This window comes from Atractosteus spatula, chromosome 1 (assembly GCF_055471065.1).
Source record: "Atractosteus spatula isolate fAtrSpa1 chromosome 1, fAtrSpa1.hap1, whole genome shotgun sequence".
NCBI lineage: Eukaryota > Metazoa > Chordata > Actinopteri > Semionotiformes > Lepisosteidae > Atractosteus > Atractosteus spatula.
Genome location: NC_142706.1, coordinates 14,119,183 through 14,191,271, shown reverse-complemented (window position 1 = coordinate 14,191,271; position 72,089 = coordinate 14,119,183). Strand labels below are relative to the sequence as shown.

The window sequence follows — 72,089 nt, the reverse complement described above, 5'->3', positions numbered from 1 at the left end:
TTTTCCCAATACATAATTTGCCCACTGACTTTTGTGATATTTCTTAACGCATTTACAGTTTGAACCCATATTCACATTACAGAAAAAAAATCTGTTTTCTTCAGTTGCACGCGATTGAAGCTGTAGAAATCTGACACTTTTGATACTTGAAAAAGGGACAATTATTAAGACAGAAAGGGACCGAAAAATAATAGAGCCCTATTTTTTTCTGGCTCAGACTGCAGGACACCCTGCTGAGAGGAAGCTACCATGCGCCAAAAAGGTTTCTGCTTTTTGTAGCCTGCAAGTAGAGGAGGGATTGCTACATTGTTCTTCCCGATATTGCTGCAGCTGTAATCTCTGCTGCCTGGCAGCCTTCCAACAGAGCATTCATAAATGTAGGCATGTACCTACAGTTCATGTGCACTACTGCACCTGTTCTGAACTGTTTTTAGTATCCAAGTAACAGGAGAGTATTTTACAAACCATGATTACAAGCCGTGCAGCACGTTACTTCTGATATAAATGAAAGGGAGAAGGACAGCTAGAGACAGAAAGGTCTCTCCGTGTCTGCTGTGTTAAACCTGCACACCAGTAAATGTGTTCCAGGCAAGTGAGAGCATTGTTCTTTCACAATAAGAAGCGACCTAAAAGGCAGAATCAGTGCTCAGAATAAAATAAAAAGACATGTTTGAATGATAACTCTAACCATGTTACACACCTGCAGTTGATGGACACCATATGTATTAATATGTTAGAAATATAAAAATGCTATTTTTGAAATGAAAGTGAGAGACAAGCTTAACAATACGTGTCTTTATTTATGCAACATTGCAGAAAAGATATTTTGTAAGAGGCAGACTTTCTGAATAGAAGCACACATTGTCAAAGCTTTCACACCTCTTGGACACGAATGCATTTGTATGCTATGGTGCGCTTTAAAAATTGAATACGTGCAACTTTGAACAGCATGTGAGGTGATCCCTGCAGGTCCACCACCACAGAGACTGCAGAGCTGCATGTGCATGTCTTGACAACTTAATTATCTAAGTGAAAAGAAGAAAACAAATATTTAGCTAGTTGAGGTAAATACTCTGCAGTGAACATAGGACATTCCTAAATAAATGCATCCTACAGAATGGCTTAGACAGTAAAGGGCTCTTCTTAGAAATCAGACTGAACCTTAAAGTATGAAAAGTTTCAGATAGCTACAGAATATCACCAGCCATCTGAAAGTGGAAGTTCGTAAGAGGCTGCAAGAGCAAGGAGGGGCCTGAGGATTTGAAGTTTACCAACAATGACTACTGTGGCTGGTGAAGTATCTACAGGGTAAGTTCTTTGTCCAGTACCATGGCTCTGCTGTTTGCCCTGTCAGCCTCCAATGTAAAATGAAGTGGGTGGCCTTAATATTAACATTTTACAGGAAACATATGTATAGCCTTTATCCCTTTTGTGCTGGTATTGGTCAGCAGAGGTGACTAATAATTACTGATTACAAAAGCACTGGAAATAAGCAGAAGCACTAATTGCCAGTGCTCCATTCTACTGATTCATAGCTTGTCAGTAATGTGTCCAGTATATGGTGAACCAGTACACTGAAACATACTAAGGTGTATTCAAGAAAGTAGAGCAACAACAAACTGAAAAAAGACTGAAAAACCAAGGAAAACTACTGAGACAAACATCTGTGAGTCACACATTTAATATGGCTAAATCTATCAGTTTTATCAAATGCATGAGCAAATACTGTAAATGCAAATAGAGTATCTATAGTCATGAGTTCATTCCAGCTTATAAGAAGCTGGACCAGATAGTAGAGCTGTTGAAAATCATTTTTGACTTCTGCATACAAAGTAAAGCATTTTAAAAATGCAAGAGAACATGTACACTTCAGCATCGCTCCTTGAGACAGTCCTGTGGTCAGATAAGCCCAACTACAGTCGCACAAGGCAATAAATGAAAAGTTAAAACAGAAGATACAGACAAATGTTTCAACGGAAAACATCGTAAAGAGTCAATACCTCTTTGGAGATGAAGACATACCTATTTTTATTTGAAAACTAAATAAGATGGAAAGTAACCTCATCAGTGAAAAGGAAGAGAAGGTTTATTTTTTCAGACAGACACAAACACTATGATAAGATTAAATAAATTGCCTAAAGAGCAAAATAAGAATCTCCACTGAGTTAGTTAGGATCTAAGTGGAAATGTGCATTTTTGCCAAATTTCGTTAGTCCTTTTTTCATTGGTTATGTTCACTGTAGTAATGACAATATTTTTACTTCTTAGTAATGTCTGTCTCCCATCTTTTCAACAACACTGGGACAGAATTTGGGACACAGCCACTTTTGGGCCATGTTGAGTTGGTAGGGTGCTAACACATACAAGATAGGAGTGCCTCTTTGAAAATATGAAGGCTTTGTCTCGGATGATTTTCATTTTTATCTTCCACCCATCATGTCAGTTTTGCCCCCCTCCCTATGAAGGAGGTCTATAAAGGGGAACATCCCTGCAAGTGCTCATAGCTGGAGTAGGTGTATTACTAAAATTAGTTTAATCTCTGGTCAGGCCTTTTCAAACACCTGTTTGGCATCAGTCTTTTTTTTTTTGTTCTAGTGTCTAGGAGAACTGCTATCCTTGGTTTACTTACTGTGAGATTTCCAGAGTACCCACTGAAACTACTAGTTTAATCACAATATGCAACTTACAGTACCTTACCAAGAAAAATACATTGTACTCCCAGATTTTGCCTTTGTTCTTGAATGGTTCTGATTAGCTACACATACACTTTGTAAAAACTATATAATGAGTATCCATTTAATGCAGTTTCATTAAAGGAATTAATTAGACAGATTTGCCAAAGCAGTGGCTGCTCACAACTATTACCCCTAAATTGCCTGTTTCACCTTAAGTCTCCATTTCTTTCTTTTTTTCTTCTAGGTAACCTTAGAAACCTTAATGTCCTATTCATATTTTCAAGGTTTTCTCTTAAATTTGTCCTCATGCTTTTAACTACTAATGGCAAATAATTATGCTGAACTGCTGTATCAAGAACATCTTGTGCTGTGTACAAGAAACTTGCCAAATGAATCAGTGCAGACTGAGGTGTATGCTGTATTTACATTTTCAGTGACCTCGTGGAAGTTCTGAAGTTTACAGCAAAATAAATAACAATCAGAAAGTTAAAGTTTACTTTCAGGTGAAATGTTTTGTACAGGACTTGGATCTGTGGGTAATTTTATGGAATTAATTGTTTAATTCCCAGGTTACAACCATTTAACCAACTTCAGAAATTAATTCAGACTAATTAATTAGATGTAATTAGAGGAATCCTTAATGATTTGTGATTGTTAAAAAAAGAATGAAAAAATTGTTTTGAGAACCTACGGTGACATACATTTATTGAATGAACTAAAATGGGAAACGTTGTTTAACGATAAAATCCTCTTTTTCGTTTTCAAGGGTGTCAAGAGAAAGTGTAAATTGATCCATTTTAAGATGTGTAGTTTGATAAAGTGTGTGCTGTGATGCTTCTGCAAAGGACTCACACCCTGTATGTATCTACAATAATTTTATTGCCTTTGATTTTGCTTGTTTGCAAATGATAATACTTACTGCTTATATGAGTGTGCAAATGGTTTTCCTGTCGGTATGCTCTTCTTTTGCCAGCAATGGCCTAGTCAGGACCACAGTATTGCATTAGATTGGTTATTGAGCACAATCCTCTGATGTTTTCCCCTTATTCTGTGTCTTTAAGCCACCCCTGCTCCACTCATGTAAAATCTTATTTCTGTTGTGACAATCTTCTACTTAGGTGTTTTGGTGACTGTCCACGTCTGGCATTGATAGTCCTGCACCAGAAGAAAGATGTTAAGGCTAGGTTAACTTAATTGTAGAGGAAATATTTAAATGGATAACCCCTCATCAGTCTTGTCTGAGAATGTAGTTTTTGTTTGTTCTTGTCTTAAATTCCCTGTCTAGTTTCCCATCTTCAGTAAGACTCTTCCAATATATTTATGTATTGTCAATGTTGCCACTGACAGATGACAAGCCAGTTTTACAGTTTCACATGAACGTGAGGCTTATAGTCTCCTCATGTTTTAAAATTAGTGTTTCATTGAGTTTAAGGTATAAAGTGCCTTTGCTTTGTCTTTTTGATGTAGTATATATGGTTAGATGCTGGTATTCAAACCATCTCTGCTGCATCTTCAAGAACCTTGCTTTTAACTTCTAATTCCTTAAAATAACTCAAACTATGCTGATTTTACACTAGGGTGATCAGTAAACAATAGATTTAATATTTCATTTTAGGACAAATCTTTAGACTTGGAGCAGTTGTCTCTGATGTGATACCACATATAGAACAAGAGGAACACTGCTATTTTGGTACAAGTGCAGCACATACTCATACATAATCTTCAAAATGTTTATATCATGAGTCAGTTGTAATTTACTTAGACAACTACTCCCATATTTTGTTTCTGTTAAGTGTGTAGTAGGTATTCCCTTGCTTAGTCCAGTCCCTTTAGCTTCCTATCTTTGTTCAAATTGCTGATTATTGCAATACCCTTGCCAATGTTACTCAATGACAATAAATCCACAGATTTAAATCAATCAGTATGCATAATAATAACAACTCTCTGCATTTCTGTTGATCATAGAGAAATGTTTTTTTTTAAACTGGTCTTCTTTATATAGCAGAAGAGTTAAATGATTCTTGAATTATTTTGAATTTAGATTGACTAATTACATGACACTTTTCAATTCTGGTTTATGTATTTGTGTAATACTATAGATAATATATGGTAGATAGGTCCCTTTTCAGGCCATAAAGGCCCATGGGGAATGGGGGGCAAGTGCCACCATTTTTCTTGACCATCCGACACTGGAGGTGGAGGTGATGTATACTTTAGATAATATATAATAGAATTTATATAGGGGTGGACAAAAGAATGGAAACACCTAACAATACATTAATATCAAGGACCTAATAAGGAGTAGGGCCACCCTTTGCCTTCAGAACAGCTTAAATCCTCCTTGGAATGCTGTCATACAAGTCCTGAACTGTGTGTAGTGGGATATTGCACCATTCTTCAAAAAGAAAAGCCTCCAGTTCTTTGAGGGATGAAAGAGGTGGAAATCTACTTTGCACTCTGCGCTCGAGAACTGGTGACTGGGGAGTCCATGGAATGCGTTTGACTTCATCCTGGTGTTCATGAAATCACTCTTGAATTTGTTTAGCAGTGGATATACTGTAGGGGCATTATCATCCTGGCCAATGGATACATTATGGAAATTATAATGTTTGCACCATAGATTGCACCTGGTCCTGTAAAATGGCCTCATATTCTTTGGTCATTATACAGCCATGTAGAGCATTCATTGGACTTAATGACTCCCATGAGATGGCTGCCCATACCATTACAGATCCCCCACCATGTTTAACAGTTGGCAACAGACATTGTGGGTTGAAGGCATCCTTTGGCTTTCTCCAGACGTAAAACCCATCTGAATGTAGGAAAGAGGGTGAAAGATCACTCATCAGACCATATTACTTTTTTCCATTGCTCAGGGGTCCAGGTTTTGTGCTCTTTACACCAGGTTATGCGTCGTTGTGCGTTGGCCTGGGATACAAGCAGCTTCCGAATGACAGCCCGACCATAAATTCCAGCTTTGTGAAGCTCATGATGTACAGTTTTTTTTTTAGACTGGGTCAAAGAGGTGCCGATTCAATTCTGTGGTAATTTTTAAGACTGTGCTTTTGTGCCATTTAGCAACTATGCTGTGAAGTGTCCATCTATCCCTGTCGGTGAGGTTCGACTTGCCTCCAGTATTCCTCTTTGCCGATGCAGTTTGTCCATTTTTGGCGTAGGCTGTTATTATTTTTGAAACTGTTCCCCTTGACACATTAAATAATTTTGCAGTTTTTTGTGACTGATGCACCTGCAAATCGGGCACCGGTTATTTGGCCTCTTTGGAACTAATATGACTCACCTCAGCTAGTTTGACTTCAGTGGTAGGTTATACCACAGCTGTGGAGCAGCACTGCCTGGACTTGAACCCAAGTAGGCCTCATCACAGGCTATTTCTAACACTTGAGCCATTCTATTTTTATAAAGACTCCTGTTTTTCCACGAAAGAAAATCAAAGCAAAATCACCAAAAACACGTAGGGAGAACAACAATCCAATTCATAATAAATGTTTCTTGAAGAAAGAAATCTACATGAATTATACAGTAGATTATTTCAACTCAGCTGGATCATACACCAGAAGCCTTTATGCAAAATTGGGGTTACAGAGCACTGCTTAAGTATTACTTGTAACTAACCTTCATGCTTGTATTTCCCATTTACTACCTTACGAAAACATGCATTTGTACATATTTAAAAAATAAAATGAGTTTTACCTTTATACAACACAAATTTGATAAGACCATTTGCGTCAGTAGCTACAGTATATATCACCCTGCAACTCACAACTGGCAACCCACTGAATCTAGGCAGGTGTGAGGCCAGCCAGTACCTGAATTAGAGACCTCCTGAGAAATAAGTTTGCTGCTGGAAGAGGTGTTGTTGGGGCCAGTAGGGAGTGCTCACCCTGTATTCTGTGTGGGTTCTAATGCCCCAGTATAGCGATGGATACACTATACTGTACAAAAGGTGCCGTTCTTCAGGTAAGATGTAAAACTGAGGTCCTGACTCTCTGTGGTCATTAAAAATCCTTGGAAAAGAGTAGGGGTGTTACCCCAGTGTCCTGGCCAAATTTCCCATTGGCTTTTACCAATCATGGCCTCTTAATAATCCCCAACTATGAACTGACTTCATTAATCTGACCTCTTCCCTACTGATTGATAATGTGTAGTGAGCATTCTGGCGTACTTTGGCTGCCATTGCATCATCCAGACGGTGCTACACATTGGTGGTGGTGGAGTGGAGTCCCCGTTACCTGTAAAGTGCTTTGAGTGGAGTATCTAGAAAAATGCTGTATAAGTGTAACGGTTACTTATTATTTCTTAATCAAGTTGGTACAGTGTTACCACCCTCATATCCTCAGCAAGACAGAAATCTTGCTTATCTTCTCCCTACACACTTAAAACAGACACCGCAATTCAATGCCTTGATCAGCTCCAGCCTATCCAGTTCTTCCAGTGCTCAAACACTTATGTACCATTTCCTGAGCAAACACAGCTTTTTAAATGCACAGTCAAAGCTCCACCTGCTTAGTCAGAAACTGTCTCTACTGGTAGAGGAACCTTTCTTTCATTTTTTAACTATTAAACAAAAGTCAGTCTTTTTATGTGTCACGCCCTCTACAGCTAGAGGACGCTACTACTCTGTCCTGTTCCTAGTTTTCCTGTGCTTTGCTTGTTCTTCCGGTGTGTCTTTGTGTGGGGCTATATATTTCCGGGTCACCATTTCCTCCTCACTCAGCATTGAGGGATCGGATGTCTTGAGACCCGCCTAGCACCAGGTCGCCCCACGTCTGTGGCCTGAGGGCATAAGTTTCTATCCTGACATCGTCTGACCTCCCAAGGCTAACCCTCGTTTCACCACTATGCATTGAGTCTTTATTGCTCTCCTGGCCATTCCACGGCATTCCCTTTCCTACATCCATGACATTAAGACGTGGAAGACACTGCCAGTATGGTATGGTTTTTTTGCAGTATATTGTAAAGTTTTTTGTAATATTGTACAACTGAGCCATTTAGGAACCACATCTTAGCAAAATCTTTCAGATGCCTTCATGGCACTTAGTGCAATATACAGTAGGTATGAAGCTTTAAATGAAATTCACTGATGAATATATAGACAAAATAAGCAAAATAAACAAAGCTGTGCTAGTGGACACGAAGAAGAAAATGTGAAAATCTGTTCTTGGTATACTAACATGTTAGGACTCTAATTTCCTCTCACCAGAAATTACAGTCCTCAGAAAAGCTGTCAGTTCGGATTGAGGTCTAATTTTGTGGGCTTAGAATTCTGAGCATTGTGCGATTGGGTTCATTATTTTTCAAGAATTTCTCGTCCGAAGGAAAGGAAATTTAATATTTTTTGCTCAATCTTACCTGTGTCAGCTCGGCATCGATGCTGCACTGCTGGGTGCACTCACAGTACACTCACACTGGCACTAGAGCGTGACTTCAATAAGATGAGCTCCAGCTTCTAGGAACAAAATTACAGGGAGGTTTGCAAAACTTTGTTACTTACAGCTGTTCTGTTTCCCATTTTTCCTAAAGAAATTGTGAGAGTTTTAAAGATGCAAATTTAGCAAAAGACAATGGAAATATGGAGGAAAAAGGTCATTTTTTTGTATTAAAAGAATGATTTAATTTTTTGGCTTTGAAAGCTGTCCTATACGTTTTACTCATTAATTTACTAAAACTGCAGTATGGAAATGTATTACAGTATATCCACAGTGAGTGTAATAATACTGTATTTATTACTGTATCCATAACATTTTGTACCAAAACAATATTTCACTATTAGCATGGCATGAACTTTGCCTTGCTCAGTGACATTCCTGGTCCATGCTGTCTTATTCTGGTTTTGTTTCAGCTGAGCTCTAAATTACTTAATTGAGCCAATCATTAACACAATCGATTTAGTCTAGACCACAAGTATCACTGGTGTTATTGGTTTCTAATTGAGACATGTATCGGACAATGTGAGGAATTATAATAATGAAAAAAGAAAGATTTGTCCAAAATAGTAGTTTTATTTAAGAATTTAAGTGCAATGGTTAATATATCTAGATTAGATACAGAGGTTAATGTACAGTATCTAATGGTAAATGCCTGAATGTCTCAGAGATTCAAAGCGAGGAAAGAACTAAGGTGTTTACTTAGTTGTGCTGGGTGTTGGATACATTGATCAAACTAATCGTCTGGTTCTGGGTAAATAATTGTCTATGAACAGTCCAGGAAGGACACATGAGAACACATGACGACACAGGAAGGAGAAAAAGGGAGAGACACGAGACAGGACAAAAGATTAAGACATAAGGCAAGAGTTCCTTGTCTTGATCATCCAGATGTGATTTATGTATTTGAACCTTGTTAAGAGAGCTTGCCATTCTGTTATTTTTAGGAAACTCTGATTTCCAGTGTAAAGAATAGACAAGAGAAGAGCTAGGCATGATCTGGCTATTTAAAGAGAGTCATCAAGCACTTAGGTGGAAGCAGATGTACGCTTTGGTAGGTGTGACTACAAATGAGCAACCTCAGTTTAACCTAGATTTTTTTCAGATCTGCTCTGCTTTCCCCCTTTTTAAGAGGGAGCTAGAAAAGATGCCTTAAACATAACCTGTCTCATCATCCCTGACTGGACAGATGCATTCATTGGAATCAATTTTTTATGTTTGGGAAAACTCAGAGTATTCAGCACTTCCTTCCAAGAAAGGCATGGTTAAATTTGTAATGTTTTAATTTTTATATGTAACTCCAAAACTTACCTGTAGCAATTCTTAAATACGGCAATCATAGGGCCAAGAAAAAGTCTTTGAACCCCCTAGGCTGGTCAGTATTCTTGTATATTTTAGACTTAAGACATAACTAGATCTTCATGAAACTATTAACAAAACATGAAGTTAAAAAGATTAACCATGCAACACAAAGACATTATATTTGTATTGTTTAGCAAAAGAATCCTTGTGTGAATATGTATGTGAACCTAAGATTCAATCATTGATTATACCTTCTTGAGCAGAAATGACTCCAACTAGACCTCTCCTATAATTATTTATAAGTCTCTTACATTAGTTTTTAGAAATTTCGATGTGTTCTTCCTGATAGGACTGCTTTATGTTGGTAACATTTAAAGGGTTTCTTTCCACGAACAACTCTCTTTAGCTTGTTCCCATAACATTTCAATGGGGTTCAGGTCCAGACTTTGTCTTGGCCAATCCAAAAATGAAATTTCTTCTTCAAACATTCTGTCGTAGATTTTCTTGGATGTTTATAATCATTGTCTTGCTGCATGACTCATGTCCAGCTGGGTTTCAGCTCATAAATGAAGTAGAATGTCATGCTATCCAGAATTGGTTGTTACAATGTCAAATTAATTTTGACTGTGTCCTGAGGTAGCAAATCAGCTCAAAACCATGATACTCCCACCACCATGCTTGACAGCTGGGATGAAGTTCTTCTGTTGGGAAAAAAAGCGTTTGGTTTTTGTCACATAAAATGTTTCTCACTGTGGCCAAAAAGTACAATTTTTGACTCATCTGTCCTGAAAACTTTCTTCCAGCAGTCTTGTGGATTGTTGGGATGCTGTTGGATGGTTTGGTGACACGAGCTGCAGTGTTCTTTTTAGAGAATAATGATTTCTCTTAATCCATTATTGCATCTAAAATACTGAATTGGTAAATATAAATTCTTCTGACTGTTTAAGAATAGACTGGCTTCAGTTAAACAAGGGAAACATGAGAAAAAATGTACTGTAGTTTCCATTCTTATATTCAATAATTATATTGAGGTTCTCATGCTTTTTCTTGGAACTGCATTTGTACAGTACATCTAAAGCTAACATGTTTTCTGTTCATAACATCTAGGAATACAAAAACTAATTTTCAAAAGAATGACAGTGCTCCCTTTTTATTTTTTCATTTTTATCCATTTTTGAATCAACAAGTCAACAGGGAACTTTCCACGACATTTTGTCCTACAGCTGTTATCATGGTTTGCTTTTCTTATATTGAAACAGAAATACAAAAATCACAGCAAAAGTTAACCCAGGGTCTGCCTTTTTTTACTATTGCTAATCACGAGTATTGTTGTCCGCGGAGCCTCAACAGCTTAATTAAGAAACAGGAAAGTGCTCGCTGAAGCATTAAGCCTTATCCACACAATACGTCCCACTTTCTGGAAGGTTTCAGAAGCCTGCATACATTAAAGCTACTTTGTATTTCAAGTCATGCTTTTATCGTAAATGCTCCTGTGATACGGGCTGAAAAAAAAGGTCCAGATTGCCACGCTCCTTAAAAATGTAATTGGCTACTTTTCAGACAACTGTTACTCTCAATTAAAACTTGAAAAGACATTTAAATGTCTAGTTGAAGAGTTTTTAAGTAATATGATACCATGTCCAGTAGCTTCATCATTTTATTGTATAACTTATTTAAGCTATCAGGCAAGTACAAAGTCCTTGAATGGAAATTTATATATATACACACATGCAATATTTTATACCTGAAAATTCAGATTTTATGTTGTTCACAAGTTTAAAGTCACTATAAAATTATTTGTTTCAGGACATTTGGGCAAGCGTTCTTCAGCTGTATAGAAACAAATCTTACTAGAGTAAAATAAACATACTGCTGTTTAAAATCTGCTAAAAAAAATGCACTGCACTATTCATTTTCAAAGATTTGTACACCATAGTTCAATCTACTCAGAGAACTAAATGTGCAGTGCTGAGAAAATGTTTGTGAACCTCTTAGGATTATCACGTTGCACTTATTTGAAATCTAAAGTGTTATTAGATCTTAATCTAAGTTCTAATAATAGATATAATGAAACTGATGAAATAAATGACACATAACATGATACTCTTTCAAGATTTAATTTAATCAAATGATGCGACATTCAATGTGTGACAAAGTTCACTTTGGATTAAGTGACTGGTGACACCCCCTTGAGCAGCAATGACTGCAACTAAACATTTTCTGTGACTGATAATCTCTCGCACTGGTTTGGGGGAATTTTGGTTCATTCCTCCTGACAGAATTCGTTTAACCTGTGTGACATTAGAGGGCTGCCTCGCATTGCTCACTTTAGGTCCTGCCCAAGTCTGGACTTTGGCTAGCCAATTGTAAAACAGAATTTCTTGTTCTGCAGATATTAATAATAATAATAATAATAATAATAATAACATCACTTTATTAATCCTTTACAATTTATTGCATTAGGAATGATCTTTTTGCATACCCTAGCTTGCTTTCCATGAGACACACAGTGAGGGTGAGAGCCTGGGGTCAGAGTGCAGGGTCTGCCATTGTACAGCACCCCTGGAGCAGTTGGGGTTAAAGGCCTTGCTCAGGAGCCCAACAGAGTAGGATTCCTCTGCCGACTGCGAGATATGAACCAGCAACCTTCTAGCCACAGGCACAGATCCTTAGCCACAGAGCCACCGCTCCGCCCCCCAAAAAGATATTATTTTGTACTGTAGATCTCCTTGCATATTTAGGATCATTTTCTTGCTGCAAGTTCCACTTTTGCTTCATCTTCAGGTTACGAATGGATGACCCGACATTCTCCTCTAGAATCTTCTGATATGATGCAGAATTCATGGTTGTGTCAATGATGGCTTGCCATCCAGGTCCTGTGGCAGAAAAGCAACCCCAAACCATCATACTTGCATCACCAAACTTGATGGTTGGGATGAGGTTTTGATGTTCAAAAGCAGTGTGTGGTTTTCACTACAAATAGGAATTCTCATTGAGTCCAGAGAGTTGTATCTTTGACTCATCTGTTTCAGAGAACATCATTCCAGAAGAATTGCAGATCATGTACATACTCTTTGGCAAACTTCAGATAGGCACTAATGTTCTTTTTGAAGAGTCCATGAACACCATTTTTGTTCAGTCATTTTCTGATAATTAAGTTGTGAATGGTCACATTAGCCAAGGAAAGAGTGGCCCGAAGGTCTTCGGACGTGACTCTGGGGTTCTTTGTAACGTTTGGTAGGATTAATGTTCCTGGTTAGAGTGACTGTGATCTTAAACTTCTTCTATTTCTATCTGTCTGACAGCCCCTAATCCTTAGAAATGGTTTTGTAACCCTTTCCATACTGAGTATCAATAACTCTTTTTCTGAGATCCTCAGCGGTTTCCTCAGATCATAGCATGACTTGTTTCCACACATCTGTACAGTGAAGACTAAACTTCTACAGTATATATAGGGTGAACAATTCAAAATTCAGCTCTACCTGAATCTACCTCATTATTTAAACACCTGATTCTAATTATTCCCTGATCTGAGCTAATGAAACTAATTATTAATTACTCAGTTTGTTGCAAGAGACATGGAATTGGCTACTATAAAACCTAGTGGATATTTACATAAATACTGGTTTTGATTCAAAAAGGCCATCATGGTTAAACTACAAAAATATCCATATTTACTGTATCTATGGGGTTCACAAACTTTTCCTCTGCACTGTATATAATGCATATTTAATTGAAGACCAGCCCAATAATTTGTAATTTGTCTATTTAGTAATTAGTAATTCGCCTATTGATTTATATCACTATCTAGTCCAACTTTGCGATCACAATTGTTAATCTCAGCAATAGATTTCAGTCTGTATTAGTAAAAAAACAATATACAGTAGCACATAAGCAACATAATTGCTAAAATAGTACAATGTATGTCTGCTGGGAAATTGAGAGCAGATTGGATTGAATGAAGCTCAATGAATCTATGTTGTTCAGTGAGAACAAAGGAGAAATAACTTTGATTGCATTTGTCTTCAGGCAAATGTACTGTATGCTGCCATTTTGTCTGAGAATATTGAGGCTACTGTGGTTGAAGACTATTTTTACAGAAGTCAGAATGCAATCACTAAAAACAATCTTTTGAATAGTACTAAAGGCTACACTTATCAGTCTTATCTGGTTCTTATCCTGCTATTAAAATGGCTAAAAAAACTTGTAGGTTTTCATTTTCTAAACAAATCTTCCTAACTACCTTTAAATTCCCATCTAAATAAAAAAATTACCTTTAGTTCCATTGTGACATTTTAAACTATGGAAGAGTGTGAATTCTAGCAAACAGGCAACCAGGGAACATCGATACTGGCTTGTAGGCTCTAACAAATAATAATTCTTTACACTTATACAGTGCTTTTCTGGACACTCCACTCGTACTGTAGCACTTTACATTCAATGGGGACTCTTCTCCAGCACCAATGTATAGCACCCACCCGGATGATGTGATGACAGCCAAAGTCCACACAGTATGCTCACCACATATCAGCTATCGGTGGAGAGGAGAACAGAGTAATGAAGCCAATTCACAGATGGGGATTATTAGGAGGCCATAATTGGTAAAAGCCAATGGGAAATTTGGCCAGGGCACTGGAGTAATGCCCCTATAATCAAATAAGATAATAGGGACATTTTGTTTCCCGTTATATTTATTTAAAAATGTTACTAGTTCTGTTTAAATCAAACATTAAACTAATTCCTTGAATTGTTTCTGAGCTTTAATTGGAGTGCACAGAGAGTGTTAGTGGAGTTTTGTGAAGCACAGTTGCTCCAGTGGAAAAACAAACAAATAAGGCATATCAGCTGAGTACAATTTCACATGTGGTACATACAAATCATGAAGCTGCTCACTAAACAGAGGAGGGAATTCAGTTATAATTGACAGCGGTGACATTGATCTCACCCCTTATGTTGATTCTATTTAGAAGTGTCATAGTGGTGTTACTAAATCTCTTTGGAATGATTTTGGAATTAGTTATCAGGGGAAAGGATGGTATTGTTCCTGCGAATAATAGTCATGGACGTTGTAGTAAAAGGTCGGTATATCTTTCTCCCCTTTTGCAGAATGTTACTGGTTCCCTTTTTAAAGAAGAGATTCAATACTTTGCAAACAAATGTATGGCTTGTGAAATAGGTCGTCTCTTTCTAATCCATTCCTGACCTGCTGGACGTTAATAGCTCACAATAAATAATTAGATCAAACTGCCTGTACTCCACTTCGACGCATGTTATAAGATCTGAATGCCACCTTTTCAAAGACAATTCTGGCAGTCCATCTCCGGTATCCTTCTCCTGCATGCATGTGTGTGTGTGCGTTCAGCAGAAAGCAAGCAGGAGGGAGAGCAGGTGCAAAAAAAAAAAGAGAGCCTGACAATGCAGAAGGAAGTAATTTTAACAAATGCACACAAACGTCTGGGGTTAGTGGCAGCCTTCAGCATCTCTGCACTGCTGCTGAGACTGAATCCCAGCCCTGCCACTCAGACAGCGGCATGCTGCAAGTGTTCAGGCTTCGATCATGCGTGACATGAGGGTCACTCTCCTTGGCGGGGAGGTGAATGGTTGCCCTCTGGGGACAGCAACCAGGGAAATTACCACAGATCTTTTGTTGCTAAGTGCATGGCTGGCTGATGAACAGAAGCGGCCTTTGGCAGACACTAACTGCAGGGGTATTGTGGGGAACCCAGCTCTAGCGCAGAGCGAAAAACAGACTGTGGTCTGAAGGCACAGCCATCTGATTAAAGGACAATGACGACAGCGCAGGGGGAGGGGAGGGCAATTTCAAAGAGTCACCAACCCTGCACCACCTCTGAAGGCTGAGGAAAGAGGTTCAGAAAGGAGGCATCAATCCTGTGCTACAGTATAAATATGAATGTCCAATCTTTTATGCATTTTTGTACAATAGCTAGAATTCCTCTCGAGTGTTCAGGAAAAACGTCAGCCTTTGCAATTCACATTATTAGTTAATTCAACAGTAAAGGCAACTAAACAGAGGACATCACTGTATTGTTTAATGTTGCACATGTTACTTGTTTTAATGTGCTGTAATGCTTTTTTTGGTGCAAACCTTAGTAGGTACTAAATATATATTTTTTCTTCACTTCTTTTCTTATAAGACATATTTGAAAATGTAAGAGTGTAAGGAATTTAAAGTATTATATTAAACATTAATACTATACATATACATATAAAAACAAACGCACATTTTAACAACATGAAGAAGTGGAAATAGGTGTCATTTAACCCCCAAGACACCAGTAGACACAAAGGCATGCAACATTTGTGAGTGTGAGCACCTGTGTCATTGTTATGCCCGTTGCCTGGTAACAGCATTCTTCACTGAACAACATTCTTCACTGAACAGGAAAGGAAAACCACTGATTGTCGATCCATCTTCCTTTTTAATTAATACAAATGCAAGAAAAATTATAAAAAGATATAAATTATAAAAATAATATAAAAAGAAATGTATAAAGGTTGCTGCCGGGAATCTCTTATTCTTTTGCGTTCATTTTTAAATTGGGGGGGGGGGGGACTTCTATATAAGGATATTCTGACCGCTTTTTGGTTTAATGTTATATAAGCAAATAAACAATACATGGTTTTGTCCCACTCTCAAGGGGATTTATTAGTATGTCATTTCTGTAGTGTTTCAAATATGTCTGAGAACAGTCATTAGTTCAAGGTTTCTGGGGTGGGGGAAGGCCAAGGAACGCAATGAGTGACTAATGATTTGAGACCTATAATTAAGGTAAATGCAGAGGGAGGTCAGTTTAAAATCAATTGACTTCAATATCTTAGCCAGAATCAATGATGTGATTCATTTGGAGGAAACAGGAACTGTGGATCATTTTGGGTGGTATTTGAAAAGCTTTCTTGTTCATTCAAGGTAGTGCTGAGGGAGGGAATTGTTCTTATTTCCAAATTGGAAGTTGATATACCAACATAATACTATATACAAAAAGCCATTTTTTAGAGCCTGTATCATTAGATCTAAAATTAAATCCACTACCTTGACATTAAAGATGTACATAAGTCTTTTACTTTTTCCCATATCACATTCATAAGGGACAAATCAGAGAGGCAGATCTAGGCTGTAGTAGCTTGATCGGTTTTGAGCCGGGTATCTGTCACCATGTCTGTAAAGGTCCTCAGGGCACAAGGCCTGAGTATGAACCATGAAATCTCTGTCTGCGGCAGCTTCTATCGGCTCCATGAAACACCTCTGCTTTTAATGTACTTTTACCGATGTTAACTTACCCAGCTCCCGACAAATCTTAAATGTAAATTCCAGCAAACACGCCTTGCAGCCCAACTCCTCACCAGTGCAAGATGTGAACCTGTGCTATCTCGTGCGGGTGATAAGCAAACCTATTTGATTTCAGGATTCTGTGTGATTGCCTGAAGCCACACTCTTCCTCGACCTTTTTACACAGGAGTAATTACTTGGAGAGGCAGATGTCAAGTATGTGCCTAACCTATGATTTATGCCACTCAACCCCTTGGCAGATTCTGAAGGTGTGAGCTTCAACCCTGAGCCCCTCTTGTGTGATATGATAGGTTAGGCTTTATTGCGGTGCAGTACACCCGGTGAACACTTTAAATATGCTTACAGGATCGCAGCCATAATGCTTCACAATTACTTCATCAGTCACTCAGAAATAATTTTGCAAGATCCATTTATGGACATACTGTAGCAGAAGCAGTCTCCATGGATTAGTCTGGAGACTGCTTTGAAAAGAATTCTAAATTCCCATTCAGTAATTGAATGAGGGGAATAAAGATCTGTGAATGTGAGTTGTGTGCTACTCACTAAAGGCCTTCTAAGCCCATATCACTTGTCAATTTAAAATACCGTTTCCCATCACTGGACTTAAGGAAGGAGGTCAAATTCCAGTGGTCTGGAATGAAAAATAAAAAACTGTGCCACAACAAACATGTAAAAACATAAAAGTGGCCAAAAAGACATATAAGATATATATGGATTTTGTCTACAACAGTAGATGTTATTGTAATTCCACACATACTGTATAGCTAGGATGACTTAGTATTTTAAGAACAGCATGGGACCGATAATTGTTAAATATGTGAACTATTGAGAAAGCAAAGTCACACGTGACCAATAAGCTCAATCTTATACATACTGTATTAGAACTTTGGTATTTTCCTAGCCCATGTAGATATAAATGAGTCTACCTACTTGATGTGCTAGAAGTTGAACATTACGTGTTTTGATGGATTGCAAGGTAAAAATATACAGTACATGCAAAAAAAAAACATGCAATGCCTCTCAAAAATGAAAATGTATTGAAACTTTCCAATGTGCAAAACATATAATGCATTCCTTCCAGACATGGGATATTTTAACTGAATACAATTACGACACGTTTCCAAAAACATTTTGGCATCTATTTCCTTTTCATAGTATTCACCAGCCATAAAATTATCAAGCTTGCCCCCACCTCTGCTTTATTTCTTGTCAGGTTTTTGACATTATTTTTGCGTTTTTAGCCATTGGAATTTGTAGGTTTTAGGCCTTTAAATCCACAATTAATAACAAAAAAAAACATGCAAAGCACAAAATCACAAGAAGGGAAAACCTGCTGAGGATTTTTCTAATGAGTTGTGCACCAGACCTCCTGATAAAAAAAAAAATATTTGCTTGTTTGGTTTGCCGCTAAGACAGCTACGCCCCTTTCTGCAAATAAAAGCTTGTCTGTTTGTCACAAAGTCGGTGCTGCCTTGCTTTTAACTCCTGGTTTTTTTCACAGACCAGCTACAGATGCATTACTAGGTGGCAAGTTGTGTCTGCAGAAAAGGAATTGATTTTAAACGCTCCCTGCAAAGACGATGTTTACTTCCTTCCCTGGCTAGCCGCTGACAGCAGCAGGATCAAAACAAGGTTCCTGTTATGTCTTCCCCTTCAGAAAATGCATTGCAGCAACCAGACATAAAGACAAGTCAGTCTTTCACCTATCCTATGGTATCAATATTTGGCATTTTTTATCCTGAAGTATTGAAAATTTAAAGAGATGTTACATTGGAAATTGAGGATACTTCTGGTCTTATAATCAAACTATTTTTATAGAAAAAGCTGTTTAGTCAGGACATTCGATGTAGAATGCAGAATATTCACAATAACTGCCTGCTTTTTATAACTGTCATTAACTTTAATTGAGACAAAGCTGTTTTCTTAATAAACTTGAAAAAATATATGTATGGGCTGATTTTTAAAGGTTTGCCTTTGCACTTTAAATGAGTCTTTTGCTGATGAAGATGCATTTGAAGCCAGACATTTCATTTTAACATTAACATTACCAGCTGTGCAATTCCAGCTTGATATTAGATAGGCTGCTGCAATTTGTGCAATAATGTATGAAAATGAATAACATTCTAAAACCTTTATCAATAATTTCATAAATGTATGAATTTGATTTCAAAAGAGGTGTGTCTAAACAGTAGGGCTCAATGTTAAACAGGATCTACGGTACATCCACAATCCTGGTCCCTGGGATCAGAATTTCTTCTGGTTTTCAATCCAAGAATTATTTAACAATTATTTAACTAAACTAACTGCTTCATTATATGTTTGAACAGTCTTTAGCTCTTAAAAATTATTGTTGAAGAACATCTGCTCCTGTTGATATCTCTTGCCGGTTTATCCTGTTATTAATTTGTTCATCCACCTGGCCACTGCACAACACATTCCCATTTCCAGCCAACCCCTGAGCTAGACACTGCCCTTACATGTGCTCAAATGACCCCAGTATGTAGAGGCATATTTGGGGTCATGCTTGTCTTGTAGGAATCCTTCCTCATTGCACCAGGCTGGATTTGAATCTCAGATCCTCAGACAAAGTGGGTTTGTAGTCACCATCATTTGAATGAAAAGCACTGTTTAGTCATTTACCAAACCATTTTACTGTACAGTATATACATAAGATCCTAATCAAAAAGATTATAAATATCTTAAATTAATTAAAAACAGAAAAACCATGTATAATGTTCTTCTTTATATATATATTAAAAAGATAGACCCTTTAGCACAGATTATAGTTCAGTAAACACTGTTACATTCTGCAGGATTGCTGCTAAATCCCACACTGAAAGTGGGTGAACTAGAAAAGTCACAGTTATAGAAATATAACACATATGCAAATACAGCAATCCAATATCCTGTCAAACTCCCTACTGTCAATAATCCACTTGTAAAGAAAGTTTAGACTCCCTATCCCTCCAGCCAGAACATAAATAATTAATTTAAATCTCTCACAAACAATTTTGGTGCATTTCTCATAACATGCAGTGAAAATTAAAGAAATCCTCCAACAAAGGACAGCAAGGAGGAAGAAAAACGTTTGTTTTTGAGGCCATAAAGGAAAATAAAAGTGAGTATATTTAATCAAATATATTTACTATAAAATTAAATGGTGGGGACTATCAGATAGTTTACCAAATGTGAATGAGTTTAATTTGGAAAAAGAAATTAAACCAGGAGAGTTCATATAAGGTCCCATGTGGTTCAACTGGTAAAAACATGTGCTATGGGTATAGGTTGAACTCTATGATCCAGATGTTGTAAGTTTGATCTTTTGGTCATGTCAGTAGGCAATTGTAACCTGGACTGTGATGCAGTCAGTGATGCACGAGTAGTGTTGAATGTCATTGGGAGTCATTGTCAGCCCTCCCAATATTCTCCCTGTGTGCTACAGGATCCCTTGATGTGAGCCCAGATATAAAGAAGTAAAGGAGCAACTACAATTTAACTGGGTATAATTTTTTTTTTTTAAATACTAAAAAAGTATTAAGTTATTTATCAAAATGTCAGTAACTTTCAAGCATTCTGTATTGATTCTGGAGCAAATCAAAGGTTTTTGTGCATGAAATAGGTTTTTAAGTTAAAGACCTAAGACATTTATTTTACTTAAAAAGGGCTTTAGCTTGCTCTAATTTGAAATATTTTTACTAATAAAAAATAAATATCTTTTATTTAAAAACAAAAAACAAGAAATTTACAAGAAAGAAATGTGGAAAAGAAGGTTAATCTAACAAATGTAGAAGAAGAGAGAAAAAAAATTGAAACCCATGTCAGTGTTTCCACTAACAAAATGTAATTTCCTCCTAAAATAAGAATTTCTGCAAACGATTGTATATCAGCAGTGTCCAAGGGTATCCCAGTTTTCATCATCTGACATTGCAAAATAGATCTTGTGGCTCCAATTAGACCTCCAAACACATAATGTATGGAGATTGATGGGAATTTGAGGATTGTGTATAAAAATTTTAAAAAATCCTGCAGGAAAATAAAAGATCCAAGACTCAAACATAAGTCTTAATTAAAACTTTTTCATTTTCTCCCCAAGAACCTGATATGTCTAAAACAACCTTAAGTAAAATGATGACTTCAGCTGGATGTTAAGCCTTACAGTATGCTGCAGAAAGTTGTGTTTTCACTATTTTCTAACTGCTGGTCTGTAGTTTCAAATAGAAGAATCTGCTTCTTATGTGTTATGGTCAGGTTAGGTGCAAGAGCAGTCAAAGAGCCTTTGATTAGTAATTTTCCATAAAGATTGACAATTATTTTCAACTTCATTGTTAATCTAAAAAAAAACTTTCAAACCTTCACAGATATTTGAAGAGGAACTTATTCTGAAGTAAGACAGATTTAAAACTTATAGTGCAAGGTTTTCTGGGAACAAAGCCAAATTAGTACTGTACCGAACTAGGGCATAATTGCATACAGAGAATATGGAAACACATCTGTGGAGGTAATGTGCTACAGTAAAGAAGGAGAAACAAAAGTACAATAAATACATGAGTATATTTTGTGTTTACATGAAAATGTATTTTTTTAAAAAACTGTAGTGAAAACACCACTCTCAGTAACCAAGTATCACATTGTACAAATCTTGTACACATGTCTGAAAGAAGCTAGACTGAAAAAAAAATGTGCATGTATTCTTGAAAGACACAGCAATCCCAGAATAGTACGATCTGTAAACTCTCTCAGGTTGAACCCTCATTCTCTTCCCATTTGAATTTCTGCAGTGTTCTGTAAAACAGGTTTTAAAAGGATATTGAGTCCATTCCAGAAGGGTATCTAGGTCACTTTGTAAGCTTCCAAGCTTACTGAACACATATCACTCAAACTGTGCCAGACAGTTGTATCATTTACATAGATGATGAAGTGATTATATGGCTTTAGGCCATTAATCACTATAGTATAGAGTAGAAGGCCCAATATTATCCTTAGGGGTGTGTTTCTATTTAAAGTTTTCCAATCTGTGTTAACCCTAACTATGATACATCTGCAGCGTGTCTGTCAGAAAAGATAAAGCATATTCAGTGCAGACTTGGTCTCCCATATTTTGCCTACTAGAAACAGTTTCAGTTACAGGTAGTAAGCATTTTCACCCTTCTTGTATTTCTTTTTCAAGAAATCTTACTTTTCAACAGCTCAAATGGACATTTTTTTCAATTTTCTAAATTTTTAACTGCACGCTCACTCGCAAGTTGTATTTTTGTTTTTTATGATTTTTTCTGGTTTTCATGGGTACAGCATCTGGAAATATAGGTCAGTATGAAAGATCTCTGTTTCAATTAGCATAGCATAGCATTGACCATGATTTGTTTTTCTTGCAAAGATTAGCACATAGTTTTAAAGAAAAGATAATTTTTGAGTCCACGTACTGTACCAGTATTGGACACTTATTTTAAAAAAGTGTCAAACTAGATGGACTAGTTAATCAGATGTGTCTGCAGCTGCACACAGTGACAAACTCAAATACCACTTTATTTGCATTGCTACTGGCCACAACATTGTAAGTAACAAGAACACCCTTATGAGGTCTTATTCGATCAATACTCAAAGTTCAAGCCAGTTCAAGCCAGAATGTCAATGTCAGTTGACATTGTCAGAAATGTCAGAGGTTCCTCCCAGGAAATTAAAGAATGGTCATGTGACAGTAATGCCAATATACTGTATGTGCTTCAGACAACTAGGAATTATCTAATAAATTGTCAAAGTTATCTGCTTATTTATTTTGTTTTAGTATTACATACAATTCTATACTATATTATGATAATATTTTAGCGATATGGTATTAAATTGTGTACTGTATATAGACTTATTTGCTTTTCTGCCAATATATCCCTTAGGGTGCAAAAGTTTTTTAAGTATAGTTAATTTTTTTTTGGCATGAATTCACTTGGATATTGTTTACAAATAAAGCCTAGCCGATCTTTCTGTTTTAATCATAAGGCTTGAAGAAAGAAGAATTACTATTGACTCATATATACATTTTAACCTAGTTTGTGCATCAGATAAGGAGCAAAAGGATTCTTTTTTTCTAGGCAACTAACAAGCAGTGTTAAGTCAATAAGCTCAGTTCAGCAGTAAGGATTTTCTTCAAGGCTTCACACTGAAAGGGTTGGCTTTCTGCTTCTTTAACACAGAGATATCATTCTTTATATATTCGTTTATATATGTATTCTGGATCTCCCTTGTTATTGGTGTATTTCTAAATGCTAAAGACTTTATTTGGAACCTTTATAATTCACCCCGTGGAGTAACAATAATCCAGATTCTGGATAAATATCCAAACATATGTATGAAACCTGAAAATGAACTGAGCCAAAGCAATTTTTGGGCACTCTGATCTTTTCGCAGTAAGTACAATGTTGTAATCAAAGCAGGAGACAATGGTGGTGATGCTGTTGCTTGGCAAAAGAATCTTTGCATTATTTACAGTACATCTGCACATCACCTTCTTTTAGAGCACTGATTACTCTGATTACTAACAAAAGACCGTCTCTAATTTCTTCAGCTTTTAATCACCACTTCCCTAGGCTAACCATCTTATTATTAACCACTCAAAAGTGTTCAGTTCAGTTCCAGCTTAAGACTTACAAGCCTGGATCTCTAAAAACACCAGACTCTGTCTTATTGCAAAAGAACAGCTCCTCAGAATTCTGCTTTCCTTTACCTCAAAGCACATATTCGACAAATGCAACTGAAGGAGGAACACCTACACTCAGAATGGCATCCCTCTGTAGAATATCCCTCTCTCCCCATCCACCTAACACCCTGCTATTATCAAGGTCATTAAACAAAACATCTCTGATTTCACAGATTGATGGTGTTGTACCCATGAATCACCTCATACTGCTGACTACCTAATATATGTAACCTTCAGAATCCACATGTTCTACTCAGACATTGTTTCTTACACAAGCCACTGCATTACCTGAAAATAAATATTCAGTAGTTCACAAACACATGATACATCTGGCCACTTCAGAGAGCATCATGCTTGTCTGGTAATCACATTTATTTACTTTCTTGCACAATTGCCTTGCCATTTATGCGGGGGAAACATGAAGAAGACTGACAGTCTCAGGGAACAATTAACTTTTTAAGAACTTGATGAATTCATGAAATTGTGTGTTTCAGATGTCCCCCTGGAGTTTGGTTCTTCAATTTTGTCCCATTTTCTCCGTCTCAACTACCCCTCCTCACCTTTTCCTTCATCTTCTTCACTCTGCTCTTTCCCGCATATCTGTGATCTCTCTCTTTTACTTTTGAGCATAGAATTAACTCCTGCTTTTTCCATACAAGGTCAAATACATACACGTCATGTCATTTGCCAAACCTCTTTATACCATGCAGTGTCACAGGAAGCCGGAGCCTGCCCATCAAAGCAGGGTACACAGTCCATCGCTGGGCAGGTACAAGCCAATCATACATGGTGACAATTTAGAGGCCACAGTAAAAGCTGAGGGGGGACATTTGGCACTGGGATAACTCCCTACTCTTATTGAGAAATACCCTGGGATCTTTATTGACCACTGAGAGTCAGGACCTTGGTTTAACGTCTCATCCAAAAGACGCCACTATACTGGGGCATTAGGACCCATACAGACCGCAGTGTGGGCGCCCCCTACTGGTCCCACTAACACCACTTCCAGCAGCAACCATAGCTTCCCAGGAGGTCTCCCATCTAGGTCCTGACCAGAACTGCAGGGTGATATGGCTGCTGGCTCAAATACATACAATAAAATAAAAAATAGCTTTAAGATCTTGTAATAATAGAGTAAATCACGCTAGTGGAACAACATAAATTGTTTTTTGATTTTATAGTTGATTCCTCCTTTACTGTGACACTCTCACCCGCATTGTTTCATGTACTTACTTGTAGTTTAACAAGTTAGTTTCAGCATTCTCTCATATTAGGACAATCCCAGTGGGTTTATTAGCGCTATGGAACACGTTATGAAGTACAGCGGTATTACGTAATGGAGGATAACAGTAAATCAAACAAAAGTCTTACACCTAATGCTGACATTCAGATATGATAGACTGCTTTAGTTGATGCGTTAGACATACTTGAACCTCATTCCTCAAATATAAATCAATTCTATTGTCTACACTATTAAAACCCCAAACATGGCTTTATATAAAGTTTACGATTTCTTGAAAAAACCTAGGGTATGGGATACAGTTACAGTGGAGCAAACTGACTTGACAACAGTATTGTTGGGCGAGCTTGTTTCACAAACCTTTACATATAAATGTGCGTCCTTTTCTTGGTCTTAAATGCTTTTTCTCTTCATTTCCACACGTCCCCTGATCCAAGTTTAATACAGGGATGACCTATTGTTCTGTTAAAGAACCCTGTTTTCTAGATTGTTTTTCTCAACGTTGTATCAGCACAAATGTCAACTTGGTGCGCACCACAGCACACATTCTGCTCAAACAAGATTCAGTCTGTTTAATTGAAAGTCCAAAAAGGATTTTTGTCTCATGCTTTTTTTGGAAGACATAAATGATATAGTGATTAACTACATTTTCTTCTTTTTGAAGTCTGAACACACTAATGTTACAAATATGGCTATGCTTTCACGTGCTTTATTCATCATGCATTATTTTTTACAAAGCCGTTACGTTTTATACAGTATAATTGTGGAGTTGATTTAAATAATTAAAAAACACAGAGATTTTTTAATGGAGTTGTTGAACTGTTTAACTACATGAAAAAAATGGCAAAAAGCTCAGGATTAAATTATCATCACAACATTTTAACATGAAATGTATTGTAGGATATCTTGATTGGCTTTGTAAGTTATATTGTTTAAAGCTCTTATACCCGTCTACTAATTAATTAACCAAGACAATACTAATTAGCCTTCTATAAGTTCCAACAAATTGTTCCAACAACTGTGTTCCAGTGTAAGCAGACAAATATAAATTGGAAGCAATTACACATATAGATTGTACATACTGTATATTATGTTACATAATGCATATAATGTTACATTCACTTTCCACTTATTTAATTTCATGTTTGGTTCGGACTCCATTATATATCCTGTGCAGTATTTGGTTCACTGTTGTTGATTTGTCTCACATGGTTGTCAAGCTAAAGTTTTTTTTCATTTCAAGAACAAAACTGAATGAGAAGAAATGATACTTGAAACTGTATCATCAACGTGGTGTTTTAAGAGTGCTGTATCATGCCGCAGAGCTGTATGTAAGCACTCTGTGGCCTGACTCAAACAGAAACAGACTTGAGACCACAAGGAACTAACAAAATACAGAACACATTATTTTTTAATGCAACATAGAATTGTCAATCTAGACACTGAGTCAAATATTAAATGTTAATAGGGGCTCTGTGGTGGCTCCACCACATAAGGTGGTCATTTGGGGCATGAGACGAGCCCTGAAGTCCATTCATCAGACTAGGCAACCTACTGTATTGTGACTGAGATTCTCCAAGGGCACAAACACAAACAGAGCACAGAGCACAAACAACCAGACACCACTGAGTTAGTGATGGGGTTCAGTCAGCTAGGGAGTCCTCAGCTACCTGCACAGCAGTGATCTCTGGGACCTGTTGGATACCTCTGTGCTTGCAATGTTTTCAGTAAGTGTGGCATTACTTCTCCAACAGATACTGTATTAGATGTCCTGCAGGCACTGGGAGGGTTGCAGTGTGGAAAATGGGCAATGGCTCTCGCAGTTTGTCTGTCCCAGAAAAAACCTACTCTACACTCCCCCTTCTGTGTTGACTTGAGGCTGGCTGCAGTAAGCCAAGGTCCTTGTCAAATTCTAATTTGCGGGGTTATAAAAAGAAAATTATTAGGACTTCCAGAGTGGTAAAAAAAAGTGAATAAAATAACATAATTTAGGGACATTTTTTATTTTGACTAGAGGATTTCAGTCTAGACCCTCTATGACATTTGCCAAAAACAATTGGGAGCTGACATGCTGAAAAGTATAGGACAGTCAGGGACATGAAGTACTCTGCATATCCAAAGCTTCAGAACACAGGAACGAGAAACAAAATTCTGTATGTAATTCATATTAAATATTATAAGGTTGCAAAAGGTGTATGTTTTGAGAAATATCAGTGTTTCTTTTCACTCTGGCCTTATAAAGGAACATGATGGATTTTACCACTCCCTTAAGGCAGAGGTTAAGATAAATGTCAATCAGAAATGCGCTCCACAGGCTACTTGTCATCATCCATTTTGGGGCAGATTACTCCTTTTTTAAGCTGCTCAAGGCAGGTCATAAACTATTAGACATTCACTGCTCTTCAGCTATCTTGCAATGTTGCAAAGCATAATGTCAGAGGACAGTCTATCTTATACAACGAGTTCTGAAAGTTTTCATCAAAACTAAATCAAAGCATGTGAAACAGTCATGCTTTCTCATTAAAGAAGCAGAGATTTTAGTGGTTCAACACTTAAAAAAAACATTTTAAGAATCCCTCAATTATTCCATGGTATGTGCATTCATTGTATTGTCCTCTCAAAAGCTTTATTACAGCATTGTTTAATTGCTAGCTTTCAAACAATTTTTTCTTCACCTTTTGGACAAATTGCTTTTTCTTTCATTTGACGCTAAACATACATTTAATCAGGAATTTGGGAAACAGGCTCAGACGTGCTAGAAATTTGTTTATGTTTTGAATTACACAGAAGGTATTCTGCTCATTAAAAACTGTGTGAAGCATTGTCAAAAAAAAACTCAGAGCTGACCAGTGTGTGAAAACAGTGCATCACTTTTTATATCGCACCACTTTCTCATTTGCTTCAGCCTTGTCAGCTTCATCACAAAATTATTCTGACAGTCACTCGACGGTGAGCTTTCTCTTCCATCAATATTCAAGCAACGGAAAGTTTTCCCACTTTTTTGGCACACTTGCAGTAAATAAATAATGAAAGAAAGTAAGCACTTTAGTGTTTCTATCTCACTGAGTGTCTCTGAACTTTGGCACCATTGCCTGCTTTGGCCTAGTGTTTCTTTAACTGTTGCAAGACAGACAGACGGCTCTCACAATATATCATTTTTAATTCATTCAGAGGATGGTAGAGTATTTCACATTGTTGCTTTTATAAAATCACAATAACTCCACTATCAGCTGATGTAATGTATTTTGTATACATGTTTAACATTTTATTTTAACTAGAGCATTGTGTAGATTGCCTAGCATAGTTGCTATATTTGTAATGATTCCATCTAAGTACTCCTTTGTAAATCACGTCATTGCTCAAGTTCTAGCTTTAACGAATGCAATTTGATTATTCTTTCTATTATTCAGATTGATCATTTATTACTTATTAGCATTTATCAAATCGTGTCAGCAAGCAATAAATAAAAGTGGGGTGGATCTTTAAGCTGTGACTAGTGGAAATGTTGTACCTTGTTTTAAAATCTAGCTTGTGCATCCAAGACTCCAGATTGTGCTCAGAATTCCTTTCACTTCACGTAGACGTGCCTTCTACAGCTTGTTTCACATGCTATAAGTGCAGAGATAAAGCAAAACAACTTGTACTAGTCGCCTACTAGTGTCTCAGCAAGGTCATGTGCTTGAAATCTTTCCATTTGGGTCACAGAAAATGAATAAGGACGGCTATTAGTGATGATTCCTGTGATATTAAAATGTTCTCATAATTGTTTGTGAATTATAAAATGTCCCTTATAATTGTTTAGTGATATTCCATGGTTAAAGCACTCTTAAACCTAATAAAGCACAATACCAATAGAATAAAAACATAGCAATACATGAAGAATTGTGGTAAGACCCATTTTATGGACAACCATGACAAAACAAATGGATGATAGAATACATAGTATAGTAAAAGCATGGGAAGACATCTAAATGTATACATTTACTATACTGAATTTCCAAAAGGTATGGCATGGGCAGTTTGGGCAACTATAGAAATTCCAATTATCCAAATCAAGCCTACAAAAATAAAATATTGTGACCACTTAATGTACTGTAATAAGATTAGGGTGAATTAAAGAGGGGGTAGATTTGCAGAAAGGTAGCTATAAAGTGAAATGAAATCAAATAATAAAAAGCTTCATCGAATCATAATCTGAATAGGGCTAAGCTTTGCTCTTTCACAGAATGTTATTATTACTATGAAATTAAGAGGGCAACACAGTTGTGTGGTGGTTAGCATTGCCAGCAGGTTGTATTCTGGGGCATTATCTCTGTCGAGTTTGTTTGTTCTTCCGGTGTTTGCGTGGATTTCCTCTGGGTGCTCTGATTTCCTCCCACAGTCCAAAGACACGCTGGTACAGTAGGTTAATTGGCTTCTATAAAAATTACATTGCTGTGAGTGTGTGCGTATTTACGTCTAAGTATGCCTGGAGATGGACTGGTGTCCCATCCAGGGTGTATCCTTATATTCTGGATCCTTATATATGAATATACAGTAACAGCAATAGCAAATGTGAAACTCTGGAACAGGGATATTCACTCAGTGTCCTGGAGAGCTGCAGTCTAACAGGTTTTATATGTAATTTCCTGTATAGTTTCCAATGAGTGAAGACCTGCAAACAGTGGTCATAAAGACCAGTTATGTGAACAACTGATTTAAAACAAGTCATTAAGATCTGAGAGTGGATGGAAAACCAGAAGATAAGGTGGCCCTCCAGGACGGCGAGTGATTATCAGTGTCCTAGAACACAGTCCATTCAAGAATCTATGGCCTGTATGCAAAGGCTGACATAAAAGGCAGCCCTGCATTTAAATTTTCATGCCACAGTGGAAAACTGACGCCAGTCTACTGAGACGCACTGAACCTTTCTCACCAGTGACGGATATTGATACTGATATTGATACCGATTCCTGATAGCAATTTAAGTTTATTCTGAGGACTGCAAAAGTCACCTTTCTTAATAATAACCCACAAAGAGCACAGCCTAAATTGGGAGCTCAAAGATGCAAACTGTCCTCTCTGAGTATTTATCATCCTGTAAGCTAGTAAATCTTTCCACAGTTTTACACAGTTTTGAGAAGGCAATATGCAGAGCAGAGCAAGGAGCATGTACAGTATGATCTTTTGGTGCCTTGTCATCTCAACATCTACTTTTGCTAAAACGCTCACTTTGAACACCAGACACAAGAAATATCCTTCCTTTTCTGATCAGCAAGTTGAAAACTGGAGCAAAATTCACACTTGTCGTTTTTTCCCTTTTCACATTGGGAGAGCATTCCAATAGAGAATTCTCTATACACATATGGTGGCATGATTGCAGTCTGAGCAGGAAAAACCTGACACATTTCACCTTACCACCTCCTGAGCTGTTAGTGTCATGATACCATAGTGAATGAATTTAAAAAACATTCACTGCCAGGGAGTTTGCTGTAGTACCTGTTTGGTAATATAGGTTATTGAGCATTGGATGAAGACAACAGAAAGGCAATTTGCTGGAGATCATCATGAGTGTTTAATTTTACACGTGGGAATAAAAATGTCCATTGTTCATTAACATCAAATACTTTTCTAGTTTTTTTCCTTCTTTTTTTATTTAACACATAAAAGCATCACAACAACAATATACAAATTTTCAGTAATCTTTAAACCAAAACACATTTATACATGCAACAACAGGGTTTAAGACAATGAGTAACTTATTAAATAATTTATTTGGAATGTGTACTTTAGCTTCACTTCAACACATTAATGCAGGTCACGTTTATCTCTGCAGTGGGAAGAAACACAGAATCCTTTATTTTTAGGATAAATTGTCAGATATTTATACCATACTGTACCATTAGAGAAAGCTAAAATTGTAATACTTTCATGTAAATCGAATTCCTTTACCGGTATTTCTACCTACCTTTCAGACAGTTGCTAACCTGTTGTATGAAAAAAGGTGGAATAGACCCACCAGTTACACCAGATGTCTGTCATCTGATAATTAAATTCATTTAACCATCTAAGTTAATTATAACATTGTTTTTCTGAACGTGATTCTTTGTTCCACACATGTCTGTTGAATTTATACAGTATTTTTGTTCAGTGTCACAGGAATATGTAGACAGAAAAAATAAAGGATCTCTCACTGCTGCACTGTATGTCTTGTGCTGAGAAAGGGAATAATTATGATCTTTCTACATAAGTGCAACTCATCACACAAGACAATGTGCCCTGTTCTGCTACACGCGGAGTAACTCAAGAAATAAACTGGACCACTTCAGTTGCCTTCTTTCTGTGTATCAATTATGAAACAGCTCATTAAATAAAGAAGACCTGCTCTCAGGATTCTATAAAGGCAAGGGCCACATACATGTATGGTATGAAAAAACCAGAAAACTCAATGAATTAAATTAGAGTAAATATATAGGGAGGAAATTAATCAACTCAAAAATTATTGCTCCGAATCTAAAAGCGCAGTGTGTTGTAATAAGATGCTAATCCTTGTGGCCTGTTTTTTTATTTTGTCATGATTGTCTTTTGAGTCCATTACGTAAGAGTGACTGTTTCTCTGCACAGTCAGAACACTGAAACACATTCATTGACACCAAAGTATACATGATACTGTCCAAAGGTACATTATTACACGGAAAAGGAAATTACAGAGTTAAACCACCACCAAAATGTTTTTTTTTTCTTATATTTCTTCTCCAAAAGATGGACTGGGGTCTACAACCCCAGACAAGTGCTTTCAGCGCCGAGCCAGCATGTTACAGGTACCTCACATCAGACTGCAGGTATTTTGTGATAGCTGGGAATCTAGAAGAACCACCTGAAGGCTTCGCCGCCAGTGACAGGAGTCCGCTGCAGAATGAGGAAACAGCAGCAACGGCAAAGACAGAGAGAGACAGAAGACAACACAAGGTTAGTGATAACAGAGCAGAAGCAGGTCTCAACACTTTAAAGTATGTGCTGGTTGTTCTACATTATTATATTTGTTAAAGAAATCCCAGAATGACAAGACACTGGGCTTTACTGTACATCCTGAACTGCAAACTGCACTCATTGGATTAACAAGGCAAAAGCCACATACAGTATTCTTAACATTTTCAGTCCTTGATGGCTATAGAGTCTCCCAAACTGATTGCACCATAGCCAGCCTGCTTTTTCTTGGCAGATATTAGTAGTATCTGATAGTAATGTTCTTAAAAAGACAAGAAAATGTGTGTCGACACCTATGATTTTATTTACAAGTATTATGTTTAAATGTAAATATTCAGAGGGCTCCTATTTTTTAATCATTTTGAATAAAGCATTTCTATCAGTGTGTTCATACTAAACCTAGTTCACTATGTTTATTGCAGTACAAAAACTGTTTTTGTTGCAAAAACTGTCTCTAAGAAATAGCTACAAAGATACTTAAGTGTGTGAATCCAGAGGGAAATGCATAACATTTACAGTTTACTCCTCACATATAGCCCATAGAATCCAGGAACACATATTTAATGATCTTCTGATTGTGTTATTTTAATTGGCCTTGTACTTATAGTATTTTAGACACAATCCTCAAAACACCTTGAGCTAAAAAATCTACTATTTAAGTACAGTGGCTAATACAGAGTATAGCATGTCTTTTTGATATGAAGGCAAACCAGGTCTCGAGGTGGAAAGGAAGCTCTCAAGTCTGAACAATGATTTAGGAGTTACAATATTAAAAAGCAAAGCCCCTCCAACCCCCCCAAGACCAGAATATTTTATTGGATGATAGGAAAAAAATCTGAATCAAAAGATAAGAAAAATACATGTATTACATCACCAATTATCCAAAACAGCTCTCAGTATGCAAACTGCATTAAGGGGCCTTGATGGACTACTTTTTTATTGATGAGACAAATTAATGTTCAGGCAATGGGTTAAAGGTGTTAGGATACAGAACTAAACTGTGCAGTTTACACCCTGCAAAGGTGCTTTAAAATTGGCAATTTAGAAAAATGACTGCATTTACCTCTGGAATCCAAAGGTACTGTAAATGGCAAATGAAATTTTCCAAATCTTGAAAGGTATTGATGAACTCGTCCCAACTTATGTCCTAAACTTCAACCAGCAGTGAAACATAGCTCAGAGAACACATATGGGGAAAAAAGCAGTGTATGACAGAGAGGAGAGGGCTCGTCCTTACACAAAGGATTGTGGGAGCCCAGAAGAAGTAGTTCCCTATGTTGCTTAAGTTCATGCCCCGCAATCCTGGCCATATGAGATCCTTCATTAGCGACAAGCAGCCCAATTAACAAGAAAGGCCAAAAGGCCTTTTCTCATTTGTAACTCTTCAAATGCGCTTCGAAGACATTCCTAATTCACTAACAAATTAAATGAACTGGAACTCTTTAGTGTTGAATTCAGGCGACTACTTGGGAGACATTATAATTTCTATACTAGAAAGCTACTGATAAAGTCATACCAGTTAACCTTTTCAGGATTAATAGTGAGGCAAAGATACAAAGGGATACAAAGGCATGGAAAACTAAGAGGAAGTATATTTACTGTAGGACTGAAAACATGAGACATTGAATTAGACAAAGAGTGGAGAAAAAAAATACTGGACCTGGCTGTGAAAGCTATTTTCCTGGGATCTTTCAAGGAACTTCAAAAACAGTCACTGGATCACTAAGAATACTGTATTACAGACTCAATGATAAGACTTGAGCTTAATGGCCACTTCTCTTTGTAATCTTTCCTATGCTACATCTGTAGCATTCGTACAACAATAAAAAATACATTAAGGAATGAGAACAGATGCTTTTTTTCGGCATTCTTATGGTCTACTTCCAAAAGGCAAAGTGTAATCAATGAACACAATTTCTAAAATCTCTGACTTTGTTTTACGAATTTACTCAATATTTACTGTAAGTAGCAACATATACAGTATATACAACAGCTTATGTTACCTTTCATTACCAAGATAAATCAAATCCTTCATTTTATGTTTAACTAAGGCTTTCAAATATTGACTTGAAGGAGATCAACAAACTTATACCTAGACCTAGATATGAAAATCAAATGAAAAACAATAGACATACAGTAATTAACTGCATGACCTTAGAAAGGCTTTATAACCTTTTTGTGTAGGAGAACATGCACCTTGTTACCACATAGATTGGTATGAGATTTTCAGTCAAAATATTACAGAAATCTTTCCGGACTTTTGCGAAAAGATTGTACATTCTCTAGATGTCTGGAAAAAATCACAATGGCTATAAATGATAAAAGAGTTAACATATTCTGTCAATATCTACCCATTACAACCTGAAATGTGTCCTGTATACAAATATAGGTAGGTGTGTCCCCTGCACGCACAGAGCAGTGACTCACCATGCCATTAACATTATCTCCAAGTGCTCTTGAAAACAGAGCAGAAGGAAAAACCTGCATGTTTTACAGAAATATTTTATGAGGTGTCTTGATAAAGATTGAAACAAAAAAACGAGCTTATTAAGAGACAAAGTCTCCACTCACATTTTTGTGCTTTTAATAAGGATAAATGTGTGCACACAAATACAGCTATTAAAAACATACTCAAATGTTAAGTTCTGACCTCCTCTCCTTTATAACATTTCTATTGTTCTTACTTGCTTATGTTCACAGTAATTCAGATACAAATATAAATGCAAATAATAGCCTGAAAGACTAGAATAGATATACTGTAAAGCATTATTTTCTTTCATTAAAAAATAAGTTACATTATACCTATGAAAAATAGTAGTGTAATACAATATGTGTCATTTCTATTCAAATTTTCAAATGTGAAAAAACCTCAGGAATAAAGAAGATCTCATTTAACTACTGTAAAATATATCACTGGAAAGTACGGTGAGGTGTTACAACAGTTAAAATTATTATAATGAACCATACTGTACTAAATTTGTATTTTGTGTACATACCAATATTGGTCGTTTCTAGGACACTGTAACTTGTTTTAGTACTAGATTTGTAATACTTCAAATACTGTACTTTTGGCTACAGATTTCAGATTATTTCAACCTCCTGCTAGGAAGCCAAATGTGCTATACTTCTGCTAAAAGGAAATTTCCCATTACATGTTTGTAGACATTGCTTTCATATGAACTGTAGGCAAACTAGTTGTGAGCCTTTCTAGACCATAGGTCTGTATTACCTCCACCGTTTAAAGAATGTGCTCAGAATTGCACATTTGACTCTGACTGCACATGATTTATCCATGATATGCACCTGGTATGGGAGGATGCTTCAGAGAGGAAAGAAGTCTCATGTATGGCTTCGGTGTGAGATTTCAAACACTTCCAATTTAGTTCTTTGCAAGGCAAATCTCAATATTCTGCTTGTTATCCAGAGTCACTACGCTTCTGTCTTCAAAAGTCCCTTACACCTACTCAGGTACCCTTTTAACCACCTCAGCAGTTCCTAAAAGCTCTTCCTACCTCTCTGTGAAGCTAACAAATGGTGAAATGGGTAAAAAGTTAAACTATAGAGAATAGAGTTTTTTATTCATGCTATGGAAAAAAATACAGACTCCAGTTCAGTCATTCATTATTTAGGCAGGAAACCTGCATCAGCCAGTTAAAACTTGGATGATGGATTAGAGCCAATTCATTCTCTTTCAGAAGCTCCCCTTAGAGAAATTGTAGAAACTGTTGTTATACTGGGTGTGACAGTCAGTGATACTGGTCAACATAGCTGGAATCTTTTCAGCTTGTCCTCTAGTTTAAGGAAGAGGCTGTGAAAAAGAGTTCTGTTTTTTTAATGTGGCTAGGCGCTTTTATTTTTATAGAATCGTTTTTGCAAATGTGTGATCATTTTACACAGTCCATCAACACACACTTAAACCAAATACCTGCTCTGTCTTGGAAATCCTAACTAACATTTTTAATCAATATCAAAGTAAGGGGTGGATGGCTTATCCATTTTCCAACAATAATTACTTAAGATTTCTTACCTTCAGGGCCTATAGATGGGTGTGGCAGTCATTACTTCTATTATCAGCAAGGTCTCTATCTTGGTCTCTTATTCTACGGTACCTTTGTCTCAACAAACATACAGAAAATGTGCCTACCACACACTTAAATTTCTTTGAGGCACATGAGTGTGCCTTGTAAATTTAGATGACCATCTCATCTGAGTGGTCCCATAGTCTCCTAGGAATTGTAGTTCTTCACATCCTCAATGAACCAAGAAAAACTACAATTCTCCCAGGAAAGATTATAATAAAAGATGTCTACAGACTCATTAAGGAAAACTTCCTTTTAGCAGAATCATAGTATGTTTGGCTTGCTCTCAGGACTTGCTGTAGGTTGAATTCCCCAGCCAGAAGGTTTCAAACATAATACTAAAAACCTTCTAATAGAATGTCCACTAGCTCTGGAATCTATTACTATGGATAAATACACAAAATACGAATTCAGAACAGTATAGTTCAATATAATTAAAGTTACACCTCACCATACTTAGATGTTAGCATTAGTTCTGAGCCTTCTTCAAGTGAGTGTCACTTTTGCAGCTCATACACTGATGCAGTTCCATATTCAAACTTCTATATAAAGGGCAGATATTCTCTACATTTGTGACTCAAACATATCCCATTTCCCAGTGTTGTCCCAGAGTGATAATTCCATCACATGACATTAACCTTTTGGCTTATACACTGTATTTTATTGCAGTTTCCTGTGAGAGTTTATAGGACTTCTTACATAACAGTCCTAATGGCATGTCTGTATTTCTGTTGTAAGAATTGTGGTGTAAGGTACAGAATGTGGTGTACCTCTAACCTAGCTCTGAATACATTTTTGTAGCTCCTGCTGCTGTTAAGAAAATGGCGCTTGCTTAAGCAGAGGTCAGGTACACTGCATGTTCACTGTTGGGGTTGCGGTTATTGAGTTCTGCTGTTCAGCCATGAATCATCATTCCATAGAAATACTGATAGAACTACATTCATGATCTGCAAAAAGACAAAGTGGGTGTTTTCTTTAGCTAATCAGGAAAAACCTGACCAGTTCAAGACATGGAATGTCAAGAATTCTTAATGCTATGAACAGAGGCACCTGCCTGTTTGCTGCAAATTATCTCCAAATTAATGATTTATAACATAACTTGTTCATAAATATCATGACACTCTGAGAGTTCGTTTAAAAAAACTTGATATATAAATGCAAAATAAGGGATAATCTAAAAATACAGCACAATGTATGTAAAACACAAGAAATTAAGAAACACAAAGCAAGTAGAAAAAGTGAAACAGATACTGTACATTTCACCATAATTATGTTAGACCTGTTTTACCAAGGATATACAAACAAAACACCTTGAACAACGATAATTTCACACTTGTGAAGTACAGGCCTTTTGTGGCAGTTCCAAACCTGCTAAATTTGGTATTAGTGCTCAGTGCCAAATGACATTTTTGTGAATGATCTAAATTAAGCAGATGAGATATGATGTTTATTCACATTGAGCATTCTTTATTATAATACATAATCAGGAAATCAAATATATAATGTATATATATTGTAATGTTTTACTCAAGTGACAATTATGTAATGCTCAAAAGCTCAAAAATATCACCACAAAAATAATAAGACCAGTTTGAAACTTTGGTAACAAAAGAATTTTGGAAATTGACAGCTGGCAGACTTTATCATACCCGACAAATACTTTTTTCACTGTATTGAAAGCTATCATATTAACTGTGAAAACTTACAGGTGTCAAACACTGACTGATCCTTCTGTTTTGATGATTATGACTAGTGTAGTAATTTCTGTGGATTAGTAAGAGAAAGAATGCACTGTCAGATTGATTTTTACATGTCCTGGGTTAGTCCTGATCTGGTTATATTATTTGAATAACATGATATAAAAAGGTTCAGTTGGTAATACAACATTACCAAGCAACAACAAAATATTAAAATGAAATTAAAGTTAAATACTGAAAATATGCAAGCAGCTTCAACATATTTTAAAACAAATTTACAGTATTTAGTTTTTTTCATTAGACTTATCTTAAAGCATAATATCAAAAAAGGAAAATCAAAGCATTTGTAAGACCTAAGAAAAGAAAGTTTAGATGCTTTGGGCTAAACACCACTGTTTCAAGCACATGTTTCTTTACCATAGAAAAATAGTTATGTGCACTTCTAGGATAGAAATCTTTATTCAAATTCCACTAAATGTCCAAGCAAAACTTGCCCAGAACAGGAATGTATCAAATTAGAGGAAAAGCCATTAAAATTCATTTTGAGCTTGAGGAATTCACACACCAATTTTTTTTAAATCTTCACTGATTTTTTTTTATTAAGGGGATATCAAGATTGGTTACTGTATCATTTCAGTTCACCTTTGATTCAGAACTGTCATCAGACTGTGGCTCTGTGAAATAAGATATCACCTTCATTTTTCTAGGTTTGTAAATTGGTTAAAAATACAAATGATGACTATTGTACTGTATATCATTTGTAATTTTTCCACAATAAACAACATAAGACAGAGGAAAATATGAGGGAAAGACATTAATATCTATACGCTACATACAATATGAACTATAGATATTGTATATTGCACAATATACAGTGCACATATATAGAAACATAGTATATTTATTTAGGCTTCATTTATTTTGTTATAGCATGATCCCAATTTTTTTTTCTGTAGATTTACTAAGACACCAACAGCACACTATGGTGACCAAACAAAATCTCTCAAGAAACAAAGAACACACCACTAAGCATCCCATGTGTACAATTAAACGGCTATGAAACAGAATGTATTGCAAGAAACGTGAAGAGTAAAACTTAAAATTTCACTTCCAATTAAGAAACAATATAGGAAAAAAACAGTAAATCAGACTTTTATTTTTAGACATATATATTTTTCCCTTAGTTATATAAAGCACTCACATAGGTTATGGGACAGAAAATAGTATTTCAAAAATAAAACTTTTCCAAACATTCTCCCATCCCATCATAAGCTGTACACCTCTGAGTGACTTCCAACCAGCACCGAACCAGTAGCAGCCAGCCTATGAATCTGAGCACTTTGCAATAGAGAGCTCTATATAAATAATGGTAAGATAAACCAAGATCTAGAAAAGGGTATGTGGGGACGTTTATCACAGCACCAACATTTTTTCAGCTTCAGCCAGAAAGATTTGTTTTTGCTGCTCCAAGAGATTAAGACTGTAGCCACGATTTAGAAAAGGTACTAGGTAAGAACAAGGAATTTCCTTGTTAGGACAGAGGATAAAGAAATGGAAACCAGTTTCTGGACATTAACCACTTTCAGCAGCATGTAAGTTTGTAAATAATTGCCAGTAGCACTACAAGATAGAGGGTACACAAGGGACTAGGGACAGCTTCATACAGTATACTGCAGCAACATTTGCGAGGGATCAAGTACAGTACATTCCATTAAGAAAACTGAATAAATAAATCTTTTGAGGAAGCTGAATTTATATTGTCCCAAATACTGAAGTTGTGCCTCTAAACAGGAATGATTAGCTGCTAAATATTTTTTATTGAAACCACTAACTGAAACACAAAATAGAAAAAAAACAGTTCCTTTGTTTTGCTATTGAAATCCAGCAGATTATGCAGATATGTAGAAAACCTCATCCACTAGTGGACACCATTCATACCTATTTGCGGATCAAAACAGAGATGTATTGTACAGTAAGTAAAAATCAGCAGAAGAACCAGGCAGCTTGTATTGGGATTGCAAGTTGTGAAGATGATCCTCATTAAAAAATATCTGTGAGAATGTGAATCTCCCTATTTCTCTCAATCTCTCAATCTCCCTTGTTTTGGAGAAACAAAATTGTCTTCATGGGAGTTCATGATGATAAAAAATAGGGCTATGGGAGTACCATGTGTTATGAGATTTTGTGAATGTTTCTGTTGAATGCCAAGCAATAATTAAACACATGAATGCAGGAATAAGATGCAATCTAAAGTGTAAGGAGAACGATATCATTAATGAAATCTTGAACTATATTTGGAGATGAGACTTTATAAAGGGGATGCCTAGATACAGAGATTGTCAGAATTAAGAAGCAAACACAGAGTGATTGCAAAGCAAATAACTGCATAACCTTCACACTGCAGCACAGATAATTTATTTACTGCTGCATCCCTTTCGATATGAATTTAAAAATGTAGTATGCAATTCTGTATCTACCCAATACCCGAAACGAGGACAAAGGTGGATCACAGAACTACGAAAATAAAACAGAGCACATTTATTTTTCCTAAAATGATGTGAAGAATTGTGAAAATGTCTCCATCTGTTCAAATGGCATCTACTGTATGTACTTTAAATTTGATTAAAGTTGTTTATTGTGACCACATGTAAAGTGAGAGTAAATCTTACTACAATGGCATCTGAAGTGCTGAACCAGTGGAACATATGAGGGGTTTTCTCCAATACAAAATTTAACAGTAGTAATGAAGACTTGGTCCATTTATTTTATACCCCGATAAATTAGTAAAAGTATCAAATACAGATGCAAAAGCGGATGATTTGGTGACATTACATATAACTATATTTCATTGTCACAGAGAGACAGCCAATGTTGAGCACTGTGAACAGTAGGGTTAGAAATAGTAGATTACAAACAGCTTGAACTAGTGGTTTCAAAGATAGGTTGAACAACGGAGGTGATTGTGGAGATTCCTGAAAAATAACTGAAAAGAAGACCTCCTGACTGTTAAAACCTTTGCAGAACGTATTTATTAATACGGTTAAAACAGATATTAAATACAATTTTACCCATATTAATAAAACTTGATGTCTGATATGTTTAATAATGCATTATTACACGTTCGAAAATATTTTTACGTTAATATAACTGACCATAGATATTACCACATAGCCAGTCGAAAACCTTTTGGTGTGCAAAGGAAGAATTTAAAGGAAATGCAAAGGTTATAAAACTCAAGGCATACTTTAATAAAGCCTATCTGATCAGCCATAAAAGCCTCCGGTTGGCATGTTATTACAAATATTACCTTAATACACAGCTTGGTATCAGAGAGATGGGGCAATAGCTCTCAAAGTGTAGCATCTCTATTTTTTTAATAATAGCGATAGAATGACTGTATTAACATCCCTCTAAAAATGACATTTATCTATAGCGGTACAAACAGTATACATGGTCTCAAGCAGAAAAGCACATAAATGGAGCCAAGAAGTCAGAGAGAATCCAGAAGGAATGCCTTCAGTGCCAGGAGATTTGCCCGGTGCCCTGAATTGCTTGCTTTAACTTCTGGATATACGTTTTGTTAGAACATCTGCTTCTGCAGGATAAAGACTAGGTAAATACAGAGATTATAGAAAACTCATACAGTTATCCTGATCAATTCGAACAGATAATTATGGCAAAATGTAGAGTTTATCTGCCTGGGAATCCCGTAACATTCTACTGGCAGGAATATCTGCAAAGTACTCTTTGCTGTAGAGTTTCAAAGATAGTATATGGTTGAATTGATTATCATTGAAGTAATAATTATGCCTAGATCTGTGTACAAGAAACTTGGCATGATGTCTAAGCAGCAAATTAAATTAATTTCTAACAAGGTTTGTTTCCAATGTAGTCACATCAGAAAAAGTGAGTGATTAGCATTGCTGTAGAAAATCCTGCTTTCTCTCCTCTAGTAGGGATCGAGCTAGGAAAGTGAAGCAATCTGGTTTAAACGTCACAGGGGAATAATCCAAAACAAAAGCAATTTTACCTGAAAAATTCATTTTCTGCTTTGTCTCCCTCCATCTTTTGCAACCCTCTGACCCCAATACAAAAAGATATTTGTAATAAAATTAAAGCAACCTTTGATTTGCTCTTAACATAACAAGTAATTAAGTGATCGTCACTTGATTGACAGGAAGACAAACAAAGGAAAACAAAGAAGGCTCTGGAGTTTGCTTTGAATACCAATGACCTCCCCTAAATCTCTGAATGGTTAGTTGTCAGATTGACAGCTAGATTCACCAACCACAGCAGCAAAATTCACTCAAGTTTTTTTTTCTGTGTTTATCATTTGGATTTACCAAAAATTGCTTCACAGCTTTTCAGTGAGTTTTTGATATTTTGCCTTTCGGCAAGTTTGAGCTTTTGTGATATTATATTTTTACTGTCAAAATGGCAAATTAGCAGCTTGTGATTATCTTTTTTCTATTCTTCAGGAAAGTTGCCTTTTAAAAATGATTACATTGCTAGATTGGGATTTAAAGTGCACTGTTATGAAGGAGATTTTGTCTTGTTTCTTATGTTTATAGTTTGTGCTGCTGTGTTTTGATTTTGTCGCTAAACGCTGATGAAAACACCTGTGTTGTTAATTTTGAAGTCAGCTCTGGGTCATTTGCTCATTAAAAAAAATTTCACTCTGGTGAAAACAAATTAATGGTTGGATTTAGAGGTTACTAGAGATCACTTGCATGTGCTACACTTTGTGAAATGTTTAAAAAATATATGGCTTACGATAACGTACAGTGTGATGTAAAAGTATATTTCACTGTTTGTTGAGCCAGACCGATACGTTAAATGAGGACTAATTAACAAAATGTTGAGAACAGATTCTACGCAGAACCCCAAAAAGAAGAAAAATGGCAGTTAAAGAGATGGTTCTGAGGAGAAACAGGAGTCCAGTGCTCTTGGGAGGCTGTGGGTGGAAGCTTGAAAGGTTGAAAGGGGGGGAAGAGCTGACACTGCAAAAGCTGTACCCCCCATAGTCACCTCAGTCAGGGCCGATACTAGCGAGGGCACTGGGCCGGCGGACTGTGAACTAGGTGTCCAGGCCCAGAGCAGACTGATGCTGTGCTCTCACACCTTTGGGTTGAAAAGTTGGACAGGGGAAAAGGATGAAATTGAACAGTGGAGGTAGGTGGGGCCACAGGTGTGGTACTGTAGGTTGAATGCTTGGACACAAGGAAGGGATGACAACATCAGAAAAACTAGGAGACGAGAGCAGACATCATGGCGGGTATGAGAGACTAGTTGTTTTCTGTGGTATGTGAGTGTGAAGAGCTGCTAAGTCGAGGTGGGTGGGGGGAGAAAACTACTTTCATCTTGGCTTGGAGGAGGTGAAGAGTGGACAGGAAGGCTGACAAGCATGAGTCAGAGTCGGAGTTGGAGTGGGAAATCGAGCAAAGAGTGTGGGACAGGTGCAGAAACTGCAAAGGATAAAAGGGTAAGGTCTAGCAATGCCAAATGAGAGATATCTCCCCTCTGATGAGAAGGAAACGCCGAATTCAAGAAAAGATGCACACAAAGATTGTTTACCACCTGGGACATCAGATCGCTATGTGCAAAAGCATGATAATATGACCTCCTCCGAAATTTCTGTTTAAAAACCCCATGTAGTAAAAATGTAGATAGAAAATACCAAAATTATTATCAAAACAAATGAAATCTTTATTCTTGCTTTTTAAAAAACATGACCAAAAATAACAAATATAAAACAAGAACACCCATATCCTAAACAGCTATATTCTGGATGTGTAAAACAGAATTAAGAACTTGCCTTGTAAAACCACCTTATGCAACTACAATTGAGTCTTAACAAGGGAAAAGGGCACAAAAAATATAAAGGAAGTCTTAATCAGAAGCACAGTCACAGCACTGGAATGCTGCAGTGTATAATTCTATCCTTGAAAAAGAAATGTTTTGTTATTCCATTTAATAGAACAAGTTCCTAAGATCTCATGAATTCTTCTACTTCTTTGTGCCAACAGACATTGTCCACCGGGATAGAAGGCTCTGAGCACTGAAGGTACAATGGAAAGGACTTGATGTCAGTCTCTCACTGATTTTCACACTGCTGAAAACGCCTGGGATGGTTTTGGTCTACAGTCCGGGTTAAAACGCAGCATGGATTCTTCAGATGAGTAAACTAGGTAGACTGCCTATTTATGAAAAAAAACACCCCATCATAGGGAAGAAGATTGCAGTGTAGCAGATTCTGGGATCCCTTTCCACTTCCCAGTCATTGTGACAAAGTTGGATAGCACACAAGGACAGATTTATTTAAGAATCCAGATGTTCCAAGAATCTGACTGGATTGTCTCATTCCTTCCCCTTTGAAAACCCACTCCGGAATCTTTTTCATTTTTGCAGCAGGAGCAATCCTCCACTTTGAGCACCTTCTATTCTTTACCCGTTAGCTTCATTTTATGAATATTAATTAATCTTTTCTGTTCCCTTGGTGCTCTTACAACCAAGTCCATTTTTAAAATTCACGTATGGCTGAAATTTGGGCATTCAGGTCTGCACCTATTGCGTCGATCCATTTGCAGTCCTGCCACAATCTCAGGTCTAATAAACAATGTCTCCAGTGACTGCATGAGCAGGGAAGTGAATATGGGTATTTCGAGAAAGTCTAACTAATTTCGTTTCTTTTTAATTGGAGAAGAGGTGGGCAAAGAGTCTGTCTTTTGTCAAGTACTTGACATTTTGGATGGCACACCAAAGCAAAAACAATAAAAAAAGACGAGGAGACAACAAAAACAAATGTAGAGCAGGTAATAAGAGTTCTAACTCAAGTAAAGACAAAAATACACTACAATACTTGTATGCTAACATGTGAATTAACAAGGCCAATATTCAATGATCTAAGATGTTTTGTAACATTTTCTTCTGCAGCACATCAAAGCTAAGCTCGCATTAATTTAAAGAAATGGTTTCAATGTTTACAATACCTACTTCCATTGCAGGTATCTTTCCCTTTGAAAATTGTGTTTAGAAAAACTGAAGGAATTCTAAATGATATTTTTTAAATTTATTCTGGGTTTGGAATTTGTGTTGGGATGTGTAGAGAGAGGGGTGACATTTCTACAGTGCAAAATAAAAATGCATAGACATTTGCATATACTGCATTTTTGACACGAGACCTGCACTAGTATTCAATAAACAATGTCTTGAAGAAATTGTGACCATGAGGCAGGTAGTATATTGCTCTGCTGACTCAAAGTCAAGCATTAATCTATTGGCTGTCAGAAGCCAAGTCACAGCCTCCCCTTCAAACAGTTCCTTACAGCCAGTTGTGTATGTCCCAGAGCAAACTACGGGGTTATTCAAGAGAAAAAACATTATGAAGATGACAGCAGTTAACACAGCAGTGTGAACATTTCCATAAACACAGGAATGTCAACATTATAAGCTTCTGACCAAAATTATGACTACACACAATATGTTAAACTCACCATTTATAGTTGAAAAACACTTCCACTATCCCGTCCTAATGATACTATTCCCATATTAATAGCGAGATACAAATACTGTATGTTAATTACTTCCCCCTTTGAACATAAGTGACTGCAATTATGCTTATCTACATATTAGAATATGTGGTTTTCTGTTTTTTGTACACATATGTTCTTGTTTTAATACCATCTGTATGTTGCCATAATCAAGGAAAATAATCATCCAAACACACAACACATCCTACATTTTTTTTTCCTTGTCAAGGACTTCAAATTCACATTCTAAATAGGCATCGGAATAAAAATTACCTTTTGAAAAAATGGCGCAATGTGCTGACTGTAGGAAGGGGCACCTAATGGTTCAGAATATACTGGATACTCAGAACGTGGAACAACCTAACAGAGAAGACCTTCAATTCCTCATGAGAGAAGGATGAATAACAGTCTGGGGACTGTAGTGATGTGTTCGAGAATGCTCATTATAACGCATGGCCCATACATTACTGTGACATACCTATTATTTATTAACGTATGGACTGGGAATCCAGCCACTTTCCACAGTCTGCAGTTTTGGAGGCAATTCTGACAGCCTTCAGAATAAAGCACACTACAGCAAGTAGACTATTCTAAATGATTTTTATCCACTGAAACAAGCTCGCTATTTCCTTACATGCTGACTTCTCGCAGTACAAAATTACTGGTCAATTTAGTTTGGCTGCCTAAAGCAAAAAAAAGAAATAAAAATGCCCATTAACTAACTTCAGGATTCTTTAAAACACTTCATAATTCAACTCTTAACACTCCCTCACACGTATACAAAGATAGATCTCTTGAGCGTTCAAAACAGCTGAGCATTTTGAAAAAGGGAATCTAACTCATTAAGATCCAACAAAAAAATACTGAGATTCTTTTGAATTCAAACAAAAATGGATCCTGGACATGAATCTTACTATTGCATGACAAAAAAAGAGGAAATCAGGACACAAAGCAAGAGCAAGAAAAGTTTCATGGGAGCAGTCAGCCTCAGGTGTTGTGTTATGCACTAGCTGTAATTTTTTCCTCTAAGAATATTGAGTTGGTATTGAGCTCAGTCTGAAAGGTATAGCAATCCATCATGAGGACCATGACTAGGAGATCTCATCGTATCAAATATTCTATTTTGCAGGCCGCATTCTCCAGCAAACACATGTATGACAGAAAAAATATGGCGCCAACACCATTAGCAGTATGGTGATCTAATAATTCTCTTTAGAATGGTGAAAATGAAGACCTGCTGTATACTGTAAAGAAGTGATAATATCTGCTAATCCAAGTATCATGAGCAAGGAAAAGACTCATCTATGAAATGTATAGTGCCATTTCACTTCATAACAGTTATTAATACTATACATTAGGTGATTGGTTACAAATATACCAATTTAAATAACAACAACATGGGAATGTAAAATCTACTTAAAGAAAACAAATGTGAACAAGCACAGTTGGAGATATTTAGAAGTGTGGAAATACTGTACATTGCCTCACATTCACAGTCCAGAAAGCATGATGAAATAAGAACAGGTAAGAGAAAGGAACAATTTCATGTACCCAAAACTACTGTACATGTGACGCTTGGTTCCTCTGAGTTAACATCCCTTTATATTTTGCCCCTCCTTTTAAGTCACATCATAAGAAAGCTGTTTTAGATTATTTTAATTAAAAAAGCTGTTTAATTTAATGCTTTTTGGTTTATTATTTCCTCTGCTAGTATCAAAGGGGATGGTAGTGGAAAAAAACCAAGATAAACAATTAGTGATTCCAAACTACAGAAAACAAAACCACATTTAGAAATGTTCATTTTATATAGTTACTTTCCAGGCCTTACTGTATATCAGCAAAAATATTCTATTGTGGTCAGTTGTAAAAAAGTGCTTCAGGCTTAGAAGGCTTCAACAATCCGTGTGCAGGCAAAGCCTTGCTCTTTAGTCTACAGCTGTAATGTGCCAGTGGAAATGCAATCAGACCCATGCACACCTAAATTTCAGGTGCTTGCTTAGAGCTGTCTTAATTGCTGCATGAATTCAAGACAGTCTTTGGGCTGTTCATGCACTTGAGGCAGTGCACAAAGTAACAGGCCCTTTTGATAGCAAGAAAGGACCTAAACTCAGATAAAAGACAACATGGCAATACAGAAAAACACGTTAATGAAATCAGAATAATGTATTTTAATGGTTATGTCTTATACCAAATAATATGTACAGAATATGGTAATATGGTATGACTCCCTTCTAATTTAAGTTCCAGATAGTTTCACAGGTGAATTAGAACAGCCTACGATTAATTATTAACCCATTATTCAGATTTTAAACTTCAAGATATCCATTTCACCACTAAAATGAGGAGTACTTATTGCTCTTATACATTCATTTAAAAACAAAACTTTACCCAAGACATGCTGTTTGCAGAAGAAAAGAATCATATTAGTTATTTTTACAATTTGCAATATACAGTATGCATATGGTACACTAAAGCTGCATGAATTTAGATAGGACCTTTGGGATATCACTATGTAAAAGCAAGGAATCAATTGTTTAATTTACAGTTTTTTTTAGGAGGGTAGTAATTACTTTATGAAATCCCCAAATGCACTTTTTAAAAACACAAATAAATCTGTGACAAATTTTATGTCACTAGATGCCCTTGTGACAAAGCAAGGTGCAAGAAAAAAAACCTTATTGCCAAATTATGCTTTTTTCTTGTTATTATTAGAAAAACACCCCAATAAGTTTTAAAGTTTAAATTCCATATAGTAAACTACCCAAACATTAAATTTATTGGTAGTATTCAGTCAACGCTTCATGTGTTAATTGTGTATTTAAAGTAGCATACACTTTTTTAAATTATATTAGTTAATAATCACAAAATGCACACACATGTGTAGTTAAAATGTAAGGGTAACAACTATTAGGTGAAAAACTATAATAGAACTTAGCCAAATAAAGATGATGTTTTCAATCCTAAGAAAAACAATGCCCTTTTCTTAAATTAGCAAACTAGTTTACATGTTCAAGAACAAATACTTTACATACTGTAGCACTGAATATTCCCTTTGCAAAAACCCAGATAGTAACTGAAAGTTAATTCTTCTGGAATCTTATTCATGATTATTCATATTGAACTATTTGCATTTTGTACATATTAAATACAGTGTTGCTGAACATGTAAATTTAAAAAGATGTAAATCAGATGCAGTCTTCCCCACTGACGGTAGATGAGCGTTAAATGTAAATTCTGTTTAAGTGTAATGTTGTTTTAGGAGCCCTTCCTGTAAATCTTTAGTTTTAATGTGAACAGTTAACAGTATGTACAGTATGCCCTGCCTTTGCAATATAAAACAGATAATTTTGTCGATACCTAACATGCACTGAGACCTTACAGACATGGTCATTTCCCTATAGTTAGTTATAGAACCCTAGTAAAACACTCCCTCATTAAAGTAAGTGTCAGCATGCCGGTGTTCAGGTTGTGTAAAAGTATTTAAGGTTCTGGTGAAGGTGGTGGAAATAGCTGTTAACAAAAGAAAGCTAACATTTTCTTGGTGCAGGAAAGTGAAACTCATTTCATTAAGGCAGTACTAAAAGACTGTAATGTGTCAAAATGAAGTACAATGAAATGTGTTCTGTTTTCCAGGCTGAAAGTACATGTGTAGAAATAGATGAAGACAGATGAATTAAGTTTTTCCAACACAAATGTTGAGTCTGCTCCAATGCATATCCAAACTTTATTACACTATTTTGTTTCCATTCAGTTCTTGAAGATGAAGAGTAATCCGTATTGCAAATGTGCAGTTCATCACTGAAAGACTGCTTATAATTCACTGCAAAATAAAATTTACAGCAACACTTTAATTTTTCAGTGACTCTTGCTTATTTCTGCTAAATTTTGCTGTTCCTCTCTCAACACAAGTGAAATTTGTGTTTTCACTTTATCTGACAATTCTGTATATTATTTTTTGCTTGTGATCACTGCTGAAATAAAGCAGTCAGATATACTGTACCTAAACAGCATCTACAATTAACAAACATTTACTCATAAAAACAAATTGTGTTTAATAGGCTCACAGGTGTTTAACTTGTCCACTGCTCAATATGAACAATAATAACCGAGTAATCTGAAAATGATAATTACTGTGTGTATTTTCAAGAATGTAGGCAGATACTGTGACTACAGTGTCTTTCAAAAGTATTCAGTTTTCACATTGTGTTGCTTTATAGCTTGCAGTCACGAAACTTTGAAGTAGCCATTAATATTTGTTATGCAGTATACATATCATACTCCACATTCAAAGCAAAATACTATAAGAAGTAAACAGATGATTAATGAGAAAGAAAAATGGAACAGTCAGCAATGTATACTGTAAGTATTCAAATCCTTTGCTGTGTCAAACCTAAAATTATTTTTAACAGGGGTATAACAGAAGCAGCCCATTTAACACAAGGCTCAGAGTCCAGGACCCTAACCTGAATAATTAAATTATTTATTTTATTACATGCTCATGTTTGGATTCAAAAGATTAATTTTTTCTTAACTCAGCACAAATTCTGCTTAAAGAAAAAGAGCCTTTTGGCATTTAATATTAATTGCTGGCAAAAGAACAAAAGTGGGACAACAAAACAAAAAAATTGGTCAGAACTCTTGTATACCCTATCCAGAATGCATCAAGGCTTTAAAGTATAATTTAACATGTATTAGGATAAAATAAGAAAATGGAAATGCACATTATTAAATGAATAAGTAGTCTTCAGCCCAGGTAGCATTATGAATATTTCATCTATAAAGCGTCACGTATCAGGTATAATACAGTGACCCACAGTATTATCAATATAGGTAACAACGATGCTGGGTTTTTAAGGACTGATCTTACATATGAGCCTACAAATACAAGGTTATCGCTGGTTTTTGATGTACACTTGTGATTGGCTGGAGCACACTCAGAAAACACATACATTAAATTAACAGAATACATAAAACTAACATGGGCAGCATGATGGTACAGTGGTTAGCAAAGCTGCATCACAGCATTGGGTCCCTGGGTTCAATTCTTGGGGTGCTATTAGCATGGAGTTTGTGTGGTACATTATCCCCATGTCTGCATGAGTTTCCTCTGGGTGCTCGGGTTTCCTCTCATAGTCTGAAGACATACTAGTAGGTTAATTGACTTTTGGGAAAATTGGCCCTGATGTGAGTATGTGACAAACACTGTATGTTTGTGTGTGCCCTGCGATGGACTGCCTTGCACCTGTTGCTTATTGGGATAAGCTTCAGCTCCCCACAAACTTGTAATGGATACATTAAGAAAATGGATGGATAGATGGATGAATCAACCCAACATATAAATATAATAACAGTATAGTATCACTTCAGTATCTTTCTAGACAACAACATTATAACATATGACCCAGTATGATCACAGTGACAGGCACTTTAAACAGTGGTTTAGTATTGCACATTGCTCACTTAGTGAAAGCAGCAAAACATTCATGTGTTTGAAGACACAAAAGAAGCTTTCGACATACATTGTGTATAAAATTATATTAAGTACAACTGAATTCATCATTCATCATTCTTCACTAAAATAAACCAATGTTGACTGAAGCTTTGTTGTCAATTTTTCTTAGAAATCTAAATCATGGCAATTATTTTTCAAAAATGGTTGGTAAATTGATTATTATTGATTATTATTATTGAGATTATGTCCCACTTTTTCTGCCCGTGGAAGTTAATGGAAGGCTATGAATTTGAGTGAAAGCATGGCATGCTCTGAATTTCATTTCTGGCTTTCTATCAGCCATTCTATTCATTGTTAATATTGTACTGCCTGTGGGAGTTCAGAACAGAGGTGCACAATCTCACTTTTTAGTATTGAAACAGCTTTCGTGTGGCATTTACTTTTTGCATTGGCTTTTATGCTGTTGTAACACGAAGACAAGTACAATCTTTTAAAAACCAGGTGTCAGCAGAAATTTCCTGAGAAAGGCTTTCTTTCTTAGGCTTTGAAAAACTGTTTTCTTGGCATTGAAGCCATGACCAGTACTTTAATGAGCGGGTCTGAAAAGCCTGCTGATGCTCCTTTGAATTTTACTGCTGGTCCTAATTCATTGCTTCTTTTTCTTTCTTTTAAAAATTCCGCTGTGTATGAATGAACTGATATTGCAGATACAGTATATTTACAAAGGAGAACTAAATTTTGAAAAAGGTGTCACTGTTAAAATTTTAATTTAGAGCCCACCTAGCATTTTGTCTTCTTTTGTGCTGTAGACATTTTAGAACGTTTCAGAACTTGAGTTTAGAACTTCAAATAAAAATTGCTTCTCTTCACTGAAAATCAATATAAATTCATATCATTCTACAGTTTAACATAATTATAATTGTCGACAAAGGCAACAATGGTGACTGTTAATATAGAAGTAGGTTTAGTTGTTTTACCCAAACGATTGCTGATAAATCTGTTTTAATAAAATATTTTCAAACTTTAAACTACAGAAATCCTAAAAAAACAACATAAATACAGATCTGTAAGTAAATAAAAAACATAGAAATATGTAAAAAAAGGTACATGAGTGTACATTAAATCACATTTTAAACCACCTGCCAATCACTAATTAAAAACCTGGCACATTATGAGAGCTTTGTTCATCAGGGGCTTCCTGACTCAAGAAAAACCCAAATTCAAGTACTAAACATGCAATTGTGGATGGCAAGTGTCTTAAATTTCTGTTTTAATTAGGTCAATTGTTTATTATATTGAACAAAGCAGCGATCAACATAAGAGTGAAATTTCACTTGCCAGCCCTTTGGAATTGAAAACAATGAGGCAGGCACTTTGGAAGAAGAGAAAGATTATAGTATCTCATTGTTCCTTTAATCTCCACCCACCTCAGAAGTTATGAGATGGTTTGAAGACAAACGTGTCAGCACTTCAAGATAATAGTGCAGTAAAATGAACAAGGTACTGTAGGGAAAAAGTGCCAAATGGCAGAAATCCTAAATGAAACATTTTCTTAATAAAGTAACTAAATAACAAAACTTCAGAAGTACAATAATGGAGGGCACAGCATGGGGACATAACTGGCAAACTGTAGCCTTGAGTACCTGCTGAACAAACTGCTGTTGTACCCTTTTTTTTCCTGTTTTATTTTTTACAAAAACAACATACAACACTCTTTCACTTAAACACATTAATAAACATAAGCATCTCATAAAATCTGAAATACCCACAATACATTAACCCAAAAGAAAAACGATGCACTCTGTTTCTGACCCCAGATCCCCTAAACCCACTGTGACCCAAAGACCAGACCTCCCATCATCCTCTTAGGGCCTCTGTCCAGCAACAATCCACTCTCTCTATGGGGCAGGACAGGTCACCTTTCCTGGGAAAGCACATGAAGTAGATCTTAATGCCCAGGTGCTGCTGGGAGTACCCTTAAGTGAGATACTTTACTCCAGTTGCTCCAGTCCAACCAGTTTTAGTACAACCAGCATTGCTGGGTGGAGGGATCTCTGCAATGGAACAGTGTCCCATCCACCGGGGTGTCACATACTCTTAATATGCTTGACACTAGGGAAACCAAGATGAACTCTAGTATGGACTTTACCTTTTTCTTTTTTTTAAGTACCATCAACAGGCTTCAGCTTTTTTCCCCACTTATTTCTTCTGAAATAGACCATGATCCCACTGTTCATGCAGTAGCTTGTAATATATCTGGATTTTGCAACCCCTTTGTAATGTAACATTTTCCAAGTAGAACAGACGTGAAATGTTGAACGAATGTTTATACTCCAATCTACGTACAGTATATGCCTGACAAATCACTATGACCATATACTGTATCTGCTGGTGAAATTAGGGAGATGTCTTTTACAGTTCTGTGGAATTCAAAGTGGACATTGTGTGGATAGGCTGAGAAAGATTGGACTGAGAGGCGCTGAGGAAAAAATGAATCTATCTCATCTGAAATTTCCTGAAGCAGATTACTTTTTTGAGAGCAGTGAACGCAGACACAATTCTGGCTCGATATCCCGACATGAAATTTGACCTTCAGCAAGAAAGTTGCAAGATGTTTCTTCAGAGATACCTAAAACTATCTGACTGAAATGGTTTGGCAGCCTTGTTGTTCTTGCATCTAAATAAGCGGTGGATGTAATTAGGTGCTATCCCTATTGGCACTTTGAAAAATAGCTGGATCTTAAGACTTCCCTTGTAAAATTGAGTTACAGAAAGCTTTGAATTGTCAAAAAGGTTTCAATTTACCCTTTCATGTGTAAGCTGAGATAAGATAACCATTTACTACGCAATTTACTGCTCTAGTAGGTCATCTCATTTTTTTTTAAAGTCTGAATTAATTACAAATATTTATATGCTTATGATTAAGAAGGACCTAAAGGATTGTAGCTCTCTGGGAAGCGTTGATTACAACAATTTGAGTAAGATAGACCAAATGACCTGCTCTGCTTTGCAAACTTCCTTATGCTCTTAGGTGATCACATCAGGTAACACAAAGCAACATCTCTGACTTCAGGAGCAGCACGGCAATAGATTGTGTGTCACTGAAATGGCTGTTTCATAAACATGTCTCATCTATCACATGCAGTTCTACTGCAGTCTATTGGGCTCTGATTTAGCAACTCTATGCTTTTTTATTTTCATCTCAGAATTGTGGAAAGAAGCTTCCAGCATGATACAGAAACATGCTAAATGCTATTCAGATCAGCACTGGGGTGTTTCTGTGCACGTAGATGGTGATATACAGTATTAAATTTGCACGTTTTCCGTGTGTTGAAATTCATACCGTACCACATTGGTCGAAACTATGGCAAGGCTCAAGATTGGATGAGCTTTGGAACAGTGCGACAGGAGCAAATCTTAGTTATCTGTTACAGGCCTCTGGTATGCCAACGTCTCATCAGTGCAAAGAAGTGGTTCTGTCAGCAGTAGTGCAGGCAGCATCATTATTTGGGAACCATCCAATGGTAGAAGGCTATGTGCCCAAGCAAATCACAATTCACTCTATTTTTGGCACTGAGCATGACATGCATTATTCCAACAATCTACACAGGACTGTTAGAGGTTGTGTCAGATTGTAGAGCAGGGACTGATTTATATGGACAAATATTTTCTTCATTTTTTTAAAAGAAATTTTGTCCAAGTATTGTGGATCTTCCAATAAAATCCCCTTTTTTCTTTTTTCAAAGAAACTGCCTTGTTTATTATTTCTTCCCTCTTAACATTAGGAATTATTGTTACTTGCTATTATTATTCAAACACATTTTTCCATATTTGAAAAACCTTGTGAATGCATAGTACTTAATACAAAAGGGAAAATAATAAGATGCCTTAAATATTATAAAAGGTGTTATGACTTGATTCTCAGGCGCACCTTAAAACAGTATATGTTTTTGTTGTTTTTATCACTTAAAACTGGACTTGTGAGCTGAAAGCAATGGCGAACAGGGTACAGAATGTGATATTATCTTCAAAATTATTTTTAATAATAATAATAATAATAATTGCTTACACTTATATAGCGCTTTTCTGGACACTCCACTCAAAGCGCTTTACAGGTAATGGGGACTCCCCTCCACCACCACCACCAATGTGCAGCATCCACCTGGAAGATGAGACAGCCACCCAGATGTGACGCTGGGGTTACACCCCTACTCTTTTCGAGAAACGCTCTGGGATTTTTAATGACCACAGAGAGTCGGGACCTCAGTTTTACGTCTCATCCAAAGGACGGCGCTTGTTTTCAGTACAGTGTCCCCGTCACTATACTGGGGCATTAGGACCCACATGGACCTCAGGGTGAGCACTCCCTACTGGCCCCACTGAATCCAAATTCAGGAAATATGCGCCTGAATCCAAATCAATAGGTGCTATCACCAATTGCATCATACACTGCAAATGGATTTTCCATTTCTTATAGGATATAATATTGCAACATGGTTTCAGCAAGATTTTGCTAGACCAAACACCCTACATCCTGCGAAATGCTCTATCCAAAACTTATAACCATAAGAGATTCAAACAGGTTCCTGACTAAAGACTGGTTTGGGAAACCATGGCAAATGATCTTAATCTGTATTGCCTTTATCTCCAGGACTTCTAAAAATTACATATTCCAGGCTAATCCATATACTGTACTACTTAAAAGCAATGACTGACTCAGTTTGAAATCAGGTGTGAATTTCCAAATTTCCAACTTTTAAGTATATTTATATTAAGTGTAAGTATATGAAGGATTTGTTTTGTTATTTCCTGTGTGAGTGCCTCCCTTCCACAATGTGTTCTGTTACAAGAATCTAAATCAGGCAACTGAACCATTTCTGTGTAGTTATAACAATAAAATTCCACCTTCATCTCCACCATCTGCCTATATTCTTGCAGTTTGGCCTAAAAATAGGATATCTGTCAATCTTAACACATTGGTATTTATTATTTTCCTCTCTCGGTATCACAGTTAGTGATACTTTCTTTTAGAATTTTTTCGCATCTTGCAGTCATGACAGCTGTAATTCAGCCTTAAAGCAGGATTGATAGATTCTGATCCACCCATTCCTTAGACTTAAGTTACCATATTTTTAGAGACTATGCATTTTATTCACAACATGCCATTTATTTACCAGATAGAAGTTTTTACAAGTTCTGCTTCTTGGCTGGCTGATTTTTTTAAAAAATGTGATATACTGTATGTGTACAACAAACTGAAGATACTACTAGAGATAACCCTCAGAGAATTTTGGGTAAAAGACAGCGATTCCTCTTCCCATAGAGGTACTCTCTCCTTGTAAACTAGTATGATAATTTACACTTGCCATGCATCCCCCATAATAATCAACTGTTGGTTCTATAATACTCGTTTGCATGAGTAATACACTTTAAGAACAAAAAATGCCTAGCTCAAAACTCTCATGAAAAAAATTAAAAACATGGAGAACAAAATTTTCTGTTTCTACTTTATTTTCCTGTAGATAAACTGTCACTGTGTACTGGAGTACAGAGCCCTCCATTTAGATATGGTTATTAATTGTTAAATCAGTGGCATAACAGATGTTACGTAAACACATACAATAAGTGTGCAGGAAGACAGGCAGACAGGACAGTGTTATGAGAAGTACTAAGGATTGTCATTTCTTCTCATCTATTTGCCTTGACGTGTGGCTACGAGAGATAGTTTATTATCTCGTTATAATGCTGACTGTTTATTAAGCAGTCAGCATTATAACTGAGGTAAGAAAGGACAAAAGTCTATTTTTGTCCTATATACAGTATACTCAGCCATGATGAGAAAGCTGCTTATTCCTGGTAAGGTTAATGGCAACCTGGATCCTCTCCCAGAAGCTAGGAATGCAAGGAGACGCTACACCATAAAATGGATACCAATCTATTGCAGTGCACACACACAAGGACAATTTAGAGAAGCCAGTTAACCAAGCTAGCACGTACTTGGAAGGCAGGAGTAAACCAGAGCACCTGGACAATATTCATATAAAAAAGGACCATGCCCCAGTCTGGAATTGAACCCAATACTCAAGAGCTGTTAGACAGCAGGATACTCTGCCTTCTGTCTACTGTGCCTCATTTATTTAGCATTATCAGCAATGACTGAGAATTTTGGAGTTTTCCTCGCTTTACCAAAAAATGTCAAAGTAAAGCGAGAAAAAAAAAGTATCTTTGTATGGGTAGAAGGGAAGGATAGACATGTTTCCTTGGAACAGTGTTTACAAAGCCAAGCTGTGTTGAAAACACATTTTATCTGAAGGTTTTAAACTTAAGCATCTTTTCTATGAATAAAAAATAGGTCAAAAGCTGCAGCAGAAAGTTTTTTAAGTGTTTTCTTCAGTGGGTGTCTGCCAGTTCTTTCCTTTATGACAATCCCAATGAACAAGACTCTTGGGTAATTACACACTTTTTTAAATGGTTTACATCCTTTACCTTGCCTGCTTTACCTACTTCACTACAATAGAATTTACTATAAAAAAAAAAATAATAATCCAGAAATTAACACTTACGGGCTGTGAAATTCTACGCTAACAAATGTTTATTGCGTCATTTTTTATCAACAATTTATTTCAGTCCATCCCTTTTCCAACTGCTTTATCCAGTTTGAGCTCAGAGGGGAGCTGGGGACTATCCTGGCAAGGAAGGGGCACAAGGTGGGATACACCCTGAATGGGATGCCAGTCCATTGCTGGGCAGGCACAGATATGTACACTCACATCAGGACCAATTTACCCGAAAGCCAACTAACCAATCAGTACAATACGTCTTTGGTTTGTGGGTGGAAATTGTAGTACCGAGAGGAAACCCATACAAAAACACAAATATCATCTTGTTTGTGTTATCCAACAATGCTTTCACATCTTTGGCCCTTTTACCACTTTGCCGGTTTTTTAGTAACACTGTTTATTAATAAGCAATGTATGGTAGGCTTAGTGGGCCACTCTTTACAAGGAATGAGATTCCACTACAAATTGGTCTAAGGGGAAAATCACCACATTGTGGTTTTGATGTGGCTCATATAATCCAGCCTCAGGCTACTGTTAGCTAAAATCATTATATGGAGTCAAATATGATCTCAGTTTCCAAACATTCATACCTTAAAATTTAGTTTCTAGTTCGCAAAAACATGAAAAGAACAATCATGAAGTATGATAATGCAAACAGCAGATAGAAGTACATTATACAAGTATGTAATGTCATCAAAAGTGTCATTTGAATGATTTAAAGTAGTAATGCATTTCAGATCATTCTATATTTTAGTGAAAATCAAAAGAAACTTAGCATTCTATTTATGCAAGTATGCTTTAAGAGAAATACATATTTTGAATTTGGATATTGATTAGGGCCTAAATGTTTTTGTTAACATTTTGCTTTATTGATCATTCACTGACTGGCTTTGAATGGCTTTGACTGCAGCAAATGCACTAAACCTCATTAGCAAGAGATATTTGAATGCCAGACCTCATAACAATCAAGAAATAAAGACACACACTGGAACCAGTAAGGCCTGCTTCTAAAGAGAACAATGCCTCTATGCCTTCAGAATATTGGAGGCTATTGTAAGTCAGCATATTCACTCACTTAAAGTCTGGGGTATTCATGGACAGCCATTTCTAACCTGGCAAGACATGACTGTCAAACGCAGTCCATCAATGCTAGGCCATGATCTGGGAGACCATCATAACACCTCATCAAGAACACTAGGGACCTCCAAATATAATGATATGACCAGGAGTGTCAATTTACCACAAAACTCCACTCATAGCAATTGATGTAATCTGACTGCATGGCACTTCATTGATCATACTTGAGACCATACTTCCTGCTTTTCCTGTGGGTTTATTCTGAGATACCACATTCCAGTGTGACAACGTACTTCTTCGTGTAACAATATTTTTCGAGTGAGATGAGAATGTGGCAATCCTGTTGTGGTTGCCCTACTTGCCAGACTTGAGCCCCATTAAACATTTGCAGGACACGCTGGAAAAACATGTGGAGGGAAGGATTCAAAGATCAGTGAACACATGTGGCACATCCAGGCTCCTCAAGAGAAAAGAGACAGAATCCAACAAGACAGCACCCACAACGTGTTGGACAGCATATGGCACATAAGTATACCTTGTTTGCTTCCAACAGTCCACATACTCAAATAGCCTGTTACAGTACAATCACTTTAGATACCCTGTTGATCAGATGTCTTGATGACAAATATCATCATAAGTCATGTCTGCTCAATACAATGGACCCGCTACAAACAAGATTTTGTCACATTCCTTACAATAACTTTATGAACTTGTTGCAAAAACAAGTGAATTGCTTCTTTTGAGGCTCTTTATGTGTGAAACTGACAGACGAGCCACTCCAAGTTCTTGTTAGCTGTTGTCTGCTCAAAGTCAGTGACAATCTCAAAACTGAGAGCTGTGTAAAGCCTGAATTTAATCTGTGGACAAACTGCGGGCAAACTATCTTTAAAATTAACTTATGGTGGTATAATGGTTTGCACTGTTATATCCAGAGAGAAACAATTAAGAGTTTTCTTGCAAATCCAACTTTTTACACTCAAGGTTAAGAAAAAACCCTTGATGATGAATGTACCATACAGTTTTCTAACATCCCAATGTCATTCTACCATACCCAATTTATTTTTTTACCTTTGAGATGTCTATATATTAGGAGCTATTAACATAACTTCATTAAATAGAATAATCATTTATAAAAGGTGCTCATTTCATTTGCTCAAATGTTTTCCTGTACATTCCTCTCAGATCACTGCTAGCAGGACAACCACAGAGGTCACAGCTAAAGATGACTGTGCACCTGAGGTTTAAAAACAATAAATCACTAAGGTAGAAATGGCTTTATATTGTAGGCATATTCTCTTTTTAAAAGAAAAAAAACTTGTATTTCGATTAATCAGCTTTTTGCTCAAAAGTGCATTTTTGTCTGTTTGTAAAGAAAAAAGAAAGAGAAATAGATTTAATGGCACTTAGCATCATGCTTTTTGAATTCCACTCTGTGCCTCCGGGCAGAGATTTTCTTCTTCACTCTTTTGTGTGATTGTGTAACCTCAGGGTTTCCATCAAAAATTTAAAAACATCTCTGCTCGCACAGGATCAGAAGTTGGGTATAAAAGTTGAATATTTCAAAGGCACCCAAAAAGAGAGCCTAGGAAAAAGCTCAAATAATATACATCAAGTAGTAAAATACTGCTTCAATTCTTCGTTCTCAGATCACTGACAGAAAATAAATCCTTTAATAATATTGCAATTCAAATGATAAAATCATTTGCAGGGATAAAATAAAACATACATTTTAATGTTAGTTTCTTTAGTAAGGAGCTAATTACAGCTAATTCTGAAGCACTACTATAGATTCCATGCATACATTTTAACCAAAACAAATACAGAGATATACAATTTGAAAACTGGGATAATTGGGTGCTTTGTAACTACACAAGTACATAATATCCACTGTTAAATAAAATTCAACAATGCTGCTCCCCACATAATCAGATCTTTGAATTAACCTGGAAATCAAACTTTAGTTATTATTACATAAAGCAAAACAGCAATACTTTCACTGATGATGATATTAATTTATCAAACCTTTGTGAAGGTTCTCAGTAATGAAGAGATGCCTTTTAACTCGCCAGCCAGAGCCACAATTAATAATTGATGATTATCTATTTAAAATTTAAAGGGTAACACATTAACACCCTCATCACCTGTGCTTTCACACAGTCCAGCTTCTATATGCTTCCTGTCTCATTTCTATCTACAGTATAATACAGTGGATCACAACCAGTGCCTTTCACTTGTGAATAGCCGGATGTTAAATCAAAGGAGAGGGCAGGAGGCAACAGCCCACACAGTGAAAGGGCACAACCTGGCTGCTACATATCACACCTCCGTTTTAATTGGTGGGAGCTCCAAAACAATAAATTCTTTAGCAGCGCTATTATGCAGCTGAGCACTCAAGACCAGCAAATAAAACCATATGTGCAAATGGAAGCTGACAGGAAATCCTCCGTGCACGACAAACAGGACCTGCTCTTCTCAGTAGCCTATGGTTGCTTGCTGCGAGATGAGTATAATTAAGCGGTCGGCATGCAGCTCCGATGGCAAAATCCCATTGTCTTGACAGGAGCTTAAGGTTGCCCTTTAGCTTGATCCACATTGTGAGGTAGGGTCTTTTCTTCCCCAGACCCAGTCAAATCAATCTGCGGTTTTAAAAGCCAGAATAAATCCAGCAACTTAGAGATCTGCAGATCTAAAGGCTGTCTGTCCCTTGTTTTTTTTCCCTGCCCAGCAGAGATTGGCTAGGAGCACTTTCTGTTATCTCCAGGGAAGCATAGGTTGGGGGAGGGGAGAAAAGGCCCACCAAATCATTCTTATCTATTCTGTGCACACCTAAAACAAATTGGATCTAGCCTGTGGGTGTCGTTTATTTGGCTCTCGTTAAGGAACGGTTCCTACTTGTTCTTCAGGGTCTTCGGGGTTTTTTTTGTAAGGCTTTTTTAAAATGGGTCTTTTTAAAGGCCTTGTTCCCTTTGAGTCATTTGCACTTTTCAAAAGAGCACAAAAGAAAGTCTAAAGCTTATCTGTCGTACTAGTGCTTCTATGCAGCTGGTTTGTACTGCACTGACATATTATGACACCTGTTAATGGTAATGTCGTTTGCAAGACCTTTCTGTATAACGTGATAAGTTGCATTTTTTAAATTTTGAACTTAAACACTATCAGCTATACCTGACAGGAACGTAATTCCGGTTCATCAAAGCTGGTGCCTTCTCCTTAGGCATGTCTATAAATTCTGTTTAATCATACAATAATGTTGTCCACTGTAATTAGCAGGTTATTAAAATCTGAACCCTAATCATTCGTTTATGGCAAATGAATGGACATTTGATGAAGGAACGTGTTCATGTAGTAAATAAGGTTTGAAAAGGGCTCAGCATATTTCTACTTATATTTCTATTTCTGGAAGTTAGCACTTATTTAGGTTTTACTAGCTTGTTAGGCTAAATTAGTTTTTTTGTATCAAACCCCCTTTTTCCAATTCAAAAGTAAGATACAGAATATATTTTATATCCTCCAGTTGCTGCTAATGCAACAGTTATGCTTCATGGAACTTGGAAGATTGTAGATTTTGAGGTGGTACGTTTTCACTTACACTTAAACTGCTGTCATTACTTGTAAATTAATTGCACTGCCATCCATAACTTAGTGTGCTATGAAAAAAAGTTTTGGGGAAAAATGCATTCAGTTACTTAAAATATTAAAATGTTTAATCAGTAAAAATGAAAACAAATATTTGAGGGGGAATAAGCTGAACTATTATATCACAGCATACTGATGGATATAGGAATTAAAGGCTAACCTCAAGAACCACATTTTAATTACACCTTTACCGACTTTCTTGGATCAAATTTACTTCAGACAATATGTCAAAGACAAATCATCCTTGTTTTCAGGAACTAACAAAGAAAATAACACTACAGTTTAAAAATGAACTTGAATGTATTGTGCTTAAAGGCTATTTACATTTTATTAAGGTTTAAAAACAAATTTGATTACCACTGTTTGTAATCTGCTTGGATTGAAGTCCCGGATTTTAATTGCAGTACCCTGCACGCCCAACAATGTTAGTGCTAATTTTATAATGAATACTTATTTACCAACTCTGCAGTCACCTATGGAGCTATTGAATTATACATGTATGTATTTTTAACTATTTTATTCACTTCAAAACTTTGTTTACACTTGCAAGGATGATTGTTAAAGTTAGAACAAATGCCACTGTCAAATCAATACTGTGTATTTTAATAAACAATACTTCATGCTTTTGGACATGGAAAGTGTCAATATGCAGCATTTTTTTCATGAAACCTGATGAAAGTAGGAGCATCTTAGAGTAATGACTGGGACCCTGAACCCATAAATCATGGGTTCAGATACCTTCTTCAGATACTGCTATTGTGACCTTAACTTTTACCTGAACACCTGAACAGTCCGCCTGCAATAATCTTGTGTCCCATCCAGAAAAGAGACATGTCCTCTTAGTCTAGTTCACACAACAAAAAGCAGGATAATCTCTGGTCTGATGAGACTCTAGGCACATGTATGAACTTATTACAGTACTCATTTTACTTAAGAGCGATAAAGAAAACATTCCTTAGAAAATTCTGACTATACAGACCCAAAATGCAAAAACAACAGAACAGTGAGATACATCACAAAAATGCTGAAAGCAATCAGCGAATATGTCAAACAGATTTTTTTAAAAAGCCTTCACTACACTCCAGCAGGTTCCCAACAGTGAAAGCCAAGACCATCTCAGCTCGGGGCAGAAGTGACACTGGACAATCCTCTAGGGTTCTGCATTAGTGCGCTAAATTAAAGGGGGTATTAGATTAAATTGGCTCTCCGATTTCAGTGGTGTGAGTAAAATTCCGATTTGCATTTTCCACTACTGCTTACGATATAATTAGTTGAGGGTGATTCCCATGTGGAAACACTGACAGCCAAATCTGACTGCCTGCCAGTAGCTTATCACTTCTTCCAAGTCATGAGGTATATGTGTGTGTGTGTCTAAGAGGAAGCATCCAACGTCTGCTAGCCAGAAACTAATGTAATTCAAGGAACAGCACTGGGGTGCAGCAGGTGTGTGCAAGTCACTTCTCAGGCAATCTTTTAACGAGGCTGGCTGATTTTAAAGTTTATCCATTAGTAGATCAGATAACATTATATAAATCTGACACCCTACTTAAGCAAAGTTACGCATGCTTTGCAATAGCTTTCAAATTAAGCAACAAAAAATGAAATCACATCAATTGTCTGACATAATCTGACAACTGACAACTCTGACATACAATTTGGCTTAAATTATTATTTGCCTTACAGAAAATGTGGTGTGAATACACCGGGTTAATATGAAAGTTGAAATGCATCAAAATGCATTCTTTGTAAGGAGCAACTAAAAAAGGAAGTCATTGATGAAAAGATTACTGAATTTTTTTATGTTCTTTTGCAATACTGTTGCACTGTTATATAAAATTTTGTATTACTAAACTTTTGGAGCTGCCTAAAGTTGAAATCATCTGTTTGGCATCATTCATCATGAAAAGCAACATAACTGAGTTCAATAACAAGAAATTATTAAATTGCTGGCTGAAGTCAGGGTCTTCTTTAAGGGAAACTGTCTTGTATTCATTTTCAAGACATTTTTACAAAAGGTTTAAAGGGAAAATGTGCTGGCAAAATTCTGGCAAGAATTGTAAAAACTTAAAATACAAGTTGCCAAACTGTATTTTTACATTATGGGTGGATACACAAAATCTATGCCTAAATATGATCCATTATCATTTTAAAACAACCAATAAACTGAGAACAGTTAGTGTTAAAAACACAAAGTTTAAAGTGATGAAATTATAAAAAAAATATTTTAAAGGCTAACATTACAATTATATTGTTCTGGACTTCTTTTTCTCCTTACTGAGCTCTAGAGAGGAAACTAATCTCTTTGTGTGATTTACATTCCAAATGCCATGTATAACTTGCTTTTAGTTTGTCTCATTTTTCTCTGATATACTGTATAAAGTACTATATAAAAAATAAAATAAATTATTGAGTGGTTAAGAGACCTAAATGGAACATGCTGTTCTCACTTAAGAGCCCTTTTATTTTCCATTTTCTAACTAATCTGATTAACAAACAGTTTACTTGTACAGCTAGTTGTACCTAGCTGTAGTTTGTGCTGGAAAAAGAAGACAAGACTCTTCACAAAATAAACTATGTGCAGACAATACACGTGGTTTCTTTTTAAGTTTTTAAAAATTGTTTAAACCCACAAAATAGCCCCAGGAAATCCCTAGGGAATTTTGAACAAAATGAAATAAACACCTATATAACCACTCCGTCCACTAAGCTACATTAGTGATCAACCAGATTTAATAAAGCAAATACCACTCCCAGAAATAAAGAAATTAAAGACACAAAAGAAAAAACAATAAATATAACCATTAGATTTATAAATATACACATATCCCAGAATCTAAACCAGTTCAAGGCAATTTAACACAAGTGAATTAGGTAAAACCAGTCCAATAAAACTTTTCATCCAGTAAAGGTAAATTCTACATTATCTGATGCCACTTTTCCATTACTGGTATTATTCCTTTGCTCCAGGTGAGTCTGAGCACCTGCCCTATGCTTCAAAGTACTGTACTAAACTGAGTCTGCCCCTTTCAAACTTACGTTTCAGAAAAAAAAACTTATAACTCTGGTATTTACAAGGATAGTATACTAATTATATTAAATATTTTGAGGTACAATGCAGAATCCCTGAGCAATTTCAGCAAATAACTTAAAGAAAGTTTAAGGGTACAGAAATGTCCCATTATTTTTGTCCTTAGTAGAAAAAAAATAGGATAAAAGGTACAGTGGTCAGAGCCAACACTGCTTAAAACGTAGAATACATAAATTAAAGGCTTAAACATATATCCAAAAAACATTTGTGGTGATACTCCACTTCTTAAATTTAATTACAGACTTAATTGTAATTTAACTGTAATACAACAATGAAAATTATTGTTTTGCCTTCAGTGCACTATAGTCCCTATGAAACATCTGCAAACATGAGAAGATGAAAAATATAAGAAGTGCATATACTGTAGGATTTTGTCCTTTAAAAAGCCGATTTCAGAGGAAGGAAATGAAGAAGGCCAGAAACAACAGAGCTTATTCTTATTAAAGAGGTATGTTATACCATACATGCCTGATCATCAGGCTACAAAGTATTGGTTAGGGAGTCCTTTTCCTACTTTGTTTCTATTTGTTAAATCCAGAACTTGAGCCAAGAAGACGTTTTTAAATTTCCATTTAAACTGAGGCAGCGTGAGAAGACAATGTGAATCCTGCACTGCATTTTTTTTTTCTTGTGGTGGTTGGGACTTGTTGTGGGGTATTGATTCGCCTCCCTGAGCCAGTTTACATAATTGGTTAAAATGACCAAGTGCAGAGAGGGATTGCTCGCTGCTGAAAACCATTTCCCAGCGCAGCTTGGATTTGAGCCAAGCCTGGGGTTGTTCGGATGTGTTCCAGCCCCAGCCTGACTGGCAGCAATTAGGGGTGTCTGAGCCAAGCTCAGCTTGTGCTCCACGCAAACACCCCTAATTACTGCCAATTAGGCTAGGCGGGTAGGCAGATTTGAGAAGCCAAGGATGTTCAGGCATGGGTGGGCATGGAAACAATTTTCAAGGGTTTTAACGTGACTATGTGAAAAGGTTAATGCTTTGGAGTACAGAGATAATAATAAGAGAGAGCTCGTCTCACCTCAAGCGACGTGCCTGGCTTTTTCTTCAACTCTTCACATTTCCTAAATTTGCAGATCTGGTGGCCGGTTTTGCGATTCCGACAACTGCTACAAACCCCGCAGTTGATTAGCCTCCTACAGGGTGCACAGACCCCACACCTTTTCCTTTTCTTCTTCGCCGGGTTTCCACTGGATGCCGAGGAATTATTCTGTGGGCAGTCTGCCAGATTGGCAATTTGAAACGCACTGTCTGTAACGGCTGCTGAGGCTGCGGGGGAGTGAAGGGCTGTCATGACGATGACCCCGGGAGGTAATGAGATGCCCCCTAAAGCCGGAATAGCGGAAAAAGTTCCAACGCGTTCTGGGAGATTCATTATCTCTGCTTCAGCAGCGCCGCATTTCAGCTTGTTCATGCATTCTCCTGCTAAAGGTCTGCAGTGTTCGGGGGATAAGGTAGTGAGGAAATTATTATTTGCCATTTGCAACGTCTCTGGCGGCACGCCAGGCTTCCCCGGCCTCTGGGAGTCATTTCTATGCATGCTGGTCCTATTAGAGTTTATTGCTGCTGATTTCCTTCCCCAGAGCATAGCGTTATCGCAGTTCCAAGGGGACACACCAATTCTGGCACTGGGAAAAATTGGCGTCGTTATACGAGCAATCTTCGCTGTCTGTGGAAATGCCCCATTCGTTTTATAAAAGTTTGCAAAAGATCTGTACCTTTCCATTTCGGCATTATAATCCAAAACGGGGTTTAATCCACTCTCTTGAAGATTATCCTTTTGTAATATAGAAGGCTCAGCGCTCTGTCCATTCTCAACACAAAGAGCATTGTTTATATTAGACATGGCCGCAATTATTTAGTGATGTGATTAAAAAAAAGTCTAGAGCTGTATTCACCTTTCTCGAGCTGGAGCTGGTTACAAACAATACTTTACCATCTTCGCATGTCTTCTCTGGTACTAAAACAAGAAACAACAATTACTGATACAACTAGAAAACATTTCTTTTTATTGTAATCAATTTCCCCACAAAGTTATTTGAGATGACGAAGGCAAGACATTCAGCACATCTGTTGACATTTCATTTATTTTTCCTGACTACATTTTTAATGAAGTGCATTTCAAATTCCCAAAGCTGATCCTTGTCTTTTGACAATTATGTGATAGCTATGACACGCTAACATATTAGTATAATAGGAAACAAGCAGCGAGTTTAGAAAAACACAACTTATACCATGTCAGAATTTAAGGGAGTACAGAGAGACAGTTTTTTTTATTTCAAAGCAGTCTGGAGTTACAGAGACAAAATATGGGAACAAATTCTTGTCAAAATTAAGGTGTTTCATTTCCATTCTGGGTCAGTTAGCAATTCTTCTGAAATTGGAAATGGATTTTGGTTTACAGTAAATAAATATATTATGTTTTCACAAACATAGGGATCTTGTAAGGAAACATCTTGAAGGCTATATTTTAAGAGGTTAAGCTGTAAGACTTCAAGTGGCTCTTCAAAGATGCAGGATGATATTTTCAACAGATAATGTGCTCTCTAAGCCATAAGCAATTGTGTTCAATGTAAATGCACCTCAGCCCAACCTTTTAAAAGCACCTGGCATCCATTCATTCTCATCTCTATTACATTTACTCAATGACAGTAAGATAGCCACTGGTGAATTTTAACCCAGCCAAGCCATAGACCCGACAACTGTAGTGTCAGCTGCCTTGGGGGACTCCATTTCCTCTCAAGTCAGTCTGGGTTTTGTTTCCATAGATAAAAGCCCATTAGACACATCCCCTGCTTCCATTACCTTTCCTGGTCCTTTCTTTTTAATTGCCAAACCCGATACATTTCAGGAACTCGAAAGCATTTCTTATTATTCTAGGGTGCAATATAGCATCAAGCTGGAAATGTATTACAAATATGTCAAATTAAGTAATGAAGAGAATTTGCTGGTGCCTTGTTTTACAGTGTCACAAATACTCTGCTATATACAAAAGTTGGGGCTTCTTGAGTTTTGTTACTGGTTCTGCTGGTTTTGTTTTTTTTTATGAGGGAGTTAGGTACCTGTACCATATTACTTAGGACTTGTTTGGATAATGTTCTGGGTTGTTTTTTAGACTTTAAAATGCAACATTATTATACAAAAGTAACAGCCACACCACATGTTTTTGCATTGTCACATGGTATTAGTGGGATTGGTGAAGACTAACCTTTAATTCACCTATATTTAAGCAGCTCATTTTGTACATACATTGTACAGCAATTATTATTCTATCAATGAAAAAGAAAAAAACATGTATACTGTGAATGTATCAAATTCATAAAACATGACATTCTGATAGTAAAGTAATGAGAATAAATACCATACAGAAAACTAACGGCATACAAATAACCACCCGTCTTCTGTCTCATTATTACTTAATCAATCCATCCCTTGGGCAAAGAAGAAGCCAAAGGCAATCAAGTCCCAGCTATTGATTTTCAACCTGTAAACAAAGTTTAGTGAAACAGAAATACTCAACACTTAGAGAAAGGGGGGGAAAGTGTCTCCATTGACGAATCCCAGTGTCGCTGCACCACGATGCCATTAATTACTTTCTGTCTGGTGTGTCGAAGACACTCAGATCAAAGGTCATGCACAGAAAGACCGAGGAGGGACTGAACGGTGCAATTAAACCAACAAATTAATTCGCCTGCGCTTGAATCAGTTTGGCACCAGCATAACCCACGAACAATCGTCTCGTCAGAATACATGCAAATGTGAATTTTGGGGGGGTGGCGAAAATGGAAGAGCATCACCTACCAGGTTCCCGATGAAAAGAGATTCCAGACGCTACCAGTCTGCCAATATAGAGCAGCACATCACTGCACGGCGAGAGGGGGGAAAAAGAACGCAAGATATGTGAAGATGCACAGTAAGCGTTCAAAACAAAAGGCTCTTTTTTCATTCACTTATATAGAAAAGAAAAGTACCAAAAGAAAAGAAGTGAGGTGGAAGGGAGACAGAAAAACCGCCAGCAGTGTACCTCTGTGCCGAAGGTGAATTACGGAAGGTGAGGTGTTTCCTCTGGGTCCGGGGTGTATTGTGTAGCAGCCGAGTGTTAGCTCGGTCCGTGTCTCCTGTCGCTGTGTGTGGCTGATTGGTGCTGAGGTGAGGAAGCTGGGATGTGGACACCTACTGATCATTGGCTGGAAATTACTATAGAAACATGAGGAGCACTTGGGAGGGGGAATGGCTTAGGGCTCTCTGTTGGGAAATAGCTCTGGGAAGCTGCGTCTTAACCTCTTTTTTCTTTTTTCCCCCCTTTCCCTCATTTTCTTTTTATTCGGACACATGACGAGGCATTTAGAGAAGCATGTAATTTTTAAGGATACGTCCCCTAATAAGGATTTTGTGCTTCGTTAAAAAACTTGTCAGATTAATTAGAATTGAGGCGTGCGTTGATTAAGATAAAATGCTCCTACCAGGGTGGTGTTTTATTTATTTTTTGTTCCGGTAGAAAGACAGCCATAATTAAGGAGCGCAATGGTTTCATCGTTGTGTTTATAATCGCGTTTTATAAACACTCTTTTGTTAAAAACTATATGCACAGATTTTCATAAGTATTCACTATTTCTTATAATTGTGAAGTTGTCTGACTTAAGCCTACAATACATGAGTATTTTCCACACAAGAAACTCTTAACAAATCTGTAAAATAACATCAGTTGGTATTATAATTATCGATCCTTTGAGACTTGCTTATCACCAGCATTTTATTATTCATGATAAAAATGTATTAAACAGCGAAGTACAGCATATATGCTGATGAAAGTTTGAAACAAACTCACCTGCTTTGAAGAAATATTATTATTGCCAGTAGTTTATGTTTTAAATTGTTCAGCCTTATTTCCACCTGAGCTAAAGAAAATTAAGATAGCACATAATAATTGCAAATGTTGATATTGACCATAACTGGTGTGATAAAAAAATATATCTATACAGATTTCATATTCACCTATGCAGGATGGATCGTGATTAGGAATTTGGTTATTACTCCATTGCATTCTTCCAATGAATACCGTAAAAGAGTTTTACAGGAACCTCTTTTAGGTACTGTTGTTGAAAAAGTCTGTTGATCTTTTTCAATTGTTTTCTCTTACTTTTACATTCTAATGTACTGATAGTTTTTATATATTTCCAGTCCTCAGCGACACAAGATGACATTTTTGCTTCCCGTCAGTTTTGAAGTCGGCCTTACATTTATCTTATAATCTCTATTGTCTAACACTGCAGGGGGATGTGTTAGAATTTAATTTAACTTGATATTTTACCTCTGTGTTACTTTGATGCATATATTCCAGGTACTGGGACTCAGGAAGCCACGCTGTAACTCAATATGACATTTGTTATTAATAAGACATAGACCAGGCCCAGCATGATTCACCAATGGCCAAAACTTTCCTTCTGTCTTCCCACTTATTCTTTCTTTCCTTAGATTATTTCTTTACAAAACTGAAGCTATCAACATGTCGACATTCCTGTATCCTTGTAAAGTTTTTAGATGTGAAGTGTTAATGCCATCTGTGAAATTTTATCTCTAGGCCAGAATGGACATTGGGAAATAAGCATATGCAAAAGATATGAACACTGAACATAATATTTGCAGTTGAGTATAAGCCATTAAGCCCATATACTTCATTTGGTTGCTAGTAGCTACTGTATTTGACCCAAGGATCTCATACAACAATTTCTAGAAAGAAACAATTGTACCAGCTTCAACAACATGTCTGGGTAACAACATTCTGTGTAAAGACATGCCCACTGCTTTCAGTTTGTAAAAGCCTTACCCGTTAGTTTCCATTTGTGTCTCCTAGCTCATTTTTTTCTGTTGTAATGATTAAGTCTATAGGGGTTAACATTCCCAGTGCCTTGAGAACTCTCAAAGAGATGAATCAGGTGTCCTTGTAATTTTCGCAGTTCAAGACAACAGTGATTAATTTAATTTTTATCATGTCAGAGCAGGACATTACCGAGCCCAGAGAGTTTCTCTTCTTTGGACTGATTCTAGAGTGTCGATATTTTTTGCAGTGTGGTAATCACAGTTTCTGCGATGGACTAGTGTCCCATCCAAGCTGTATCCTGCATGTGCCTGTTGCTTGCAGGGATAAGCTTCAGCTCCTTCAAGATCCTATATTGGATAAAATGGATAGAAAATGGATGGATGGTAATCAAAATCTTATATAATGTTAGAAATTAAGCATTAAGTGTGCATGGTGGCATCTTAGAATAACATTACTTATGTTATTCTAAATAACATTATGTTGTACTATATATCCTAAAGTTTTCTACCTAATTTTTTGCATTCTTACAGTCAAGAAGAGATACAGTGAATCATATATTAACATAATCACCTATGTTTTTCTCTTAAGTTGCTCCTTCAATCTCATAGTTTTACATTTTATATGTGTAGCTTGTATTTTGGCTTTGAAGACTTTAGTGTTACCTTTTCATGTTACTTGCACCAGATCAGTGCCTCATCTGTCAGATAGCACAGCAGATAGGTATATTTTCCTGTCGTGTTAAGGAAAAGATATTGCAGGAAACATTCATTTATCATTTGACATTCTGAGAGCACATTAATTATCTGTTAATATTCAAAATCTGAGACTGATAAGTGAAAAACAGGGAATAAGGATGCAAGGATCCTTCAGCTTTCTACAATAATAAAAATAATCCTTTATCTAATATGCTAAGTCAGTAGAGAGCAGCTTCTCATTTACACTTTCGACTTGGCCAAGAGGCTTACATAAATGTTATGCATAAGAAACACTGTGACTTGAAGAAAACCAAGTACAGGAAACATTTTATTTCTAAAGAGTCTGGTAGCTCTTCCAGAGAGAGTCTGAGCCACTGGAGACAAGCTGGTCTCAAATCAGCTGTTTGCAGAACGATATGTGTGTATGATAGAGGTTTGCACATTCTTTCGTTTCATAAATGTATTCCTCAAATTATTTCTTTGACTACATACTGCCTATACAGTATACTGTATATATACCTGGCTATACAGTATTTTTCATCTACAACCAGTTCCCAATAATTACGAATCAGAACTGATCAGGACATGAACACCATTTACTGAATACATGTGTACAGTTTTATTTGATTTCCAGAGCTTTTATGAATGCCTGTTTTTGATTTTGCATGAAGTGTGATCATTTCCGATATCAGAAAAGCCATAAAAGTGAAGAGTGAGTGCTGTGCTTTGCTACGGATTAATGTCCTGCCAGCAATATCAGACCATATACCTGTGCGTGTTGGAATCTGTCTAAGCCTCATGACTGAAAATCATTTTATCCTATGACC

The 72,089-nt window shown here is 36.5% G+C and overlaps 1 protein-coding gene across 1 annotated transcript; it reads right to left on the bottom strand.

Annotated features, from left to right (window-relative positions):
* Positions 1-30,193: 30,193 nt before the first annotated feature.
* On the bottom strand, positions 30,194-68,866 carry cxxc4 (CXXC finger 4). The gene is made up of 4 exons (XM_088909079.1): positions 68,771-68,866; positions 68,548-68,609; positions 65,768-66,706; positions 30,194-31,546 (listed from the first exon to the last, which is right to left on the bottom strand). The coding sequence occupies exons 3-4, from the start codon at positions 66,590-66,592 to the stop codon at positions 31,502-31,504; spliced, it is 870 nt and encodes a 289-aa protein (XP_088765205.1). The 5' UTR covers positions 66,593-66,706; positions 68,548-68,609; positions 68,771-68,866; the 3' UTR covers positions 30,194-31,501.
* Between the last annotated feature and the right edge of the window lie 3,223 nt (positions 68,867-72,089).

Bases quoted from the DNA above. Each gene is read 5' to 3' on its own strand.
- cxxc4 (XM_088909079.1), bottom strand. From the start codon at position 66,592: ATGTCTAATATAAACAATGCTCTTTGTGTTGAGAATGGACAGAGCGCT. The intron at 31,547-65,767 runs GTGAGACGAGCT...CTCATTCTGCAG, and splicing joins AGCCAGGCACGTCGCTTGAG to CGGACTCCTGTCACTGGCGG.